Genomic DNA, 72,089 nt, shown 5'->3' with positions numbered 1-72,089 from the left:
TTGTCCCACAAGAATTATAGAATTCAGTGGGAGCATCATTTAATTAAAGGCCTAATTAAATGATTTTAAAAGAATATGATATTTATTTATGCAAATTTTCTGTTGTAGATAACCATGACGTCAAATACGAACATTTTCTCCCTGCGATCTGTCCTTAAGAAGGACAAGCTCAACGGAGCAAATTTCCTGGACTGGTACAGGAACCTGAGAATAGTTCTCACTCAGGAACGTAAACTGTACGTTCTGGAGCAGCCCATTCCGGAGGCTCCTCCTACCACTGCCACGCAAGCAGACCGAGATGCTTACAAGAAGCATCAAGATGACGCATTAGATGTGTCCTGTCTTATGCTCGCGACCATGAACTCTGAGCTTCAGAAGCAACATGAGTTGATGGGTGCTTATGATATGGTTGAACATCTTTGTCACCTATATCAAGGACAAGCAAGGCACTGGAAGAGGAACTCCAAAGAGTACCAGGAAGATCTTAAGAAGAAGAGAAATAAGATTTCTACTTCAGGTATAAATGTTATAGAAGTCAACCTCTCTATTTCTTCATCGTGGGTATTAGATACCGGATGTGCTTCGCACATTTGTACTAATGTACAAGCGCTGAGGAATAGCAGAGCATTGACGAAGGGTGAGATAGACCTACGAGTAGGCAATGGAGCACGAGTTGCTGCTATTGCTGTAGGAACTTATCATCTATCTCTGCCCTCTGGGCTAGTACTAGAATTAGACGATTGTTGTTATGTGCCTGCCTTGACAAAGAACATAATATCTGTTTCTTGTTTGGACAAGAGAGGATACTCGTTTATAATAAAGAACAAAGGTTGTTCCGTCTTTTTAAACGATATGTTCTATTGTAGTGCACCTCTGATAAACGGACTCTACATTCTAGACCTAGAGAGCCCTATCTATAACGTAAATACCAAGAGGTTCAAGTCAAATGACATGAACCAAACATACCTTTGGCACTGTCGCTTAGGTCATATAAATGACAAGCGCTTATCCCAGCTCCATAAGGATGGTTTGCTGGACTCATTTGATTTTGAATCATATGAGATTTGCGAGTCATGCCTACGAGGTAAGATGACCAAGACTCCCTTTAGTGGGCACAGCGAGAGAGCGACTGATTTGTTAGGACTCATACATAGTGATGTATGTGGCCCTTTCAATATCGCAGCTAGAGGCGGTTATAGGTACTTCATCACATTTACTGATGATTTCAGTAGATACGGTTATGTGTACTTGATGACACATAAGTCGGAATCCTTTGAAAAGTTCAAAGAATTCAAGAATAAAGTACAGAACCAGCTTGGCAAGAGTATTAAGATACTTCGATCCGATCGAGGTGGAGAATACCTTAGCCATGAGTTTCGTGACTACTTAGCTGAGTGTGGGATTTTATCTCAACTCACTCCTCCTGGAACACCACAGTGGAATGGTGTATCCGAAAGGAGGAATCGTACCTTATTAGATATGGTACGATCTATGATGAGTTACACAGATCTTCCGACATATCTATGGGGATATGCTCTAGACACGGCAGCTTTCATTCTCAACCGAGTTCCATCGCCGTGATAAAGACGCCATATAGGATATGGACTGGGAGAGATGCCCAGGTGTCTTTCATGAGGATTTGGGGTTGTGAGGCTTACGTACGACGTCAGGTCTCAGACAAATTAGGACCCAAATCCGACAAGTGCTATTTCATCGGATATCCCAAGGAAACTAAGGGATATTACTTCTACATTCCCAGTCAGCACAAGGTAGTTGTGGCAAAGACTGGGGTCTTTCTAGAAAGGGATTTTGTTTCTAGAAAGACTAGTGGGAGCACGTTCGATCTTGAAGAAGTTCAAGATGCGAACAATAGCGCTGATGCCTCGATGGAAATTGAACTGGAACCACAAAGTGTTGTGGATGATGTTGTTCCACAAGGAGTTGAGGAACAACAACCAGTTCAAGTAGACATACCTCTTCGCAGGTCTGGTAGGGTACGTCGTCAGCCTGAGAGATATTCATTTCTCATGTCTGACCATGATGACGTTATGCTCATAGAGGATGAGCCTACCACCTATCAGGAAGCTGTGATGAGACCAGATTCTGAGAAATGGCTAAAGGCCATTCTCGGAGCTGGAATCTTCAATTTGATGATGCGATCAAACAGTTTGGTTTCATCAAGAATGAAGATGAGCCTTGTGTCTACAAGAAGGTTGTAGAAAACATAGTTGTCTTCCACATATTGTATGTGGATGACATACTACTCATTGGGAAGGACATCCCTATGCTTCAATCTGTCAAGACCTGGCTAGGGAGTTGCTTCTCAATGAAGGACTTAGGTGAGACATCCCGTATTCTAGGGATACAGATCTATAGAGATAGATCTAAGAGATTGCTTGGCCTAAGTCAGAGTACATACATTGACAAGGTACTCCTTCGGTTTACCATGCAGAACTCCAAGAAGGGATTTCTGCCGATGTCACATGGCGTGAGTCTTTCGAAGACTCAAGGTCCCTCTTCTAGAGAGGAGAGAGACCGCATAGATCAGATCCCTTATGCCTCAGCCATAGGATCGATCATATACGCCATGCTATGTACTTGACCTGATGTCTCGTATGCTTTGAGCATGACGAGCAGATACCAGTCTGATCCAGGTGAAAGTCACTGGATAGCGGTCAAGAATATTCTTAAGTACTTAAGAAGGACTAAAGAATATTTCTTGATATATGGAGGCGATGATGAGCTAGCTGTAAAGAGTTACAGTGATACTAGCTTCCAGACCGACCAGGATGATTAAAAATCGCAGTCGAGGTTCGTGTTTTGCTTGAATGGTAGTGCTATGAGCTGGCAGAGTTCACAGCAGTTCTACAACGTTTCCATCTCATTCGAGAGATTATCGATAGAGGAGATGTGAAGATTTGCAGAGTATCTATAGAGGCTAACATTGCAGATCCCTTGACCAAGGCTTTGGCACAGAGGAAGCATGATGGTCACACTAGGTCATTAGGCCTTAGAGGCTATACTGATTGGCACTAGTGCTAGTGGGAGATTGTTAGTTAGAGCCCTAGAGCCAATCATTTGATGATTGTATGGACTCATGTATATCATATTCTTGTATATTAATAAAGGCATTGGTTTTTGGTTATTATGCTTATTTGTATTAGTGTCAGATAAAATAAGTATAATAACGTCCTTGAGTAGAACGTTCATATCTATATCAATCGATTAGTTGAATCGATAGTGAGATGATATAGGGAACACTACTCTAAATCATTCCTAGTCGAGTATTAACATTCAGGGACAATGTTAATGCGACGAGACTAGCATGTATGTCAACTCGATGACTTGATCTCACAAGTCATGGATATAGAGATATCAAGTTGACACATGGGTATTCATTGGATAATGTATACTGAATGACCCGCCATGAGAAAGTATCATGGATCGTTATATGAGTGTCATATACTTTCTCATGTGGCTATTAGTATGACTATTAGTCCTTAGACCTGAAGTCACCATGGATCCCTACATAAGGAGTTATGTACTTTAGTTTCGTCAAACGTCACCCGTAACTGGGTGGACTATAAAGGCGATTACTGGGTATATAACAAATTATGCAGAGGGATGTGAGTGATGTAGATGGGATCTATCCCTCCTATATGACGGGAGAGACATCGATATTCTTGATAGAGTGAGACCACGAAGTGTATGGCCATACCCAAATGAGTCAATATGAGATATTGAGCTCATTTGATTGAGTGAGTCTACTCGGAGTTCAAGATTTAGATTGGTCAGAGGATGACACGGTCTATGCCTCATATTGATCAATCTAGATGTCTAGGATAGAAGGGCACTTGTCATATATTGTGAGGAGTCACAATTAGTAGTCACAAGGTGATGTTGGATCTCGACATTTCTTGTAACTTGGGTAGCAATGATGTATTGCTAGATGCCGCTCATTGCTTATGTTTCTAAAGGAGTTTAGAAACATTGCCAACGTTACAAGAACCTATTGGGTCACACACAAAGAACAAGTGGATGGAGATTAGGTTCATATGATGAACCAATTGGATTGGGTTCATATGATGAACCAATTGGATTCAAATTAGACTTATTGAGTTAGACTCAATTAGATTCAATTGTTGAATGAGTCTAATTTAGATTTGATTCATTGAGTCAATTTATATTAATGAATTGAGATTTATTAAATTAAAATTGACTTGAATCAAAGGTTGGATTTAACTCAACAAGGAAGAAAATTGGTCAATTTTGACTTGACCAAATGGAAGTTGAAACATCAAGTTTGACTTGATGTATTGCCACATCATGAAGGTTGACTCATCCTACATGGCATGACTAACCTTGCCACATCATTTCCACCTCATAATGGTGTGCCACCTCATGGAGGTTACACATCTTATACCAATTAATGTGGCCGGCCCACATTAAATGAGGGGAGTTAATGTGTGTGGAGGTTTTTATGGTGTGGCAATTATGTGTGATTAATGTAATCTTCTTCCTTGAGTCTTTCTTCCTCCCTCTCTTGCTGTGGTCGTGGGTTTCATGGAGGAGAAGATGGTTGAGTTGATTCCAAGAACAAAGGAAGAGTGAAGGTCACAAAAGGAAGGATACTACTAGTGAGTGTATAAGTTTTTCTTTTGTATCTTCTTCTTTTCTTCCTTTCCAATCCCATTCGAGAGCTCTAGAAAGTGCTAGCACACTTGGGGCTCTCTTCTCCATCCTTTGAGTGTGGGAGACACTCCTTGTTCGTGTGGATATCATTAGAGGAGTGTCTACGTTGACACTCTCGAGATCCGACGTACCGTTGGACGAGCGGGATTTGCGAGGGCACGCATCGAAGGTAAAATGGTTTTTCCCTTCCTAGATCTACTGTAGATCGTGTTTTAAACTCGTACATGTGTTTTCGAAAATTTTTCCTTGCACGAGATCCGTGGCTTGGGCGATTCGGGGTTTCCGCGACGCGAAAAGCGGTTTTCGCGGCCCGAAAAACCCAACAGTAGCATCCTTGGCAACCCCTCCTTTGGGTTTCAGTGCCTTACCTTTGCCCTGGGCTTGGGACTTTCCCTTACCTTTAGGCTTGCCCTTACCCTTATGTTTTTGTACCATCAAAATGGAGTTGGGCTTAGTCTTGACATCCATTTGCCAAATCTCATAATCCATATGAGCAGCAATGGATAAGAGTATCCGGATAGACTTAAGCATGGCTACCGGTGAAAAGGTTTCCTCATAATCGATTCCCTCTTTCTAAGTGTACCCTTTCGCAACAAGCCTAGCTTTGAAAGTTTCTACCTTCCCATATGTCCCTCTTTTCCTTTTGTAGATCCATTTGCATCCAACGGCTTTTACACCATCAGGTGGTTCTACAAGCTCCCAGACCTTATTAGAGTACATAGACTCTATTTCAGAATTCATCGCCTTTTGCCAAGATGCTGCATCTATATCTTGGAGTGCTTCGTCATATGTCCGGGGATCAGGTTCATGTTTTCCCGGGATCAAGTCCAAAGACTCTCCCAAAAACATGAATCTTTCAGGCTGCCTTACAACCCTCCCACTACGACGAGGCACTGTCTGTGGTTGTGTATCATGTGTGACACATGTTGCAGTCTCTTGTGGTACTTCATCTTGTACTGTTGGTACTGAAGTAGATGTGTCCTCTCTAAGTTCTTCTAAAATAACTTTGCTACTGGGCTTGTGATCTATTATATAGTCTTCTTCTAAAAACTGGGCATTGGTGCTAATAATGACCTTCTGGTCTTTAGGACTATAAAATAAACCACCTTTCGTTCCTTTGGGATATCCCACAAACACGCGAACTTCTGTACGAGATTCTAACTTATCAGCATCTGGTTTCAGCACATGTGTTGGACTACCCCAAATCCGAATATGTCTTAGACTGGGTTTTCGCCCATTCCACAATTCTATGGGAGTAGAAGAAACTGATTTAGAAGGTACTAAGTTCAGAACGTATACTGCTGTTTCCAGAGCATATCCCCAAAACGAATTTGGTAATTCTGAATAACTCATCATTGATCTGACTATCTCCATAAGAGTCTTATTCCTTCGTTCTGCTACACCATTCTGTTGGGGTGTTCCAGGTGCAGACAATTTGGGATTGAATCCCGACCTCTGATAAGTAATTCCTAAACTCTCCTAAGAGGTATTCGCCACCACGATCAGACCGTAGTGTCTTGATACTTTTACCTAGTCGTTTCTCCACATCAGCCTTGTATTCTTTGAACTTATCAAAGCACTCAGACTTGCGGCGCATTAGGTAAATGTATCCGTATCTTGAATAATCGTCTATAAAAGAAACAAAATATTCAAAACCATCTCTTGCCTGGATAGACATAGGACCACACAAATCAGAATGAACCAATTCTAACACTTCTTTGGCTCTATACCCCTTGCCCTTGAACGGTCTCTTGGTCATTTTACCTTCTAAGCAAGATTCACAAGTTGGAAAATTTTTCAACTCTAATGAACTCAAAAGTCCATCGGCTATAATCCTCTGAATCCTACTTAAGTTAATATGACCAAGCCTTAGATGCCAAAGATATGTTTGGTTCATTTTCGAAGGTTCTTTTCTCTTATTAGAGTTAGAAGATGAGTTATAAATTTCCATATTTTGCTTTGTGGAAGAAATTAGATTTAAAGTATACAAATTGCCAACTAATGCACCATAACAGATAATCACTTTATTTCTTTTAATAACTACATCGTTACTGAAAGAAACTGAATATCCATCTAAAAACAGTTTAGAAACTGAAATTAAATTCTTTCTAAAACTGGGTACATAAAGACAATTTCTTAAAACCAAATTTCTATTTCTACTAAAGGATAAGTAGACGTCTCCCACTGCAACAGCCGCCACCATAGTAGCATTGCCCATGTAGATGGTAATTTCTCCTTCAGTTAGTCGTCGGGTTTCCTGGAACCCCTGCAGGGATTTCAGATATGATCAGTGGCTCCCGTATCTATACACCAGGTGCTGGTAGATAACACCGCTAAACATGTTTCAACAACTAGAGCATGAGATATACCTTTGTTGTTCTGATTCCTACGAGGACAGTCCGCCTTCCAATGCCCTAACTGCTTGTAGATGAAGCATTTGCCCTTCGGCTTCTTCAATCCAGCTTTAAATCCTGTACTATGAGATTTATTCACTTTCTTTGCTGAGCCAGCTTGTTTCTTCTTCTTCTTTCCTCTCGGTTTAGAAGTAGAACCATTCTCAGCATAGTGAATTTGAGAATTATGATGAAATAATCCTTCTGCTGCTTGAAGTTCTGTCAGTAGTTCCGCTAATGAATAAATCCTCTTATTCATATTATAGTTCAGGCGGAACTGCTCAAAACTTCTAGGTAGCGTTTGGAGGATCATATCGATCTGGGTTTCCCCATCAATTTCTCCTCCAAGGATCTGTATCTCGTTCAGATAAGCCATCATCTTTAGGATATGATCCCTTATAGGAGTACCCTCTTGCATGGTGGCTGTCATTATCTTTCTCATGGCTTCTTGCCTAGAAGCCCTATCCTGATGACCAAAGAGTTCCTTGAGATTGTTCATAATATCATAGGTTGTTGGTAAATCTTGATGCTGTAATGCAATATATTTGACATTGAAGCCAAAATGTAACACCGCGCCATCTCATCTGCTTTTACCCATTTCCTATGATATTCAATCTCCTCTTGGGTAGATTCACCAGTAAGTGCTTCAGGACAAGGCTCAGTCAGTACAAATTTATAGCTTTCAGCAGTAAGGACAATGTCCAGGTTCCTTTTCCAATCTATGTAATTAGGTCCAGTAAGTCTATTCTGTTGAAGTATGATGGACAGTGGGTTGAAAGTCATCCTAAAAATCACAAATAACTTTTGGTCAGAACTCTAAATTTAGAATAATATTGATTCCTCAAACAATACTATTTTAAATTAACCAACACCTCATAACACCGTGAATTTTGTATGCCACGTTAGTGTGGACGTATACAAATTCAACATTTATAAAAGGAGGGTTTTAACCCATTAATTTTATTATCTTGTCAACCTAACTTTTTGACAAATAAAATTAATAGTTGGTATCATTTGGTCACACAAATAATAGCAGTGACTCCGATGGGGAGGATACTATTAGATGTGTCTAAATGTATACCATTACTTGACACTAAGTCCATTAATAAGATTATGCCCCTTCCGTTGGGAAAGATCACACGCTCTTAATTAACTTCCTATAGTCATCCAAAAATGGAAGTTTGTTCTAGTGATCCACAAACAAGCTCATCCGTTATGGAGGAAGGCACTCAGAGCCAACGCGCAAGCTTGTTTGCATCACTTACAAACCAGTAATGGAGACCATGGGATTTTCTTAAAAATCCCTCTCCCACTTAGTTATTTATAAATGAGGAATTATAACTATGCTAGCCTACTAAACTTGTAAACTAACATGCACACACAGCACAATATAAAAGCAATAGAAAATATAATTTTCAACTATTATGGCTTTTATCTCTAGTTGTCCTCCGTGTGTTGTCATCCCAAGCTGCTGCCATATTTGGCCACCGCTAACGGGTCTAGCTGTTGCATCCATCTTGCTCCTAGTTCCGCTGCGCCTCTGGTCCTTAGAAGGTTCCACGCTTTGCAAGATTTGATCTGCGACATAAATAGAATTTTACATTTTTGATCCTATATTCCATAAAAGGAATGTACATGTATCTAGATCAAAAATAAAATCCTAATAAAACTAAATACAGCTCCTGCTGTATTTGAATACAATCATGCACACACAGATAAATGCCCTTGACATGTCCAAGGGTCCAATCACACACATAATAACTAAAAGCCATAATAGTTGGATCCTACATCCACAAAGTTAGCACATCCTACTATTAACCTGCCTAAATTATGTATGACATTTGCATAATTAACCTAATACCAAATACACAGAGGCAAAACCCTAGCTCTGATACCAATTGTTGGTTGCTACTCGGAAGACCTATAGGTTCCACTGTACAAAAATTTTATACAAAGGTCTGAACCTTTTCCTAGCTACCATGTGTTCTTTTAAATTAAATTTTGGATCGCCTGCGGAACTTAACACGTTTGATCCAAAACTTAATCTATTTGTTCTTTAAGGTTTTGACATGGATCTCCTGCGGAACTTAACACGTTCGACCCAAGTCTCCTTAAGTTATTAATTCTATTAAATATTAATTTCCATAATTGGTTCCCAGTACTGACGTGGCGAGGCACATGGCCTTCTTGGATATGGGAGCAACCACCACCGACTATACAAAACCTTTTATAGAAAGCTAATATTTAATTTCTTAAAATAACTTTAGGTTAACCGAAAAGAACAATCAAATCACAAGGAAAAATAAAACAAAGGAACACAACATCAAAAATCATATTCGAAATACTAGAATCGTAAGCCTCTTGTATTTGGTATTATTTCCAAAAATAACTAGTATGATGCGGAAATAAAAATTACTAGTTATACCTTTTAGAAAAACATCTTGATCTTCTACCGTATTCCTCTTCTAACGTCGGACGTTGTGTGGGCAACGATCTTCCGAGATGAGAAACCACCAACCACCTTCTTCTCCTCCTAGCAAGGTTCGGCCACAAAGAAGCTTTACCAAGGATGAAGAACAAAACATCAACCAAGCTCCAAGAGATTCAAGCTTTCTCTCCTTCTTCTTCTTCTTCTTCAAGTAGTATCCGGCCACAGCAAGAGCTCCAAGGGGAGAGAGAGGTTTGGCCACCACAAGAGGAAGAGAGGGAGATGATGATGATGATGGCCGGCCACACCAAGGAACAAAAGAGGGAGAGAAACAATAGAGGTTGTACACATGAAGGCACCCTCACCCCTTCTTTTTTATTCCTTGGCCTATGCAAATTAGGAAATTTAATTACAATAAAATTTCCTTAATTTCCTTGACATGATTTAATTGAGAAAAATAAAATAAAATTTCCCAATTAAACTATATTGGCCGGCCACATCAAAGGAAATAAATTAGACAAGTTTTAATCAACAAATTAAAACTTCCTAATTTGTTTCCGAATATTTTAAAATTAAAATTTCTCTTCAAAAATCTCTTCATGGTTGATAAAAAGAAATTTTCATAATTTTAATTTTACAACATGTGAATAATTCTTAAAGAGAAAATAAAATATCTCACCAATCTACAAATAAGGAAAGAGATCTAATCTCTTTCTTTAATCTTTTGTAGATCTTTTACAAGAGAGATATTTTATTTTTAATTCTCTTTAATAAATTATATCTTCCACATAATAAAAATTAAAATTAAAATCCTTTTTAATTTAATTATGGCCGGCCCTACTAGCTTGGGTTCAAGCTAGGGTCGGCCACCCTAAACTCATACTTAGGCTGGCCCTAGCTTGGTTCCCAAGCTAGCTTGTCCGGCCCCCTTTAGGTGGGTATAGAAAGTGGGTATAGGTGGGTATAGTACTCTATAAATAAGAGGCTACGATAGGGACCGAGAGGAGGAATTGGTTTTGGTCTCCCGATAAAATTAAGCATCCCGTGTTCGCCCCGAACACACAACTTAATTTTATCAATAATAATTCATTCCACTAGAGAACTATTATTGAACTACCGCACCAATCCCAAATTATATTTTTGGGCTCCTTCTTATTATGAGTTTGTTAGTCTCCCTGTGTTTAAGATATCGAATGCCCACTAATTAAGTGAGTTACTGACAACTCATTTAATTAATATCTTAGTCCAAGAGTAGTACCACTCAACCTTATCATCATGTCGGACTAAGTCCACCTGCAGGGTTTAACATCACAATCCTTATGAGCTCCTCTTGAGAACATTATCAACCTAGTATCTCTAGGACACAGTTTCCTTCTATAATAAACAACACACACTATAAGTGATACCATTTACCAATTTATCGGGCTTATTGATTCATCGAACTAAATCTCACCCATTGATAAATTAAAGAAATAAATATCAAATTTATGTGCTTGTTATTATATTAGGATTAAGAGCACACACTTCTATAATAACTGAGATCTTTGTTCCTTTATAAAGTCAGTATAAAAGAAACGACCTCAAAAGGTCCTACTCAATACACTCTAAGTGTACTAGTGTAATTATACAGTCAAGATAAACTGATACATAATTACACTACGACCTTCTAATGATTTGTTCCTTTCCATTTTGGTCGTGAGCTACTGTTTATAATTTATAAGGTACTGATAACATTATCTTCTGCGTGTGACACCACATGCTATGTTATCTACAATATAAATTAATTGAACAACTACAAACAAATGTAGATAATTTGACCAAATGTGATTCTTTATTCAAAACAAATGTTTACAAAAGCTTAGGTTTTCAGTATACACTCCAACAAACAGGAGGGTATTTACTTCGTTCGAAGCCGCACTCGACTCCTACTCGAAGGCCCGCGATCCTTGATCGCTTACCGTGGGCAACAACTAATAGCTCGAATAGAATTACAAGTGAAGTACAATAATCAATAAGAAATGATTAAATTATACTGACGACAATATGAATAATTGAAGATTTGGAGCTCTGGGTCGTCGGGGGGTTGTCGCAGCACTTCGGGATCGTGTCGTTAGCAGCTAGTCACAGAAGAATTGCTTCGAGTGAGTTGTTAAGAGCTGCTGGTCGAGACCCTCTTATAAAGGGTGTTCAAGGCGCCGTGAAAGCCATCCAAGGCACCTCCATGCTGGCCGAGTCACACGCTGAGATAAGGGCTGAACTAGTCGAACCTTATCAGGTTCAAGAAGCCATCTATGCTCTCCAAGGTGCCTTCATCCACCAGTCCAAGGTGCCTTGAGCTTCCTTCAAGGCGCCTCCAAGCCTGCTTCGTAGCCAGCTCATCTTTTGCACCCGAGGAGCCTCCAAGCTCCATGGAGGTGCCTCGGACACTATTTATCTGAGGCTTAACCTCGTTCTTTCGCACCTGCAAGACATGTTAGATCCAAAACACAAACATATCCTGCAAAACAAAAGTTAGCACATATAATATCATAAATATGAAGTTTGACAGTCTCCCGACTGTCCGAGTCTAACTTCAGATTTCCGACCGGAAACTCTAGGTCGACTCGACGCCTACTATTCCCTCTACGGGGAACGCGTCCTCACCTACTCCACTCAGGAGATTTACCTGTTGCCAGTGTGATCCTCCAGATCAACTGGACTTTTGCTCGGTGCTCGATACTTCCGGACTTTCTGCTGGACTTCCGCTTCCCGGCTGGTCCAGTCTTTCACCAGGTTTATGACACCAGGACTTTCCACCTAGGATTACCCCCCTAGGACTTTTGCCTGAAGCACTCAACCCACCAAGACTTTCCGCATAGGGTTACCACCCCCTAGGAATTTTACCTTGCCTAACCACAGTTAGGTCTTTTCCTGAAAACGCTTAATAGACTTGTTAGATAACAACATACCTTAACTTTGAATCCTTTGCCATTATCAAAACTCAAGTTTGATCGTCAGATGCTTCCCGCACCTACAATCTCCCCCTTTTTGATTATGGCAACCCAAATTCAAAGTTAAGTAAAACAAATGCATAAAAATACTTAAAAAGTGTAAGTGGACAAGCTTATATAAATTTGAAATACAAGCATAACTTAAGCTAACACTTAAACTTTGTGAAGCTCCCCTTTAATACAGGGCTTTCTTTAAGAATTACTTTCTTTTACTTTTTGAATTTCCTACTCTCCCCCTTTGCCATTTATCAAAAACAGTTGAAAGCAAGTTTTAAGTGTTTAGAAAAAATAGATTTAGATTTTGAAAGACGGAAAAGAATACTTAACTAAATTTTGAAAAACTTAGCTAGACTTTTGAAAGCAATGAGTTAAATTTGCCTAGTAAAGAAGTATGCTTTTTAATCCTTTAGCAAAAATGTATAAAGGGTGGCTAAGTCTAAAAACTGCTAAGCCTTTTGTAAACATTGAATTTTGAAAATGTAGGTTCAGTAAAAAAAGTACTTAGGTTAATTAAAAGAAATAATTTTGAAAAAATAGGTGTAGGAATTAAATTTATGTTCAAGTTTAGTTAGTTCTTAAGTCCAAGCATGAGTCAAGTTAAATAGTTAACTTATTCAAATTGTTTTGATCAGGTATCAGAGCCCTAAAGTAGAAGCATGCTTAAGCTTAATATTTCCATTTCCTTCACCAACTGTCTAACCTTTAGTTACTTGTTGATTGCCTAGAGGGCAGCAACTTTCACTTGGTTAGTCAAGTTAAGTCATTTAGTCCAGTTAGATTTGACTAAGGCTGGAAGACTTGACTTGATTACTGTTAATAAAGTATTTAACGCCCAGACTCATATTGATGCACAGAAATAAGCATTATTGAGTCCAGGCTGTACCCTATGCATCTCACACAATTCTATGTTTCTCAACCACAAGCAAGGTATACCTAGGTGTTTGTGAGATGCTCTGGCTTAAATCTAGGGGAACAAGATTTCTAGGGTAGAGCCTAGGCTAAGTCCAAGTTTTGAAAATTCTAAGGAAATGGGATTTTAAAATCATTATTTTTCCTAGATTTTGAAAAGAATAAGAGAATGAGTTTTGAAGTAAGATAATGAATTTTGAAAATTAATATCTATTCTACCCAATACATTCCTATTTGTCTTCTAAGTGCACTGAACTCAAGTTCAGGTAAGGGTTTTGTGAAAATGTCAGCTAGGTTTGATTTGGAATCAACATAGTTGAGTGCAAGTTCACCTTTAGCTACATGATCCCTTACAAATTGGTGTTTCACCTCTATGTGTTTTGTCCTAGAGTGGTGAATTGGATTTTTTGTTAGATTAATTGAGCTTATATTATCAATTAATATTTTTGTATTTTTGTATTCTAATTGATAGTCTTTTAAGGTATGCATCATCCACAAAAGTTGATAGGCACACTCGCCTAGGGCTATGTATTCAGCTTCAGTGGTGGATAGAGCAACACAATGTTGCTTTCTGCTTGACCAACTTACTAGGCATTGACCTAAGATTTGGCAGCTATCATTTGTACTTTTTTTGTCTAATTTGCACCCGGCATAGTCTGAGTCAGAATAGCCAAACAGGTCAAAGGTGCTAGTTCTAGGGTACCAAAGTCCTATATTCAGGGTGCCTTTTATATATCTAAGTATTGTTTTAACATATGTTAAATGTGATTCTTTTGCACAAGATTGGTATCTTGCGCACATACCAACTGCAAATATTATATCTGGTCGACTTGCAATTAGGTAGAGTAGGCTTCCTATTATGTTTCTATAGTACATTGGGTCTACTGATTTTCCTTCTGGGTCCGAGTCAATGTTGATGTTAGTGGCTATTGGGGTATTTATGATTTAAAATGTTCCATGCCAAATTTCTTAATTAGCTCTTTAGCATATTTAGTTTGGTAAATGTAGATTCCATCTTTTGTTTGTTTAATTTGTAAACCTAAGAAGAAATTTAGTTCTCCAACCATACTCATTTCAAACTCATTTTTCATTAATTTAACGAATTCTTTTAGAAATTTAGAGTTAGTTGAGCCGAAAATTATATCATCAACATAGATTTGGGCTATGAAGATGTCTTTTTCTATAGTTTTTACAAATAGAGTTGGATCTATGTGACCTTGGTTAAAGCCTTTGGATGTTAAGTAATTAGATAGTCATTCATACCATGCTCTAGGAGCTTGTTTAAGTCCATATAAGGCCTTTTTCAATTTAAATACATGATTAGGATAGTCTAGGTCCTCAAATCCTGGGGGTTGGTTTACATAAACCTCTTCCTTAATGAATCCATTTAGGAACACGGATTTTACATCCATTTGGTATAACTTAAATCCTTTATGTGCAGCATAGGCTAACAACATTCTAATGGATTCAAGTCTAGCTACTGGTGCATAGGTTTCGTCGTAGTCTAAACTCTCAATTTGACTAAATCCTTTGGCTACTAGTCTAGTCTTGTTTCTAACTATTTCACCTTGATCATCCAATTTGTTCCTAAATACCCATTTGGTGTCAATTATGGACTTATCTATGGGTTTAGGTACAAGTTCCCAGACTTGGTTTCTTTCAAATTGTGCTAGCTCTTCCTGCATTGCAATGATCCAGTCTAGGTCGGGTAGGGCTTTTTCTATAGTCTTAAGCTCAATCTTTGAAATAAGGGCAATCTGACTCAGGTTCCTATACGAGGATCTAGTTCTGACTCTTAGGTTTGGATCACCCAAAATTTGGTCAGGTGGGTGAGAGGTACTTGCTCTAGTTGGTCTTATATTTGGGTCAGAAATTGGTTCCTCTGGTTTATTAGTGTTGGGATGAATTTCAGCATCTTCAATATTTCTTGGATTAATGTCAACATTTTCATATAAGTTAGTTAGATTATTTTCTTCATCAAATATTATATTAGTTGTTTCTTAACTTTTAGCGTATTTTGGTTATAGACTCTATAGGCCTACTGGTTGTGGAGTACCCTAAAAAGATTCCTTGGTTTGATTTGGGTGTAAATTTTCCTAAGTAATCTTTAGTATTTAAAATATGAACTATACATCCAAAAACTTTTAAATAATTTAGGTTGGGAATTTTATTATAATTCATTTCATAAGGAGGTTTATTGTGATATTTGTTAATTAGAATTCTATTTTGAATATAATTTGCCGTATTTATGGCTTCGTGCCAAAATTGATGATTTAAGTTATATTCATTTAGCATGGTTCTAGCGGCTTCTTGTAGGGTTCTATTTTTACGTTCTACTAGACCGTTTTGTTGGGGGTTCTAGGACATGAAAATTCATGTTGGTATCCATTGATTTTACAAAATTGGATAACCTATGATTTTCAAATTCCCCCCGATGATCACTTCTTATTCTTTTAATTTTAGTATCTTTTTCATATTCCGTTAATTTGCAAAAATTACTGAACTCTTCAAAAGTTTCATCTTTTGTTTTTAGAAATTTTACCCAGGTGATGTTGGTTGCTACTCGGAAAACCTAGAGGTTCCACTGTACAAAAAATTTGTACAAAGGTCTGAACCTTTTCCTAGCTACCATGTGTTCTTTTAAATTAAATTTTGGATCGTCTGCGGAACTTAACACGTTTGATCCAAAACTTAATCTATTCGTTCTTTTAGGTTTTGACTTGGGTCTCCTGCGGAACTTAACACGTTCGACCCAAATCACCTTAAGTTATTAATTCCATTAAATATTAATTTCTATAATTGGTTCCAGTACTGACGTGGCGAGGCACATGACCTTCTTGGATATGGGAGCAACCACCACCGACTAGACAAAACCTTTTACAGAAATCTAATATTTAATTTCCTAAAATAACTTTAGGTTAACCGAAAAGAACAATCAAATCACAAGGGAAAAATAAAACAAAAGAACACAACTTCAAAAAACATATTCGAAATACTAAAACGTAAGCCTCTTGTATTTAGTATTATTTCTATAAATAACCAGTATGATGCGGAAAAGGAAAAACTACTATTTATACCTTTTAGAAACACCACTTGATCTTCTACCGTATTCCTCTTCTAACCTCGGACGTTGTGTGGGCAACGATCTTCTGAGATGAGAAACCACCAACCACCTTCTTCTCCTCCCAGCTAGGTTCGGCCACAAAGAAAGAAGCTTCACCAAGGAAGAAAATCAAAACACTAACCAAGCTCCAAGAGATGCTCGCTTCCTCTCCTTCTCCTTCTTCTTCTCCAAGTAGTATCCGGCCACCATAAGAGCTCCAAGGAAAGAGAGGGGTTCGGCCACCACAAGAGGAAGAGAGGGAAAGGATGGCCGGCCACACCAAGGAACAAAAGAGGGAGAGAAAATAATAGAGGTTTTCACCATGAAGGCACCCTCACCCCTTCTTTTATATTCCTTGGCCTAGGCAAATTAGGAAATTTAATTACAATAAAATTTCCTTAATTTTCCTTGACATGAATTAATTTGAAGTATTAAATAAAACTTCCTTTTTATCCATGTATTGGCCGGCCATAATCAATAGAGAAAAATTAGGAAAATTTCAATCAACAAATTAAAACTTCCTAATTTATCTCCGGAAATTTTAAAATTAAAATTTCTCTTTAAAAATCTCTTCATGGTTGATAAAAATAAATTTCTATAATTTTAATTTTATCAACATGTGGATAATTTTAAAGAGAAAATAAAATATCTCACCAATCTACAAATAAGGAAAGAGATCAAATCTCTTTCTTTAATCTTTTGTAAATCTTTTACAAGAGAGATATTTTAATTTCAATTCTCTTTAATAAATTATTTCTTCCACATAATAAAAATTAAAATTAAAATTCTTTTTTAATTTAATATGGTCGGCCCCCACTAGCTTGGGTTCAAGCTAGGGTCGGCCCTAGCTTGGTTCCCAAGCTAGCTTGGCCGGCCCCCTTATAGTGGGTATAGGTGGGTATAGTACTCTATAAATAAGAGGCTACGATAGGGACCAAGAGGAGGAATTGGTTTTGGTCTCCCGATAAAATTAAGCATCCCGTGTTCGCCCCAAACACACAACTTAATTTTATCAATAATAATTCATTCCACTAGAGAACTATTATTGAACTACCGCACCAATCCCAAATTACATTTTTGAGCTCCTTCTTATTATGAGTGTGTTAGTCTCCCTGTGTTTAAGATATCGAATGTCCACTAATTAAGTGAGTTACTGACAACTCATTTAATTAATATCTTAGTTCAAGAGTAGTACCACTCAACCTTATTATCATGTCGGACTTAGTCCACCTGCAGGGTTTAACATGACAATCCTTATGAGCTCCTCTTGAGGACATTATCAACCTAGTATCTCTAGGACACAGTTTCCTTTTATAATCAACAACACACACTATAAGTGATACCATTTCTCAACTTATCGGGCTTATTGATTCATCGAACTAAATCTCACCCATTGATAAATTAAAGAAATAAATATCAAATATATGTGCTTGTTATTATATTAGGATTAAGAGCACACACTTCCATAATAACCGAGGTCTTTGTTTCTTTATAAAGTCAGTATAAAAGAAATGACCTCAAATGGTCCTACTCAATACACTCTAAGTGTACTAGTGTAATTATACAGTCAAGATAAACTGATACCCAATTACACTACGACCTTCTAATGGTTTGTTCCTTTCCATTTTGGTCGTGAGCTACTGTTTATAATTTATAAGGTACTGATAACATCATCTTCTGCATGTGACACTACATACTATGTTATCTGCAATATAAATTAATTGAACAACTACATTTATCATAAATGTAGACATTTGACCAATGTGATTCTTATTTCTAGATAAATGTTTATAAGAAAAGCTAGGCTTTTAGTATACACTCTAACAGGTGAACCTAGCGTAGTGACTTGGTTTATGCGTTGACTTGGTTTTTAGTGACTTGGCTCCATGTTAGGGGGGTCGTCAAGGCACTTCGGGATCGTGTCGTTAGCATCTAGTCGCAGAAGGATTGCTTCAAGTGAGGTGTTAAGAGCTGCTGGTCGAGACCCTCTTATAAAGGGTGTTCAAGGCGCCTTGAAAGCCTTGCAAGGCGCCTCCATGCTGGTCGAGTCACACGCTGAGATAAGGGTTGAACTAGTCGAACCTTATCAGGTTCAAGGTGCCTTCTATGCTCTCCAAGGCGCCTTCATCCACCAGTCCAAGGTGCCTTGAGCTTCCTTCAAGGAGCCTCCAAGCCTGCTTCGCAGCCAGCTCATCTTTTGCACCCGAGGCGCCTCCAAGCTCCATGGAGGCACCTCGGACACTGTTTATCCGAGGCTTAATCTTGTTCTTTCGTACCTGCAAGACATGTTAGATCCAAAACATAAACAAATCCTGCAAAACAAAAGTTAGCACATATAATATCATAAATATGAAGTTTGACAGTCTCCCGACTGTCCGAGTCTGACTTCGGATTTCGGACCGGAAACCCTAGGTCGACCCGACGCCTACTGTTCCCTCTACGGGGAATGCGTCCTCACCTACTCCACTCAGGAGATTTACCTGTTTCCAGTGCGATCCTCCAGATCGATTGGACTTTTGCTCGGTGCTCGATGCTTCCGGACTTTTTGCTGGACTTCCGCATCCCGACTGGTCTAGTCTTTCACCTGGTTCGCGACACCAGGACTTTCCACCTAGGGTTACCCCCCCTAGGACTTTTGCCTGAAGCACTCGACCCACCAAGACTTTCCGCATAGGGTTACCACCCCCTATGACCTAGGGTTACCACCCCCTAGGATTTACCTTGCTTAACCACAGTTAGGTCTTTTCCTGAAAACACTTAACAGACTTGTTAGATAACAACACACCTTAACTTTGAATCCTTTTCCTTTATCAAAACTCAGGTTTGATCGTCGGATGCTTCCCACACCAACACATACTTGTCCTCAGTTCGTCAGAAACTTGCTTCAAATAATTATGATTTGTTCCTTCAGATGTGCTCTTGAGTGGTATGATCTTGTCAGGTTCAGTAAGGTTGTAAATGATTTGCACTCCAGGTGTAACGCCCGCCCCTCCAGCTAGTAGGGCGGGGTTACTTACTTAGCTATTACTATTTGCGGAAACATACATGCATATTAAAATTTCTTTCGAAAGTAAAACAGTAGAAATATCATGAAGTCATGCGGGACAATAACATAATAAACTTAGTTCATGTCAACATAACAAAATAACATAAGCAGGTCATTTATTTGTCTTAGCCAAGCCACCACCGCACACATCTCCTTGCCTCTCCTGCAGCTCCCCTAGTTCATCATTCTTTGCCTTTTTTTGCGGTACAATGAAAGTAAGCTATAAGCACACAGGCTTAGTAAAATCCTTTCCTACTCACAAAAATCATATATCAAAGCATAAACACATAAGCATATAACCATGTAAATATGATCATCTAACATCATATTGTGAATACATAGCATCATAACATATCATCTCATAAAGAACATCATGCTATATCATATCATAAATCATAAGAGCATCATGTCATATAAATCATAAGGGCATAGCATGTCATATCATCTCATAAAGAGTATCATGCTATATCATATCATAAATCATCATGTCATATAAATCATAAGGGCATAGCATGTCATATCATAAATCATATCATGCAAGATGTCTTTTAAAACATGTGTCATGTCATATGCAAGATGTCTTAAAACATATTATATAGTACTTGAACATAATATCATCATGAGGGCCCGGCTTGTAGCAGATACATACATAAATGCGTGCAATCCCTAGCACAGGGTAGCTAGCCCCAAACCTACTAGGGATCTAGGTCCGTACTACGACCGTCGACCTAGGGGCGTACTAAGGAGCTCATCCCTTTACTAGACCCGTTCATAGTTCGTCAGGCTAGGGGCGCTTATGGAGCCCACCCTTGGTACAAGACATACAAAGTACAATAGTATATCATGGTTCATGTCATAACATAGCATATCATATCTTATCATATCATGAAGAGTGCTCTTAGTCCCCAAAGGGAAGCAACTCTTAGGCCTTCACTTATCATGTCACAAAGAGTGCTCTTAATCCCAACAAAAAGGGAAGCAACTCTTAGGCCTTTGCTTATCATATCATAAAGCATGCATATTTGGCACATAGCACATCATAAGAGACATTATTATGCATGGATCATAAGCATACAAAAATGAGCATATTATTTGTCATATCATAAAGCATGCATACTTGAGCACATAGCACATCATAAGAGACATTATCAAGCATGGTTCATAGGTATACATAAATGAACACATCACCTATCATAGAAAAGACATAATCATGCATGGAATCATTAAATAATATCTCTTAATTCATAACGTAGCATGTGAGGGACATCTAGGCTCCTAAACCCATTATGGCCGAAAGTTCAAGAGTATGAACTTAAACTCATACAAGCATAAGAATCTCATGTTAACTTCATATCATATCATAAGGAAAGTCATAAGCATGTTAATCCAATTTTAAAGCTTTCCTAGGTCTTGATCCTTATCATGGCCGAAAGTTCATGAAGAAGGAAAATAAACTCCAAACAACATACAAGCATGAATATCAAGCTAACTTCATATCATATAATAAGGGGATCCATGAGCATGCTAGATTAAATTTTGAGCTTCCTTAAACCCTAGAAATGTTCATGGCCGAAACTTTATAAAGAAGAAAATCAAGCTCTAAACAACATGCAAGCATAAATATCTAGCTAAATTCATATCATATCATAAGAAGATTCATGAGCATGCTAGGTTAAAGTTTTATCTTCCTTGAACCCTAAAATGGATCATGGCCGAAAGTCTCATGAAGAGGAAAATCAAGCTCTAACAACATACAAGCATAAATATCTAGCTAAATTCATATCATATCATAGGGAGATTCATGAGCATGCTAGGTTAAATTTTTAAGCTTCCTTGAACCCTAAATTTGTTCATGGCCGAAAGTTTCATGAAGAGGAAAATAAACTCTAAACAGCATACAAGCATGAATATCAAGCTAACTTCATATCATATCATAAGGGAATCCATGAGTATGCTAGATTTAATTTTAAGCTTCTTTGAACCCTAGAGATGATCATGGCCGAAAGTTTCATGAAGAGGAAAATCAAGCTCTAACAACATACAAGCATAAATATCTAGCTAAATTCATATCATATCATAATGAGATTCATGAGCAAGCTAGATTAAATTTTAAGCTTCCTTGAACCCTAAATTTGTTCATGGCCGAAAGTTTCATGAGGAGATCCTAGGTTTTTAAGCATTCTAACCTTATGGAAAAATCCGTAAACAACTTGTACCACAGGTGAGGGGATACTTACATCCTTTCGCTTGTTGTTCCTAAAGAAAGTGGTACCCTTGTGAGGAGGAAGAAGGAGCTTCTCTTCCTAGTTCTCCCTTTTGTTTTCTCTTTCTTGTAAGGAGTAAACCTTGAGACTCCTTCTTAAGAATTGGTTTTCTTAGAGAGAAAACCTTAGCTTGGATTTTAGAAATGAGGGAGAGAGAGCTCTATGTCTCGGTGGAGAAGGAAGAAGGAGAAAGAAGGAGGAGGAAGAAGAAGGAGGAAGAATTAACAAATTTTCTTTCCCTTTTCTTCTCTCATTCCTATTTATTCCTCATGTAAATGAAACATGTCCTCATTCATCCCCTTAACCCCTCTATCTCTTCCCTCTCTTAATTCCCATGAAACTAGAGGAAAAAGAAGTAAGGAAGGCAACTTGGCTTTTGCTTGCTTCTTTCCTTAACCAAGAGGAAGAGGAGGTAAGCTACTTGGTTTTCTCTTGTTCCTATACTTAACTATTTTCTTCCTTTTAACTACAATTTCCCTTCTTTTCTATTCATCTATTATTCATTTCTCTAGTGGTTACCATACACCAATTTAACTCTATCATTTGTGGGAGGTTCAAGGTTCAAACCTTAACATCACTTTCTTTTTATTTCATTTTGGTTTATATTTCCATTTCTCTTTTTCTTTTATTCTAAAAGGAAAATACTCATAGGTATAGCTTATCATTTCGTGGGTGTTACAGTACCCCATACCTCATAGAAAGTTCGTCCTCGAACTTAAAATAGTGACATCAGGTGGCATAGGTCTTCCTGCTGAGTGCATCGGCCACCTTGTTCGCTTTTCCGGGAAGATAAAAGATCTCGCAGTCATAGTCCTTAACTAACTCAAGCCATCTGCGTTATCTCATATTCAGATCTTTCTGGGTAAAGAAATATTTTAGACTCTGGTGGTCGGTATAAGTCTTACACAGGACTCCATATAAATAATGTCTCCATGTTTTGAGAGCAAAAACCACGGCTGCTAGCTCTAGGTCATAAGTGAGGTAGTTCTTTTCGTGCTCTTTGAGTTGTCTAGAGGCGTATGCAATGACCTTGCCGTCTTGCATGAGTACAGCTCCAAGTCCTAATTTGGAAGTGTCGCTGTACATATCGAAGCCTTTGTTACTTTCCGGAAGAGTAAGGATTAGAGCACTGGTTAGTCTCCTTTTTAATGCTGTGAAACTCTTCTCGCATTCATCCGTCCATTCATACTTTTTGTTCTTCTTGGTGAGAACTGTCATAGGGGCTGCAATTTTAGAGAAGTCCTCCACAAACTTCCAGTAGTAGCTTGCTAGCCCGAGAAAACTTCTGATTTCACTAACATTCTTTGGCCTGTTCCAGTTACTTACAGCTTCGATCTTGTTTGGATCCACCATTACTCCATCCTTGGAGATGACATGACCCAAGAATGATATTCGATCGAGCTAAAACTCGCATTTGGAGAACTTTTCATATAGTTGTTTCTCTCAAAGAATCTGTAGTACGGTGTTCAGGTGTTCAGCATGCTCTTCCGGGGTTCTTGAATAGATCAGAATATCGTCAATGAAGACGATCACGAATTTGTCGAGATATGCCATAAACACCCGATTCATCAAATCCATAAATACAGCAGGAGCATTTGTCACTCCAAAGGGCATTACTATGAACTCATAGTGTCCGTATCTTGTTGGAAATGTCGTCTTCGGTATATCATCCTGTTTCACTTTCACTTGATGAAAGCCGGACCTTAGGTCAATCTTATAGAAGATGGTCACTCCCCTTAATTGGTCGAAGAGGTCGTCGATCCATGGAAGAGGGTACCGGTTCTTGATTGTCACATTGTTCAGCGCTCGATAGTCTATACACATCCGCATAGACCCATCCTTCTTTTTCACAAACAGTACTGGAGCTCCCCATGGAGAGTGACTCGGGCGAATAAGTCCCTTGTCAAGTAACTCTAGTAGTTGTTCCTGAAGTTCCTTCAACTCAGCTGGTGCCAAACGATAAGGTGCTTTAGAGATCGGTTTAGTACCAGGAATCAGTTCGATCTCAAATTCTATGTCTCTATCGGGGGCTAACCCTAGTAGTTCATCGGGGAACACTTCTGGATAGTTGCACACCACTCTGACATTTTCTGGTTTCTGGTCCTCAGCATGACTTGTATCAGTCACTTGTGCTAGAAACCCAGTACATCCCTTATTTAACATCTTTTGTGCTTTTATGGCTGATAAGAATCTCCCAGTTTCTTTCCTTGGTTCTCCAACAAATTCGAACATCGACTCATCTTTAGGTCGGAAAGTCACTTTTCTTTGACGGCACTCGATTGAAGCGCCGTACTTGCTCAGGAAATCCATGCCCAATATACTGTCATAATCTTGCATGTCAAGCACTATCAGATCATAGTAGAGTTCTTTGTCTGCGATTCTGATGGGTGCGGCTCGCAGCATATGAGTAAATGGCATTACTTCTCCCGAAGGCAGAGTTGTTAAGAATTTGCCATTTAAGGCTTGTGGTGGTATCTCTAACTTCTCCATGAAGGGTGTAGAGACGAACGAGTGTGTCACCCTAGTATCAAATAACACATTAGCATATTGACTAAAAATAGGCAATCTCTGGCGTTTGTCGTAGCTGGCGGGGCTTCCAATCTCCCTTGGCTAATCGGAGTTCCTTCAATGGCAGCTTGCATCAGGTGTAGCTGTGAGGGCGCACTCCTGTTCTGGTTATACTGCTTTCCCGTCCGTCATTGTAACACTTCCTCGTACCCTTGTGGCATACTCCGGAATGCTGCTTCCCACAAATGGTACACTGAGGGTACTTAGGTTGCTTATTTGCTGGTTCTCCTTTAGTGTTGTTCCATTGCTTCCTTTTTCCATTAGAGTTTCCTTTCCAACTCGTTTTGGTACCCTGAGGTTTCTGTCCTTCCGTCTGTGCCTGATTCTTATTCTCGTTCATCGCCTTCTGATAATGTTCGGTGATCAGGGCATTGCTGACCAGTTCTTCTGTAGTCTGCAGTCTATTAATTATGCCGGTCACATTCAATGCTATCTCTGGGCAAAGGCGTGCAAGACAGTTGAAGCGCTTCACCGCTTCGTTCACTGATAAGTCACCTTGCAGGAACTCGGTGAACTCGTCGTAATGCCGGTTCATTACTTGCATATGGAAGAATTCCTCGAAGAACTCTGTCTCAAAGTCCGTCCAGTTCATCAGATTAATTTGTCTCTTAGCATTAACTCTTTCCCACCACATTCTTGCGTCTCCGGAAAAACAAAATGACACACATTTGATCATTTCCGATACAGGCCTGGTGCAACTATTGGTATGACGGACACTGCATTCTGATTTGCTGGTGGGGTGACAGGGTTTCCTTGCTGATTCATCAGAGCAGTGATTACTTGTTGTTGTTTAGTGATCTGACGCTGGAGATCTGTGACTACCTGGGTCAGATCCGGTGGGGTCACTGTCGCATCGGCCCTGTTACCGCGTCTTCTAGCCATATCTATTTTCATAAATAACAATAAGGCTAGCATAAGTCTAGAGTCATCCCTACTTATATTCGTGCATATTAAATATCGCTTATCATGCATAAAGGAAATCCATATCAGTCATACGTAGGTTCATGGATACTAAAACATTTCCTATTATGCATAAATAAAAATAGAGTAAGTACTGAAAGTCTTACTTGGAGCGACAGGATGGAGGCTTGATGTGTGTTTAGCGGAAAGGCTAACCTAGCTTTGATACCAACCAGTAACGCCCTCCCCTCCTGCTAGTAGGGCGGGGTTACTTACTTAGCTATTATTATTTGCGGAAACATACATGCATATTAAAATTTTTTTCGAAAGTAAAATAGTAGAAATATCATGAAGTCATGCGGGACAATAAAATAATAAACTTAGTTCATGTCAACATAACAAAATAACATAAGCAGGTCTTTTATTTGTCTTAGCCGAGCCACTACCACACACATCTCCTTGCCTCTCCTGCAGCTCCCCTAGTTCATCCATTCTTTACCCTTATCTGCGGTACAAGGAAAGTAAGCTATAAGCACACAGGATTAATAAGATCCTTTCCTACTCACAAAAACCATATATCAAAGCATAAACACATAAGCATATAACCATGGAAATATTATCATCTAACATCATATTGTGAATACATAGCATCATAACATATCATCTCATAAAGAACATCATGCTATATCATATCATAAATCATAAGAGCATCATGTCATATAAACCATAAGGGCATAGCAGGTCATATCATATCATCTCATAAAGAACATCATGCTATATCATATCATAAATCATCATGTCATATAAATCATAAGGGCATAGCATGTCATATCATAAATCATATCATGCAAGATGTCTTTTAAAACATGTGTCATGTCATATGCAAGATGTCTTAAAACATATCATATAGTACTTGAACATAATATCATCAAAAGGGCCCGACTTGTACCACATACATACATAAATGCGCGCAATCCCTAGGACAGGGTAGCTAGCCCCGAACCGACTAGGGATCTAGGTCCGTACTATGACTGTCGACCTAGGGGCGTACTAAGGAGCCCATCCCTTTACTAGACCCGTTCATAGTCCGTCGGCCTAGGGGCGCTTATGGAGCCCACCCTTGATACAAGCCATACAAAGTAAAATAGCATATCATGGTTCATGTCATAACATAGCATATCATATCTTATCATATCATGAAGAGTGCTCTTAGTCCCGAAAGGGAAGCAACTCTTAGGCCTTCACTTATCATGTCATAAAGATTGTTCTTAATCCCAACAAAAAGGGAAGCAACTCTTAGGCCTTTGCTTATCATATCATAAAGCATGCATATTTGGGCACATAGCACATCATAAGAGACATTATTATGCATGGATCATAAGCATACATAAATGAGCATATTATTTGTCATATCATAAAGCATGCATACTTGAGCACATAGCACATCATAAGAGACATTATCAAGCATGGTTCATAGGTATACATAAATGAACGCATCACCTATCATAGAAAAGACATAATTATGCATGAAATCATTAAATAACATTTCTTAATTCATAACGTAGCATGTGAAGCACATCTAGGCTCCTAAACCCATTATGGCCGACAGTTCAAGAGTATGAACTTAAACTCATACAAGCATAAGAATCTCATGTTAACTTCATATCATATCATAAGGAAAGTCATAAGCATGTTAATCCAATTTTAACGCTTTCCTAGGTCTTGATCCTTATCATGGCCGAAAGTTCATGAAAATGGAAAATAAACTGCAAACAACATACAAGCATGAATATCAAGCTACTTCATATCATATCATAAGGGGATCCATGAGCATGCTAGATTAAATTTTGAGCTTCCTTAAACCCTAGAAATGTTCATGGCCGAAACTTTATAAAGATGAAAATCAAGCTCTAAACAACATGCAAGCATAAATATCTAGCTAAATTAATATCATATCATAAGAAGATTCATGAGCATGCTAGGTTAAATTTTTTGCTTCATTGAACCCTAAAATGGATCATGGCCGAAAGTCTCATGAAGAGGAAAATCAAGCTCTAACAACATACAAGCATAAATATCTAGCTAAATTCATATCATATCATAGGGAGATTCATGAGCATGCTAGGTTAAATTTTTAAGCTTCCTTGAACCCTAAATTTGTTCATGGCCGAAAGTTTCATGAAGAGGAAAATAAACTCTAAACAACATACAAGCATGAATATCAAGCTAACTTCATATCATATCAAAAGGGAATCTATGAGCATGCTAGATTTAATTTTAAGCTTCTTTGAACCCTAGAGATGATCATTGCTGAAAGTTTCATGAAGAGGAAAATCATGCTCTAACAACATACAAGCATAAATAACTAGCTGAATTCATATCATATCATAAGGAGGTTCATGAGCATGCTAGATTAAATTTTAAGCTTCCTTGTACCCTAAATTTGTTCATGGCCGAAAGTTTCATGAGGAGATCCTAGGTTTTTAAGCATTCTAACCTTATGGAAAAATCTGTAAACAACTTGTACCACAGGTGAGGGGATACTTACATCCTTTCGCTTGTTGTTCCTAAAGAAAGTGGTACCCTTGTGAGGAGGAAGAAGGAGCTTCTCTTCCTAGTTCTCCCTTTTGTTTTCTCTTTCTTGTAAGGAGTAAACCTTGAGACTCCTTCTTTGGAATTGGTTTTCTTAGAGAGAAAACCTTAGCTTGGATTTTAGAAATGAGGGAGAGAGAGCTCTATGTCTCGGTGGAGAAGGAAGAAGGAGAAAGAAGGAAGAGGAAGAAGAAGGAGGAAGAATTAACAAATTTTCTTTCCCTTTTGTTCTCTCATTCCATTTATTCCTCATATAAATGAAACATGTCCTCATTCATCCCCTTAACCCCTCTATCTCTTCCCTCTCTTAATTCCCACGAAACTAGAGGAAAAAGAAGGAAGGAAGGCAACTTGGCTTTTGCTTGCTTCTTTCCTAAACCAATAGGAAGAGGAGGTAAGCTACTTGGTTTTCTCTTGTTCCTTTACTTAACTATCTTCTTACTTTTAACTACAATTTCCCTTCTTTTCTATTCATCTATTATTCATTACTCTAGTGGTTACCATACACCAATTTAACTCTATCATTTGTGGGAGGTTCAAGGTTCAAACCTTAACCTCACTTTCTTTTTATTTCATTTTGGTTTCTATTTCCATTTCTCTTTTTCTTTTATTCTAAAAGGAAAATACTCATAGGTATAGCTTATCATTTCGTGGGTGTTACACCAGGGACGTTCAAGAATTCTTCCTTCAGTATCCTGGAGATAATATGAACCTCATGCGAGCTTTTCCACCACTTTATAAGGTCCTGCCCATTGTGGTGTCAACTTACTAACATCCCCGACTGGTTTAATACGCTTCAATACTAGATCTCTCACTTGGAAAAATATAGGGATGACTCTTTTGTTATAATTTTACCTCATTCGTTGTCTATATGAGGCGAGACGAGTTGTAGCTTTATCTCTAATTTCCTCTATCAGGTCCAGCTCCATGAGTCATCTACCCTCATTGTCTGCATCATATAATTGTTTTCTATCAGATTCTACTCCCACCTCAATGGGAATTATTGCTTCTCCTCCATAAACTAATTGAAAGGGAGTAATTCCTGTAGCTTCTCGAGATGTAGTACGGTATGCCCAAAGAACGTTGGGTAGCTCATCTACCCAGCTACCTCCGACATGATCCAGTTTGGTTTTTAAACCCCTTATAATTTTCCTATTGGATACTTTCGCTTGACCATTACTTTGCGGATAAGCAACAGAGGTGAAAGCCTGAATAATACCATAACTTTTGCACCAGTCTAAGATTCTATCCCCTTGAAATTGCTTTCCATTATCAGAGACTAATTTATGAGGAATGTTGAATCTGCATATGATATTTTTCCACATAAATTTAATGACTGCAAGCGGTTCTGCTTCTACCCATTTAGAAAAATAATCAACTGCTCCAATAAAAACCTTCTTTGTGCAGCTGCCATAGGGAACGGGCCTACTATGTCCATACCCCATTGATCGAAGGGACACGAGACTATAGAGGTTCTCAATAACTGTGTACGATGATGTAAGATATTTTAATGTTTTTGACAAGAAATACAAGTTCTTACCAACTTGTTGGCATCCTCATGTAGAGTAGGCCAGAAATATCCTGCTAGTAAAATTTTACGAGCCAGGGATCTTCCTCCTATATGACTACCACATGAGCCTTGATGAACCTCCTATAAAATAAATTATATATCTTCTGTGCCAATACACTTGAGCAGAGGTCTAGAAAAAGCTCTTTTATATAATTGTTCTCCTATCATAGTGTATTGAGTAGCTCTTTTCTTAAATATCCTTGCTTGTTCCGCATTACTCGGAAGATTACCCTGCTGTAGATACAATATGATTTGAGCCCTCCAATCACCTTATATTTCTGCATCAGCCTGCCTTTCAATACAAGATATTAACAGAGTTTGTTCTACTGGCCGATCTAGATTCCAGGGTACTATAGCCGAGGCTAACTTAGCTAATTCATCTGCTACCTGATTCTCGGATCGAGGAACTTTTTGTATATTTACTTCTTGAAACTGGGCTTTCAATTTATCAAATGCCTCAACATATAATTTGAGCCTTTCATTATTAATTTCAAAATTAACTGATAGTTGTTGGATTGCTAATTTAGAGTCAGAATAGATGAGGACTCGAGCTGCTCCAATATGCCGAGCGGCTTGTAATCCAGTTATCAATGCTTCATATTCTGCCTCATTGTTAGTAGCTCTATAGTTCAACCTGATAGAAAGTTGGAGTCTATCTTCCCTTGGAGATATAAGAAGAACACCAATTCCGCTACCTTGTCTGGTCGAGGAGCCATCCACATAAACTTTCCAGATATTTTCTTCCTCAAGGCCTTGAACTTCTATAATGAAATCTGCTAGAGCTGGTGCCTTGATGGCCGAGCGGGGTTGATATTGTATGTCATATTCATCAAGTTTAGTTGTCCATTTGATCAGGCGACCTGATGCCTCTGGGTTGAGTAGCACCCGTCCGAGGGTACTGTTAGTTAATACAACAATTTCATGTGCTAAGAAATATGGGTGCAACCTCCGAGCAGTCAACACTAATGCATAAGCCAATTTTTCTAGTGTAGTATATCTACACTTGGCTCCTTTTAATAAATGGCTAGAGAAATATACAGGTTGTTGTTCCTTTCCTTCTTGTCTAACTAATACAGAGCCTACAGCGTTTTCATTAGCTAACAAATATACCGAGAGGGTCTCTCCTACTATAGGCTTAGCTAATACAGGAAGAGTAGACAAGTAATCTTTTAACTCTTGGAAGACCTTATCACATTCCTCGTTCCACTAAATTTGTTTGCCTTCCAGAGTATTTTAAAAAAATGGAAACAGTGATCGACCGACCTGGAAATGAACCTAGACAAGGCTGTAATCCGGCCAGTAAGTCTTTGAGCCTCCCTCATGTTATGAGGAGGCTCCATGTTCTGAAGCGCCTTGACTTTGCTCGGGTTGGCTTCTATTCCTCGCTCGGACACCATATATCCCAAGAATTTTCCCCATTTTGCTCCAAATAAACATTTGCCCAGGTTCAGCTTGAGCCCATATTGCCTCAATGTCTTGCAAGTCTCCTCTACATCCCTGCACAGATCAACAGCTTGAAGAGACTTAATTAAAATATCATCAACATATACTTCCATATTTCTTCCAATCTGCTTCTGGAAGACCTTATTCATAAGCCTTTGATAAGTTTCTCCTGCATTTTTTAGTCAGAAGGGCATAACATTATAACAATAAGTACCTTCAGATGTTATAAAACTGACCTTTTCTTGATCCTCTTTAGCTAAGGGGACCTGATGATAGCCCTGATAAGTGTCTAGCATAGAGATGTACTCACACCCGGCAGTGGAGTCAACAAGTTGATCGATCCTGGGTAATGGATAATAATCTTTTGGACAAGACTTGTTGAGATCTCGGAAATCAATGCATATGTAATACCCACTAAGCTTTTAAGATAAGCATATGAATGTAGGATTTTTGCCTTAGAAAAATAATAAGAAGTGGATTAAAGCAAAAAGAAATAAAATGAAACAAAAAGAAGAGGAGGTCAAGGATTGAACCTTGAACCTCTTATATTATAATTTATAGGATTAATTAGTAGAAACCAATTGGGATAGAGAGAAGATATTGATAGCAAAGGAGGGAAACTCATGATAAGGGTGAGAGTAAAAGTTAGCCAAAAGAAAACAAGAAAAGAGCAAGAGAAAGGCAACTTGCCTTCCTTCTTTCTCTCCCTCTTTCTTTCTTCATTTTGCCGAAAATTTAAGAGGGAATTAAAGGGATTCATTCCCCCTTATTTCATCATGAATGGTGAGAATAAATTAGAAAATAAAATAAATAAAAGAAAAATAGAAAATGGGTTAAGGGAGAAGGAAAGCAAAAATCAATTTTGCTACCTCTTCCCCCTTAACATAAAAGGGAGCAAGAAAAGAGAAGGTTATTTTTTCTCTCATTTCCTCATCCTCCCTCTCCCTCACCGAACACCACTTCCCTCTCCTCCATCTTCGGCCCCAAGCCAAGGTTTTCTCCTAAGAAAGCCTAAGATACAAGGAGGACTTAGCAAGGGCATCAAGGGAAAGGAACTAGAAGAAGAGGCTACTTCTTCCATCACCATACCTTAGATCCACAAGCGAAAAGGATGTAAGCTTCCCCTCACCTGTGGTACAAGGCTTTTTATGTGATTTTCGGATTTTATGAGGATTAGAAAACCTAGGAAAGAATTTTAGAAAATTCGGCTAAAGAAAGGGTTTTCAAATCTAGGAAGGTTTAAACAAGTCCTTATTTCATGATATGTTTTTGATGCTATGTAGGAAGAATTTTCTTCATGTTTTTATACATAATTGATGCTTGATCAGAGGAGTGCCTAACCCTAGAATTTCGGCCAAAAATATTTTAAAGAGGTTAGGGAAAACATTGTGTAACCAAACTAGTACAAAATTCCCTCCATGAACTACTAAGAGTCTTTTATTGGTTTTCTTGCTTGAAAGTTACTTGGAACCAAAAGAAATCCATTTATATGTTTCGGCCAAGAAAATGGCTTGGGGTTAGGAAGACCTTTAAATTTAAGTAACCATGTTTGTATGATAGTATATAGAGTTCTCTTAAAGAATTGCATGTTGAACATTGTTAGAAATTCATGAACTCTTATTTTAGATTTTCGGCCATGATAAGATGGATAGTTTAGAAAAGCTTGAACAAAATTCTAATATGCTCAAGACCTCTGTGATATCATGATATGAAAGTTGTTTAATGCTCTCATGTTTAATTTGAGTATAGAAAATTTGTTACATGATATATGACATGTAAGATCACAAGGGTCCTAGCGTGTTTATGAACCCACTTTGTATATGATGTTCTTAGTAATTTTTGCCATGAAACTTAGGTTTTCCATGTTTTAGGCCACTTAAAACCTAGTTTAAAGATTGGAATGTTTCGGCCATGAGGAAAAATAAAAGAAAAAGGGAAAGAAACCTAGGAAGCCTAAGACACAATTCACATGTATGTTTATTATGCTTGTCTTTATACATGCTATGAAACTTGTATGATTTCTTATGCTTTTAGGCCATTTGAAGCAAGTTTATATACTGTTGAGTTTCGGCCAAGTAGGGTTTAAAAGACCTAGAGGCCTTAGAAATGAAACCAAAGGTGTTAAAAATGCTTCTTATGGAAATATGATAATGTGTTGATTGTGTCACATGCTTGTATAATTTTTCCATGACCTAAATGGACAATTGTATGTTTCGGCCATGAAGGGATAGAGGCCCTAGAAACCCTAGAACAAAAATTAAATATGCTTATGTCACTCTACATGAAGTATGATAAGTAGAAAGACAAAGTTCCCATGCAATATGTTGTTTAATGACCTAATTGAGGCTAGGGTAAGTTTCGGCCATACATATTGTATAATGTCTTGTTATGAATCTATACATGATGTTAGTTCAAGTTCACATGATTGTATATTTGTTTTTATCCCTAATGAACACTTGTTAAAAGTTTGACCTTGACATATGTTAAGGGCTTAAAGGACTTAGGAACTAGCTCAATATGCTTACTATGTTACTTGGAAAAAATGCTATAAATGTGGTTTAAGGTTTCCATGCTTTCATGACATTTGGGACCTTGTTTCACACCTGATAGGGTTCGGCCACATGAAGTTTAGGGACTTGGAGAACTTAGAAACCAAGTAAATCATACTTATAATGTTTCCTATGAAATTTATGTAATGATAATTTAGATTCCACATGCTTGGAGGTTGTTTTTACCTAATTTGAGATCTAAGGGGATTCGGCCATGATAAGAACCCAAGAGATTAGGAAGCTTAGAACCCAAGCTAACTATGTTACCATATTTCTTATGATAGTATAATTACATGATACACCCTTATTCTTAAACATGTATGCTTGTGATTTCTACCTTCCATGATATGATATGTGCTTAGAAATATGCATGCTTTGATGATATGTTATGTCCTTAAAATATGCATGTTTTTATGATATGATACGTGTTTAGAAATATGCATGCTTTGATGATATGTTATGTGCTTAGAATATGCATGCTTGATGATATGCTATATGCTTAGAATATGCATGCTTTTATGATATGCTATGTGGAAGGAAATATGCATACTTTGATGATATGCAATGTACTTAAAATATGTATGCTTTTATGATATGCATGTTAATATGATGTATGCCTAAGTGATGCATACTTTTATATGATGTATGCCTAAGTGATGCATACTTTTATGACATGATGTATGCCTAAGTGATGCATACTTTTTATATGATGTATGCCTAAGTTATGCATGCTTGTATGATGTATGATATGTATAAGTATGATATGTATTTTACTTTGAATGGCTTGTACCAAAAGGGTGGACTCCTTATGCGCCCCTAGGTCAAATTACGGGCCTAGTAAAGGGTGGGCTCCTTACGTGCCCCTAGGTCGAGCTACGGGCCTAGTTTCCTAGTAGGATAAAGACTAGCTACCTTGGATCTACTTAGGATGCGCGCATTGTGTATGTATGTGGTACTAAGCCGGGGCCCTGAATATGTTCATATTACGTTCAAGTATATATGTAAGAAGAAATGGTTTTAAAGATCATGAGACATACACATGCTTTTCGGATAAATGTTTTCAAAATCATATTGCATATACCTTATGATCATGTTGTGATGATGCTATGATCTATGATATGCCATGATTAGACATGATTACGTTATGTTTCATGCTATGCTTGATATGCCATGCCACCTTATGATGATGCTATGATAAGATATGATTATGTTATGTTTCATGCTATGCTTGATATGCCATGCTACCTTATGATGATGCTATGATATGCCATGATTAGATATGATTATGTTGTGTATCATGCTATGCTTTAAGAGATGATATGCCATGACTAGTTATGATTTTTGTTATGTTGCATGATATGCTTAAAGAGTATGATATGTTATGCCATGACTAGTTGAGATCATGTTATGTTGAGATATTCTTTGATCATATGATGATTTTCAATTTTAGTGAGTAGGAAAGGAACTTACTGAGCCATGAGTGCTCACAGCTTACTTTCCTTGTACCGCAGATAAAGGAAAAAAGCTGGATGTGCTAAAGGAGCAGCAGGAGAGGAAAGGAGATGTGTGTGGCTGTGGCTAGGCAACCAAATAAGAACCTGCTTTAAGAACTTTTAAGAATTACGCTTTGGTTTCATAAATTGTAGTACTAAATGGGTGACTTGATGTTATGTTCCTATTTATCTTGTTATCATGTTATGGAAACCATATTAGTGTAGTTCGGATATGCAAACAAAAGAAAAGTTTTATTAATCTAAGAAAAATTATTTTAAGTCTTCCGCTGTAATATGTACGTAGAGTATCGTAGCCCCGTCCCTTAGGGTTAGCAGGGAGGGCGGGCGTTACAGGTTGGTATCAGAGCCAAAGTTTTTGCCAGCTCACTACACACACATCAAGCCTCCGACCTGCCGCTCCAAGTAAGAATGTTTATGTTTAATTTTATATGCTCATGTTTATTTTCTTGTGTTATACTATTTTCTTGATTTATTCTTTGAATTTCTTATATGCTTATGCTTAGTTTCATGTTATATGACTTATGCCTTATTTCTGTTCTCGTTATATTGCCTATGCTTTATTTTCTTTGTTATATTGCCTATGCTTTATTTCCTTATGTTATGTTGTTGTCACTCTATTCTTTATTTTTCCCTATGTTGCTTATGCTTTAGTTTCATGGTTTACTTGCTTATGTTTGATGCTTTATTCTATGCTTTTAGTTATAATTTAGATTAGGATTTCATATTGGTAGGTTAGGAATAATACCAGAACAAATAGATAGAAACAAAACAGTACGTTAGATTGGCTAAAAACGATAACCACTTACACTAGTCTATTTGTCCTTATTTAGATAAACATGGTTAGGACACGCAATACTCGAACCGAGGGAACAGTGACTCCACCAGACCTGACGCAGGTAGTCGCAAATCTCCAGCATCAGATTGCCGAGCAACAGCAGCTGATCACTACCTTAATGGGTCAGCAAGGCAACCCAGTTACCCCACCGGCAAATCAGAATGCACTACCGGTTATACCTACAGCCGCGCCAGTGCCCCCGGCAGCTCCTACTCCGATGGTCCGACAAGAGACCTATCTGATTCAGTGGCAAAGGCTTAAGCCGGAAGCATTCTCGGGAAACTGCGAACCATGGGATGCGCAAGCCTGGCTCAAAACCGTGGAAAGCATAATGGAACTACTGGATTGGCCTGAACACGAGAAGGTCAAATGCGCGTCGTTCTGCCTTACCGGAGATGCCCGAATGTGGTGGGACCGAGTGAAGGCGAAAAGACAAATAAACCAAATGCAGTGGACAGATTTTGAGACAGAGTTCTTAGAGGAATTTTTCCATATGCAAGTGACCAACAAGCACTATGACGAGTTCACTGAGTTCCGGCAAGGTGATCTGTCAGTTAACGAAGCCGTCAAGAGGTTCAACCGCCTAGCCCGTCTGTGCCCAGAACTGATCCGTACTGAAAAAGAAAGGGTCCGGTTAATGTTAAAGATGCTCCGACCCGAGATAGCCCTGAACGTAGCAGGTGGAGTTAATAGACCACAGACTGCAGAGGAGCTAGTCAGCAGTGCCCTAATTACCGAGCACTACCAGAAAGCAATGAACAAGGGCATGAACCAAGCACTGACCGGAGGACAAAAATCGCACAATACCAGAACCGACTAGAAAGGAAACTCAAGTGGAAAGAGGAAACAGTGGAATAAAACAAAAGGTGGTCCGGCCAATAAGCAGACCAAGTACCCTCAGTGTGCCACATGTGGGAAGATGCATTCTGGAGTATGTCTCCTAAGTACCAAAAAGTGCTATAACTGCGGAAAGGAAGGCCATCTAGCGAGAAATTGCCCAACTCAACCTCAAGCACCACCTCCGCAGAACTTTCAGAACAGGAGTGCCCCCGCACAGCTTCACCAGATGCAAGCTGCCATAGAAGGGACTTCAATCAGCCAAGGAAGATTGGAAGCCCCTCCCGCTATGACAAACGCCAGAGTCTACTCTCTCGCTCAAGATGACGTGGCAAACGCCTCTACTATCGTCACAGGTCAGCTATCTAATTTCAGTCAGTATGCTAGAATTTTTATTCAATACTGAAAGCGAACTGATGAGTGAATCCATCGAGAAACTGAAACTTGTTTCGTATCCGTTAGTTGAAACCATGTCCGGACGACTCTCTACCCTCACCATAACACCAACGTTATTCGAGAACATGTTAGAGAAGCAAACCAGGGACCCGAGCCTTCAAAGAATTAAGCAAGAGACCGCAGAAGGAAAGAATGACGGGTTCCGTATCGCAGATGATGGAATATTATACCTCAGGGATCGATTATGTATTCCAGAGGATCCAGAGTTGCAAAAGAAGACACTGGAAGAAGCCCATACAACGGCTTATGCAATGCACCCGGGTTCCACTAAGATGTACCAGGACCTGAAAAAGAAATTTTGGTGGTCCGGTATGAAAAGAGAAGTGGCTCAGTACGTCAGTACTTGTCTGACGTGCCAAAGGGTAAAAGCTGAACACCAGAGACCCGGCGGATTATTACAACCTGTCCAAATTCCAGAATGGAAATGGGAAGAAATCTCCATGGATTTCATTTCAGGTCTACCCAAGACGACAAACGAATATGATGCTATATGGGTGATCGTGGACAGATTGACGAAGTCTGCACACTTTTTGGCGATCAAGATGACATATTCAACTGAACAACTAGCTCAGCTATATGTTAAGGAAATCGTCAGATTACATGGTATCCCTAAGACCATTATTTCTGATAGAGACGGACGTTTTGTCTCGCACTTTTGGGAGTGCGTTCAGAAGGCCCTCGGCACGAAGTTGTTGTTTAGCACAGCGTTCCACCCACAGACTGATGGGCAGACTGAAAGAGTAATCAAATATTGGAGGATATGTTAAGAGCTTGTGCCCTGGACTTCAAGGGAAGCTGGTGCCGATATTTATACCTGGCAGAATTCGCCTACAATAATAGCTACCACGCTACTATTGGAATAGCACCTTACGAAGCTCTATATGGGCGGAAGTGTAGATCTCCTATATGCTGGTATGAAAGTGGTGAAAAGAAGGAAATGGGGTTCCGAACGGAACTTATTGATGACACCACCCGAGTTATACAAAAGATCCGTCAACGAATAGAAACAGTTCAGAGTCAGCAGAAGAATTATGTCGATAAACGACACAGGCCGCTAGAATTCAACATCGGAGACTTGGTATTCCTTAAAGTATTCCCCATGAAAGGGATAATGAGGTTTGGAAAGAAGAGCAAGTTAAGCCCACGATACGTAGGACCGTACCGGATTTTAGAAAGAGTGGGCCAAGTCGCATACAGACTATAACTACCTCCAGACATGGAAGCCATTCACAATGTGTTCCATGTATCGATGCTCAAGAAGTGTATTCCCAGCACAGCTCAAGTAATTGAGCCACAGTCGGTACAGGTTCAAGAGGACCTAAGTTATGAAAGTAGACCTATTCAAATCTTGGACCGAGAAGTCAAGAGATTAAGGAACAAAGAGATACCCTTAGTAAAGGTTCTATGGCGGAATCAACGATTTGAAGAAGCCACCTGGGAACGCGAGGACGATATGAAACAAAAGTACCTGGAGCTATTTTAAAGTTCGAGGATGAACTTTTTATGAGGTACGGGGTACTGTAACACCCACTAAGCTTTTAAGATAAGCATATGAATGTAGGATTTTTGCCTTAGAAAAATAATAAGAAGTGGATTAAAGCAAAAAGAAATAAAATGAAACAAAAAGAAGAGGAGGTCAAGGATTGAACCTTGAACCTCTTATATTATAATTCATAGGATTCATTAGTAGAAACCAATTGAGATAGAGAGAAGACATTGATAGCAAAGGAGGGAAACTCATGATAAGGTTGAGAGTAAAAGTTAGCCAAAAGAAAACAAGAAAAGAGCAAGAGAAAGGCAACTTGCCTTCCTTCTTTCTCTCCCTCTTTCTTTCTTCATTTTGCCAAAAATTTAAGAGGGAATTAAAGGGATTCATTCCCCCTTATTTCATCATGAATGGTGAGAATAAATTAGAAAATAAAATAAATTAAAGAAAAATAGAAAATGGGTTAAGGGAGAAGGAAAGCAAAAATCAATTTTGCTACCTCTTCCCCCTTAACATAAAAGGGAGCAAGACAAGAGAAGGTTATTTTTTCTCTCATTTCCTCATCCTCCCTCTCCCTCACCGAACACCACTTCCCTCTCCTCCATCTTCGGCCCCAAGCCAAGGTTTTCTCCTAAGAAAGCCTAAGATACAAGGAGGACTTAGCAAGGGAATCAAGGGAAAGGAACTAGAAGAAGAGGCTACTTCTTCCATCACCATACCTTAGATCCACAAGCGAAAAGGATGTAAGCTTCCCCTCACCTGTGGTACAAGGCTTTTTATGTGATTTTCGGATTTTATGAGGATTAGAAAACCTAGGAAAGAATTTTAGAAAATTCGGCTAAAGAAAGGGTTTTCAAATCTAGGAAGGTTTAAACAAGTCTTTATTTCATGATATGTTTTCTATGCTATGTAGGAAGAATTTTCTTCATGTTTTTATACCTAATTGATGCTTGATCAGAGGAGTGCCTAACCCTAGAATTTCGGCCAAAAATATTTTAAGGAGGTTAGGGAAAGCATTGTGTAACCAAACTAGTACAAAATTCCCTCCATGAACTACTAAGGGTCTTTTATTGGTTTTCTTGCTTGAAAATTACTTGGAACCAAAAGAAATCCATTTATATGTTTCGGCCAAGAAAAGGGCTTAGGGTTAGTAAGACCTTTAAATTTAAGTAACCATGTTTGTATGATAGAATATAGAGTTCTCTTAAAGAATTGCATGTTGAACATTGTTAGAAATTCATGAACTCTTATTTTAGATTTTCGGCCATGATAAGATGGATAGTTTAGAAAAGCTTGAACAAAATTCTAATATGCTCAAGACCTCTGTGATATCATGATATGAAAGTTGTTTAATGCTCTCATGTTTAATTTGAGTATAGAAAATTTGTTACATGATATATGACATGTAAGATCACAAGGGTCCTAGCTTGTTTATGAACCCACTTTGTATATGATGTTCTTAGTAATTTTTGCCATGAAACTTACTTAGGTTTTCCATGCTTTAGGCCACTTAAAACCTAGTTTAAAGATTGGTAGGTTTCGGCCTTGAGGAAAAATAAAAGAAAAAGGGAAAGAAACCTATGAAGCCTAAGACACAATTCACATGTATGTTTATTATGCTTGTCTTTATACATGCTATGAAACTTGTATGATTTCTTATGCTTTTAGGCTATTTGAAGCAAGTTTATATACTGTTGAGTTTCGGCCAAGTAGGGTCTAAAAGGCCTAGAGGCCTTAGAAATGAAACCGAAGGTGTTAAAAATGCTTCTTATGGAAATATGATAATGTGTTGATTGTGTCACATGCTTGTATAATTTTTCCATGACCTAAATGGACCATTGTATGTTTCGGCCATGAAGGGATAGAGTCCCTAGAAACCCTAGAACAAAAATTAAATATGCTTATGTCACTCTACATGAAGTATGATAAGTAGAAAGACAAAGTTCCCATGCAAAATGTTGTTTAATGGCCTAATTGAGACTAGGGTAAGTTTCGGCCATTCATATTGTATAATGTCTTGTTATGAATTTATACATGATGTTAGTTCAAGTTCACATGATTGTATATTTGTTTTTAGTCCTAATGAACACTTGTTAAAAGTTTGACCATGACATATGTTAAGGGCTTGAAGGACTTAGGAACTAGCTCAATATGCTTACTATGTTACTGGGAAAAAATGCTATAAATGTGGTTTAAGGTTTCCATGCTTTCATGACATATGGGACCTTATTTCACACCTGATAGGGTTCGGCCACATGAAGTTTAGGGACTTGGAGAACTTAGAAACCAAGTAAATCATATTTATAATGCTTCCTATGAAATTTATGTAATGATAATTTAGATTCCACATGCTTGGAGGTTGTTTTTACCTAAATTGAGATCTAAGGGGGTTCGGCCATGATAAGAACCCAAGAGATTAGGAAGCTTAGAACCCAATCTAACTATGTTACCATATTTCTTATAATAGTATAATTACATGATACACCCTTATGCTTAAACATGTATGCTTGTGATTTCTACCTTCCAAGATATGATATGTGCTTAGAAATATGCATGCTTTGATGATATGTTATGTCCTTAAAATATGCATGTTTTTATGATATGATACGTGTTTAGAAATATGCATGCTTTGATGATATGTTATGTGCTTAGAATATGCATGCTTGATGATATGCTATATGCTTAGAATATGCATGCTTTTATGATATGCTATGTGGAAGGAAATATGCATACTTTGATGATATGCTATGTACTTAAAATATGTATGCTTTTATGATATGCATGTTATAATGATGTATGCCTAAGTGATGCATACTTTTATGATATGATGTATGCCTAAGTGATGCATACTTTTATATGATGTATGCCTAAGTGATGCATACTTTTATGACATGATGTATGCCTAAGTGATGCATACTTTTTATATGATGTATGCCTAAGTGATGCATGCTTGTATGATGTATGATATGTATAAGTATGACATGTATTTTACTTTGAATGGCTTGTACCAAAAGGGTGGACTCCTTATGCGCCCCTAGGTCGAATTACGGGCCTAGTAAAGGGTGGGCTCCTTACGTGCCCCTAGGTCGAGCTACGGGCCTAGTTTCCTAGTAGGATAAAGACTAGCTACCTTGGATCTACTTAGGATGCGCGCATTATGTATGTATGTGGTACTAAGCCGGGGCCCTGAATATGTTGATATTACGTTCAAGTATATATGTAAGAAGAAATGGTTTTAAAGATCATGAGACATACACATGCTTTTCGGATACATGTTTTCAAAATCATATTGCATATACCTTATGATCATGTTGTGATGATGCTATGATCTATGATATGCCATGATTAGACATGATTACGTTATGTTTCATGCTATGCTTGATATACCATGCTACCTTATGATGATGCTATGATAAGATATGATTATGTTATGTTTCATGCTATGCTTGATATGCCATGCTACCTTATGATGATGCTATGATATGTCATGATTAGATATGATTATGTTATGTATCATGCTATGCTTTAAGAGATGATATGTCATGACTAGTTATGATTTTTGTTATGTTGCATGATATGCTTAAAGAGTATGATATGTTATGCCATGACTAGTTGAGATCATATTATGTTGAGATATTCTTTGATCATATGATGATTTTCGATTTTAGTGAGTAGGAAAGGAACTTACTGAGCCATGAGTGCTCACAGCTTACTTTCCTTGTACCGCAGATAAAGGAAAAAGCAGGATGTGCTAAACGAGCAGTAGGAGAGGAAAGGAGATGTGTGTGGCGGTGGCTAGGCAACCAAATAAGAACCTGCTTTAAGAACTTTTAAGAATTACGCTTTGGTTTCATAAATTGTAGTACTAAATGGGTGACTTGATGTTATGTTTCTATTTATCTTGTTATCATGTTATGGAAACCATATTAGTGTAGTTCGGATATGCAAACAAAAGAAAAGTTTTATTAATCTAAGAAAAATTATTTTAGGTCTTCCGCTGTAATATGTACGTAGAGTATCGTAGCCCCGTCCCTTAGGGTTAGCAGGGAGGGCGGGCGTTACAGGTTGGTATCAGAGCCAAAGTTTTTGCCAGCTCACTACACACACATCACTCCTCCGACCTGCCGCTCCAAGTAAGAATGTTTATGTTTAATTTTATATGCTCATGTTTATTTTCTTGTGTTATACTATTTTCTTGATTTATTCTTTGAATTTCTTATATGCTTATGCTTAGTTTCATGTTATATGACTTATGCCTTATTTCTGTTCTCGTTATATTGCCTATGCTTTATTTTCTTTGTTATATTGCCTATGCTTTATTTCCTTATGTTATGTTGTTGTCACTCTATTCTTTATTTTTCCCTATGTTGCTTATGCTTTAGTTTCATGGTTTACTTGCTTATGTTTGATGCTTTATTCTATGCTTTTAGTTATAATTTAGATTAGGATTTCATATTGGTAGGTTAGGAATAATACCAGAACAAATAGATAGAAACAAAATAGTACGTTAGATTGGCTAAAAACGATAACCACTTACACTAGTCTATTTGTCCTTATTTAGATAAACATGGTTAGGATACGCAATACTCGAACCGAGGGAACAGTGACTCCACCAGACCTGACGCAGGTAGTCGCAAATCTCCAGCATCAGATTGCCGAGCAACAGCAGCTGATCACTACCTTAATGGGTCAGCAAGGCAACCCAGTTACCCCACCGGCAAATAAGAATGCACTACCGGTTATACCTACAGCCGCGCCAGTGCCCCCGGCAGCTCCTACTCTGATGGTCCGACAAGAGACCTATCTGATTCAGTGGCAAAGGCTTAAGCCGGAAGCATTCTCGGGAAACTGCGAACCATGGGATGCGCAAGCCTGGCTCAAAACCGTGGAAAGCATAATGGAACTACTGGATTGGCCTGAACACGAGAAGGTCAAATGCGCGTCGTTCTGCCTTACCGGAGATGCCCCAATGTGGTGGGACCGAGTGAAGGCGAAAAGACAAATAAACCAAATGCAGTGGACAGATTTTGAGACAGAGTTCTTAGAGGAATTTTTCCATATGCAAGTGACCAACAAGCACTATGACGAGTTCACTGAGTTCCGGCAAGGTGATCTGTCAGTTAACGAAGCCGTCAAGAGGTTCAACCGCCTAGCCCGTCTGTGCCTAGAACTGATCCGTACTGAAAAAGAAAGGGTCCGGTTAATGTTAAAGATGCTCCGACCCGAGATAGCCCTGAACGTAGCAGGTGGAGTTAATAGACCACAGACTGCAGAGGAGCTAGTCAGCAGTGCCCTAATTACCGAGCACTACCAGAAAGCAATGAACAAGGGCATGAACCAAGCACTGACCGGAGGACAAAAATCGCACAATACCAGAACCGACTAGAAAGGAAACTCAAGTGGAAAGAGGAAACAGTGGAATAAAACAAAAGGTGGTCCGGCCAATAAGCAGACCAAGTACCCTCAGTGTGCCACATGTGGGAAGATGCATTCTGGAGTATGTCTCCTAAGTACCAGAAAGTGCTATAACTGCGAAAAGGAAGGCCATCTAGCGAGAAATTGCCCAACTCAACCTCAGGCACCACCTCCGCAGAACTTTCAGAACAGGAGTGCTCCCGCACAGCTTCACCAGATGCAAGCTGCCATAGAAGGGACTTCAATCAGCCAAGGAAGATTGGAACCCCCCTCCCGCTATGACAAACGCTAGAGTCTACTCTCTCGCTCAAGATGACGTGGCGAACGCCTCTACTATCGTCACAGGTCAGCTATCTAATTTCAGTCAGTATGCTAGAATTTTTATTCAATACTAAAAGCGAACTGATGAGGGAATCCATCGAGAAACTGAAACATGTTTCATATCCATTAGTTGAAACCATGTCCGGACGACTCTCTACCCTCACCATAACACCAACGTTATTCAAGAACATGTTAGAGAAGCAAACCAGGGACCCGAGCCTTCAAAGAATTAAGCAAGAGACCGTAGAAGGAAAGAATGACGGGTTCCGTATCGCAGACAATGGAATATTATACCTCAGGGATCGATTATGTATTCCAGAGGATCCAGAGTTGCGAAAGAAGATACTGGAAGAAGCCCATACAACGCCTTATGCAATGCACCCGGGTTCCACTAAGATGTACCAGGACCTGAAAAAGAAATTTTGGTGGTCCGGTATGAAAAGAGAAGTGGCTCAGTACGTCAGTACTTGTCTGACGTACCAAAGGGTAAAAGCTGAACACCAGAGACCCGGCGGATTATTACAACCTGTCCAAATTCCAGAATGGAAATGGGAAGAAATCTCCATGGATTTCATTTCAGGTCTACCCAAGACGACAAACGAATATGATGCTATATGGGTGATCGTGGACAGATTGACGAAGTCTGCACACTTTTTGGCGATCAAGATGACTTATTCAACTGAACAACTAGCTCAGCTATATGTTAAGGAAATCGTCAGATTACATGGTATCCCTAAGACCATTATTTCTGATAGAGACGGACGTTTTGTCTCGCACTTTTGGGAGTGCGTTCAAAGTTGTTGTTTAGCACAGCCTTCCACCCACAGACTGATGGGCAGACTGAAAGAGTAACTCAAATATTGGAGGATATGTTAAGAGCTTGTGCCCTGGACTTCAAGGGAAGCTGGTGCCGATATTTATACCTGGCAGAATTCGCCTACAATAATAGCTACCATGCTACTATTGGAATAGCACCTTACGAAGCTCTATATGGGAGGAAGTGTAGATCTCCTATATGCTGGAATGAAAGTGGTGAAAAGAAGGAAATGGGGTTCCGAACGGAACTTATTGATGACACCACCCGAGCTATACAAAAGATCCGTCAACGAATAGAAACTGCTCAGAGTCGGCAGAAGAATTATGTCGATAAACGGCACAGGCCGCTAGAATTCAACATCGGAGACTTGGTATTCCTTAAAGTATCCCCCATGAAAGGGATAATGAGGTTCGGAAAGAAGAGCAAGTTAAGCCCACGATACGTAGGACCGTACCGGATTTTAGAAAGAGTGGGCCAAGTCGCATACAGACTTTAACTACCTCCAGACATGGCAGCCATTCACAATGTGTTCCATGTATCGATGCTCAAGAAGTGTATTCCCAGCACAGATCAAGTAATTGAGCCACAGTCGGTACAGGTTCAAGAGGACCTATGTTATGAAAGTAGACCTATTCAAATCTTGGACCGAGAAGTCAAGAGATTAAGGAACAAAGAGATACCCTTAGTAAAGGTTCTATGGCGGAATCAACGATTTGAAGAAGCCACCTGGGAACGCGAGGATGATATGAAACAAAAGTACCTGGAGCTATTTTAAGTTGAACTTTGTAACACCCACTAAGCTTTTAAGATAAGCATATGAATGTAGGATTTTTGCCTTAGAAAAATAATAAGAAGTGGATTAAAGCAAAAAGAAATAAAATGAAACAAAAAGAAGAGGAGGTCAATGATTGAACCTTGAACCTCTTATATTATAATTCATAGGATTCATTAGTAGAAACCAATTGAGATAGAGAGAAGATATTGATAGCAAAGGAGGGAAACTCATGATAAGGGTGAGAGTAAAAGTTAGCCAAAAGAAAACAAGAAAAGAGCAAGAGAAAGGCAACTTGCCTTCCTTCTTTCTCTCCCTCTTTCTTTCTTCATTTTGCCGAAAATTTAAGAGGGAATTAAAGGGATTCATTCCCCCTTATTTCATCATGAATGGTGAGAATAAATTATAAAATAAAATAAATAAAAGAAAAATAGAAAATGGGTTAAGGGAGAAGGAAAGCAAAAATCAATTTTGCTACCTCTTCCCCCTTAACATAAAAGGGAGCAAGACAAGAGAAGGTTATTTTTTCTCTCATTTCCTCATCCTCCCTCTCCCTCACCGAACACCACTTCCCTCTCCTCCATCTTCGGCCCCAAGCCAAGGTTTTCTCCTAAGAAAGCCTAAGATACAAGGAGGACTTAGCAAGGGCATCAAGGGAAAGGAACTAGAAGAAGAGGCTACTTCTTCCATCACCATACCTTAGATTCACAAGCGAAAAGGATGTAAGCTTCCCCTCACCTGTGGTACAAGGCTTTTTATGTGATTTTCGGATTTTATGAGGATTAGAAAACCTAGGAAAGAATTTTAGAAAATTCGGCTAAAGAAAGGGTTTTCTAATCTAGGAAGGTTTAAACAAGTCTTTATTTCATGATATGTTTTCTATGCTATGTAGGAAGAATTTTCTTCATGTTTTTATACCTAATTGATGCTTGATCAGAGGAGTGCCTAACCCTAGAATTTCGGCCAAAACTATTTTAAGGAGGTTAGGGAAAACAGTGTGTAACCAAACTAGTACAAAATTCCCTCCATGAACTACTAAGGGTCTTTTATTGGTTTTCTTGCTTGAAAATTACTTGGAACCAAAAGAAATCCATTTATATGTTTCGGCCAAGAAATGGTCTTAGGGTTAGGAAGACCTTTAAATTTAATTAACCATGTTTGTATGATAGAATATAGAGTTCTCTTAAAGAATTGCATGTTGAACATTGTTAGAAATTCATGAACTCTTATTTTAGATTTTCGGCCATGATAAGATGGATAGTTTAGAAAAGCTTGAACAAAATTCTAATATGCTCAAGACCTCTGTGATATCATGATATGAAAGTTATTTAATGCTCTCAAGTTTAATTTGAGTATAGAAAATTTGTTACATGATATATGACATGTAAGATCACAAGGGTCCTAGCTTGTTTATGAACCCACTTTGTATATGATGTTCTTAGTAATTTTTTCCATGAAACTTACTTAGGTTTTCCATGCTTTCGGCCACTTAAAACCTAGTTTAAAGATTGGTAGGTTTCGGCCTTGAGGAAAAATAAAAGAAAAAGGGAAAGAAACCTAGGAAGCCTAAGACACAATTCACATGTATGTTTATTATGCTTGTCTTTATACATGCTATGAAACTTGTATGATTTCTTATGCTTTTAGGCTATTTGAAGCAAGTTTATATACTGTTGAGTTTCGGCCAAGTAGGGTTTAAAAGACCTAGAGGCCTTAGAAATGAAACCAAAGGTGTTAAAAATGCTTCTTATGGAAATATGATAATGTGTTGATTGTGTCACATGCTTGTATAATTTTTCCATGACCTAAATGGACCATTGTATGTTTCGGCCATGAAGGGATAGAGTCCCTAGAAACCCTAGAACAAAAATTAAATATGCTTATGTCACTCTACATGAAGTATGATAAGTAGAAAGACAAAGTTCCCATGCAAAATGTTGTTTAATGGCCTAATTGAGGCTAGGGTGAGTTTCGGCCATTCATATTGTATAATGTCTTGTTATGAATTTATAGATGATGTTAGTTCAAGTTCACATGATTGTATATTTGTTTTTAGCCCTAATGAACACTTGTTAAAAGTTTGACCATGACATATGTTAAGGGCTTGAAGGACTTAGGAACTAGCTCAATATGCTTACTATGTTACTTGGAAAAAATGCTATAAATGTGGTTTAAGGTTTCCATGCTTTCATGACATTTGGGACCTTGTTTCACACCTGATAGGGTTCGGCCACATGAAGTTTAGGGACTTGGAGAACTTAGAAACCAAGTAAATCATACTTATAATGCTTCCTATGAAATTTATGTAATGATAATTTAGATTCCACATGCTTGGAGGTTGTTTTTACCTAAATTTAGATCTAAGGGGGTTCGGCCATGATAAGAACCCAAGAGATTAGGAAGCTTAGAACCCAATCTAACTATGTTACCATATTTCTTATAATAGTATAATTACATGATACACCCTTATGCTTAAACATGTATGCTTGTGATTTCTACCTTCCATGATATGATATGTGCTTAGAAATATGCATGCTTTGATGATATGTTATGTCCTTAAAATATGCATGTTTTTATGATATGATACGTGTTTAGAAATATGCATGCTTTGATGATATGTTATGTGCTTAGAATATGCATGCTTGATGATATGCTATATGCTTAGAATATACATGCTTTTATGATATGCTATGTGGAAGGAAATATGCATACTTTGATGATATGCTATGTACTTAAAATATGTATGCTTTTATGATATGCATGTTAATATGATGTATGCCTAAGTGATGCATACTTTTATGACATGATGTATGCCTAAGTGATGCATACTTTTATATGATGTATGCCTAAGTGATGCATACTTTTATGACATGATGTATGCCTAAGTGATGCATACTTTTATATGATGTATGCCTAAGTGATGCATACTTTTATGACATGATGTATGCCTAAGTGATGCATACTTTTTATATGATGTATGCCTAAGTGATGCATGCTTGTATGATGTATGATATGTATAAGTATGACATGTATTTTACTTTGAATGGCTTGTACCAAAAGGGTGGGCTCCTTATGCGCCCCTAAGTCGAATTACGGGCCTGGTAAAGGGTGGGCTCCTTACGTGCCTGTAGGTCGAGCTACGGGCCTAGTTTCCTAGTAGGATAAAGACTAGCTACCTTGGATCTACTTAGGATGCGCGCATTATGTATGTATGTGGTACTAAGCCGGGGCCCTGAATATGTTGATATTACGTTCAAGTATATATGTAAAAAGAAATGGTTTTAAAGATCATGAGACATACACATGTTTTTCGGATACATGTTTTCAAAATCATATTGCATATACCTTATGATCATGTTGTGATGATGCTATGATCTATGATATGCCATGATTAGACATGATTATGTTATGTTTCATGCTATGCTTGATATGCCATGCTACCTTATGATGATGCTATGATATGCCATGATTAGATATGATTATGTTATGTTTCATGCTATGCTTGATATGTCATGCTACATTATGATGATGCTATGATATGCCATGATTAGATATGATTATGTTATGTATCATGCCATGCTTTAAGAGATGATATGCCATGACTAGTTATGATTTTTGTTATGTTGCATGATATGCTTAAAGAGTATGCTATGTTATGCCATGACTAGTTGAGATCATGTTATGTTGAGATATTCTTTGATCATATGATGATTTTCGATTTTAGTGAGTAGGAAATGAACTTACTGAGCCATGAGTGCTCACAGCTTACTTTCCTTGTACCGCAGATAAAGGAAAAAGCTGGATGTGCTAAAGGAGCAGCAGGAGAGGCAAGGAGATGTGTGTGGTTGTGGCTAGGCAACCAAATAAGAACCTGCTTTAAGAACTATTAAGAATTACGCTTTGGTTTCATAAATTGTAGTACTAAATGGGTGACTTGATGTTATGTTTCTATTTATCTTGTTATCATGTTATGGAAACCATATTAGTGTAGTTCGGATATGCAAACAAAAGAAAAGTTTTATTAATCTAAGAAAAATTATTTTAAGTCTTCCGCTGTAATATGTACGTAGAGTATCGTAGCCTCGTCCCTTAGGGTTAGCCGCTGTAATATGTACGGATAATATGGATCCATGGTCAAATAGAATTTCCTGTTCTTACACAATCACTAGCAAATAAAATCAGAAGACTCAGGTGTTGGTTGCTACTCGGAAAACCTAGAGGTTCCACTGTACAAAAATTTTGTACAAAGATCTGAACCTTTTCCTAGCTACCATGTGTTCTTTTAAATTAAATTTTGGATCGCCTGCGGAACTTAACACGTTTGATCCAAAACTTAATCTATTTGTTCTTTTAGGTTTTGACTTGGATCTCCTGCGGAACTTAACACGTTCGACCCAAATCACCTTAAGTTATTAATTCCATTAAATATTAATTTCCATAATTGGTTCCCAGTACTGACGTGGCGAGGCACACGGCCTTCTTGGATATGGGAGCAACCACCACCGACTAGACAAAACCTTTTATAGAAATCTAATATTTAATTTCCTAAAATAACTTTAGGTTAACCAAAAAGAACAATCAAATCACAAGGAAAATAAAAAAAAAACAAAAGAACACAACATCGAAAAACATATTCGAAATTCTAGAACGTAAGCCTCTTGTATTTGGTATTATTTCCATAAATAACTAGCATGATGCGGAAAGAAAAATTACTAGTTATACCTTGTAGAAAAAACCTCTTGATCTTCTATCGTATTCCTCTTCTAACCTCGGACGTTGTGTGGGAAACGATCTTCCGAGATGAGAAATCACCAACCACCTTCTTCTCCTCCTAGCTAGGTTCGGCCACAAAGAAAGAAGCTTCACCAAGGAAGAAAATCAAAACACTAACCAAGCTCCAAGAGATGCTAGCTTCCTCTCCTTCTTCTTCTTCTTCTCCAAGTAGTATCCGGCCACCACAAGAGCTCCAAGCCTTTGAGAGAGGTTCGGCCACCACAAGAGGAAGAGAGGGAGATGATGATGATAGCCGGCCACACCAAGGAACAAAAGAGGGAGAGAAAATAATAGAGGTTGTTCACCATGAAGGTACCCTCACCCCTTCTTTTATATTCCTTGGCCTAGGCAAATTAGGAAATTTAATTACAATAAAATTTCCTTAATTTTCCTTGACATGAATTAATTTGAAGTATTAAATAAAACTTCCTTTTTATCCATGTATTGGCCGGCCATAATCAATAGAGAAAAATTAGGAGAATTTCAATCAACAAATTAAAACTTCCTAATTTATCTCCGGAAATTTTAAAATTAAAATTTCTCTTTAAAATTCTCTTCATGGTTGATAAAAAGAAATTTCTATAATTTTAATTTTATCAACATGTGGATAATTTTAAAGAGAAAATAAAATATCTCACCAATCTACAAATAAGGAAAGAGATCAAATATCTTTCTTTAATCTTTTGTAAATCTTTTACAAGAGAGATATTTTAATTTCAATTCTCTTTAATAAATTATTTTTTCCACATAATAAAAATTAAAATTAAAATTCTTTTTTAATTTAATTTGGTCGGCCCCCACTAGCTTGGCCGGCCCTAGCTTGGTTCCCAAGCTAGCTTGGCCGGCCCCCTATTGGTGGGTATAGGTGGGTATAGTACTCTATAAATAAGAGGCTACGATAGGGACCGAGAGGAGGAATTGGTTTTGGTCTCCCGATAAAATTAAGCATCCCGTGTTCGCCCCGAACACACAACTTAATTTGATCAATAATAATTCATTCCACTAGAGAACTATTATTGAACTACCGCACAAATCCCAAATTACATTTTTGGGCTCCTTCTTATTATGAGCGTGTTAGTCTCCCTGTGTTTAAGATATCGAATGTCCACTAATTAAGTGAGTTACTGACAACTCATTTAATTAATATCTAAGTCCAAGAGTAGTACCACTCAACCTTATCGTCATGTCGGACTAGGTCCACCTGTAGGGTTTAACACGACAATCCTTATGAGCTCCTCTTGAGGACATTATCAACCTAGTATATCTAGGACACAGTTTCCTTCTATAATCAACAACACACACTATAAGTGATGCTATTTCCCAACTTATCGGGCTTATTGATTCATCGAACTAAATCTCACCCATTGATAAATTAAAGAAATAAATATCAAATATATGTGCTTGTTATTATATTAGGATTAAGAGCACACACTTCCATAATAACCGAGGTCTTTGTTTCTTTATAAAGTCAGTATAAAAGAAACGACCTCAAATGGTCCTACTCAATACACTCTAAGTGTACTAGTGTAATTATACAGTCAAGATAAACTGATACCTAATTACACTACGACCTTCTAATAGTTTGTTCCTTTCCATTTTGGTCGTGAGCTACTGTTTATAATTTATAAGGTACTGATAACATCATCTTCTGCATGTGGCACCACATACTATGTTATCTACAATATAAATTAATTGAACAACTACAACTAAATATAGACAATTTGACCAAATGTGATACTTTTTTCATAATGAATGTTTACAAAACATAGACTTTCAGTATACACTCCAACATCAGGAACAAATAAAATCAAACCATGGATATATAAACATGAAAGCATTCAAAACAATCCTAAAATTACTACAATGTGTATAACATCCCTGGCAACGGCGCCAAAATTTGGTAAGCGAATCTGTCACATCCGCTAATCAAATTGTACAAATGTATATTTCCACTGAACCCCTTAACTTCACATTTAAGTTGTAGTAACGAGCCCAGGATCGCTTTCGAGGAACCAACAGTATGATGTAATCTAGGATTGTGTTTTATTCCTATTTTTGGGATTTTCGATATAAAAATGGAATTGGGAGAATTTAAGCTTGAATCTAAATCTAACAAATGAAAACAAGCAATTAAGAAACTAATCTAAAGCATAAATGAAATCTACTTGTGTGCCAACAATCAAACCCAAACGCATTGTCACTCTACGTTGTGATTAAATTATTAACACACACTTAAACTAAGATATAAAATAGCAAGACACAATTAAATCTGATCTAAAGCAAGATGTAAACCCTAACTATGTACTTAAACTCTAAACAATTAACAAAGAACAAATTAAACACAATTAAGCTTCAACAAGGTAATGAAATACTAAATTACTTGCATAAAAACATAACAACATAAAAGGAATCTGTTCTAAGTTGTAAAAAAAAACTATAACAAACTGAAATAAATCCTAATCAATCCAACTCACAACCAATCTCACCAACTTCACACTCAAGCCGCCACACAAGAGTGCCAAAGTCGAAACCTCCCAACTCTGGTCCTCAGTGGATCATCTCAGCTGCGTCTCAGTTCCAAGTATGCTCAGCAATGCCGACGGACCACCCCCGACGAGCCAAGAACAACCCAAAACCCCAAGAATGGCCGAAATCTGAAAATCTGACTCTGGATCTGATGGAAAGCTGTGGAACGCGGATGAACGTCGAGTGAAGCTAAGGAAAACCGGAAGACCACCTCCAAATGTTACTGATGGGAATCAGAGCTCAAATTTGGAGGACCACCGCCAAATCTGAGGTGAAATAGGGAGATACCGCGAGCGAAATTCCACCGGAGAGAACACCCTCCAATGGCTCCAGAAGATCGGGATGATGCCGCCGAGATGCTCACTACCGAGATTGAAGCTCGAGAGATTGGTTGGAGAAGGAATCGGGGCCGAAATCTGGAAGAAGACGCGCGCCGGGACGAAGCTGCGCTGTGGAGGATCGACACTGGAAAACACTGTAGCTTCTTTGTTTTGAATATGTTCTAGATCTGAACTGACGGCTGGGATCAATTTGGAGCTAAATCAACGGTGAAAGTTCGCCTAAAATTTGTTCTGATGGTACTGATCTTGATCTAGGGTCTGGATATACTCTCCCATAGGTTGGATCTACCAGATCATGACTGGATGGCCCAGATCTGCCCTGTCTTCAATTAACGGTCTAGATTAATTTGGGCTGGATCAATGGCTAGATGAACTCAGATCTGGATCAAAACTTCTGGATCTTCATCAATGGCTCCGATCTGCTCCCCATTAGGTCGGATCGGCCATATCTTCAATGGATGGTTCAGATCTCTCCTATTCTTGATGAACGGCCCAAATCAACCCAAAGCTTGATCTTCTCGTTTAAATTCCGATTCGAGCCCAATTTTGGTCCAAATAGATCCAAATCTAAGATCCTTTGATGCCTACAAAATAAAAATTAAATATTAGCATCAAATAACACCAAAATAGGATAATTTACAATTAAATCCAAAAATACACACTATGCACAAAATGTGATGTAACCATGATTTAAACTATGAAATCAACATCAAACCATGCATATATGAATCAAAATAATGTAGTGAAATCATGGTTATCAAATCCCCCACACTTAGTCTTGAACGTCCCGTGAAAGTTAAGAAAACTAAAAATCATCTCCACAGAAAATTCCCTAGCAATATCTAAAAGATAGTAAAAAGAATTTAACTAAGACCATCTAAAAATCACTAACAATCATGAATACAATCCAAACAATAATCAGTTGGTATGGTAGTTTCAATCCAATTGAAAAATTAAGCAAGTTGCAATCTCACAAGAAATTTACCTATTCTAACTCTCACACTCAAACATGTCTATAAGTGGAGCACACTCAATGCAACTCACAACATTTCACTACCATAAACTTGCTTAATTTCTAATTCTCCACCACTATAAGCATAGCATACATGAATCAAAAGGATTTAATCATGAAGAATTTAAATAGAAGCGAAAAAGAACAATTGAAATGGATGAAATAGGCAAAAGAAAAGGCATTAATGAAGAAAATGAGAAGATGAGAGTATTGGAGAAGTATACTTGATGAGTTGACCATTTTGATGTAAAAAGAGTTGTATACCATTTGTTTTAACCTATTCAAAGTATCAAGCTACCCTCCCATTCAATTTGAATGCCAACATAGAATCTTGATAAATTGTCTCCCTTTTGATACTCTCTTGAATGTGCCAATTTTCAAAAAAAAAATTCTTCACTATTTTTCCACTTCAATTTCAGCAATTTGGAAGCTCAAAAATAATCTCAAATCATGAAGAATAATTCCCTTCCCCCACACTTAAACTTGACCGTCTCGGACAATAAAACATAACCATCATTTCCAATAACTTAGTACTCTTCCTTTCCACTTCCTTTGTCTTTCTTCAATCTGCAAGTGTCTGCATTTCCAATTCCAGCAACCCTTGATATCATTGTCTATCAAAGACTAGCTTTCTAGAAGGATACATAACAAAAACAATTAATCGATAGGAGCTTCAATTCAAACATCATCAGATTTATTATACCAACATGTAATTGTTGTTCCATTAGTGTCATCTCTGCAGAATCAAATATTGTAGAATTTATCAGAATGAAATCTGGAATCTGAAAATCAGCAACAGAATTCAGCTTCAGAAATCTAGAATACAGCTCAAAATTTCTGAATGTTGGCACAATTGATCCTTTTCCTTTCCTCTGTTCTGTAGTGTCCCTGCACATTCGTTCCTTCTTGAAACTCCATTCATACAATTCAAGTTAATGTAACCTAGCAGTAACAATTCTAGGAATTTGGAACTAAGCTTGGCACAAAACACACCAACAAACATGTTACACAGATTTAATAAGTTCTGGAAATTACAACACTTTGAAGTTGGAAGTAATTCTTTATCCAAGTGTGTAATTTCCACTCAAAAACTCCACATTCCAGCATCAAGGTATATCAGAAATTCCAGCTAACAAATTCCAGTAGAATTTCACTTCTAACTTAATATGTTCAATGATTACGAAACTGCATAAAGAGCTTGACACACAGCTTATGACTTAATCTATTCTGTTGTAAATGAGATTCCTAAATTTGCAATCTTAAGATCATCAATGAGTACCATAGAACTCGGCACTGCAATCTAATCCTTTAGCTGAAATTCCTTGAGTTTACCACATCATTTAAGATAAGAGCTGTTTCATTCCCAGCAATTTAAATCTCAGAATCTAAAATTAGCTCCACGGGTTTAAAATTAGCACAGAAATTTGCACTGCTGAGAATTCATTAATTAAAGTTTTCACATGTCAGGAACTTGCCACAGACTTGGCACAACTGCTGAAATAGATACATTAATTTCACAACCTAATAGTTTCATCCTAAACTTGAGTTTCTTTGATGCTTGCTTCTTTTCCTGCTGGACAATCAGGCCAATCAGCAAACAATTTGACAGATTGGCACTAAACAGGACACAATTTCAACATTTCAGAGTCTATGTCAAATCGATCCCAGCCATCGGTTCAGATCTGAATCTGATTTAAAACACAGAAGCTACAACTTCTGTAATAACAGCACACAATTCACAATTGAAAACAGAACTGAAAACACTAGTAAATTCCAGCTAGATTTACAGCAGTGAAACGCCACAAGAACAACTCAGTTCAGCCAAGAAAATTGGTACACCAGCGAACTCCAACAGCAGCTTCAATTAATTCAGTTTTCCAAATTCCTATTTCAGCATTCTACAACTCTCCCATTATGTTTCAATTCCCAAAATTGAGTGACTTGATATTTCTAGAATCAAATCCTTGAATGCATCCTTCATTAATTTGGTTAAATTCTTTTGAAGTTCCATTCTTAATTCTCATTTTCAGATTTAGAGCAGCTTAACTTCCTTTTCCAGTTTCAGTCATCTCTTCATCTGTTCTGAATCTATATTTCTGATCAATCTTTAAACTACAATCCCTCTATATCATTTCATTCAACATACACCAAATAATAGCTTGATTTCCATTCGATATAGCTCAGACAGATCAATTCAAAACTTTTGAATAGCTTCATCAAATTACAATTTCCAGCTCCTGTAATTTCTGCAATTCTTCTATCCAGAATTTTTAAAGGTCTTGGAAGGCAAGAACAACATTTGTTGCTGCACAAAACAGGACTCCACTCAAGTTTATCACTGATTTACATTAGTAACTGAATTTTGATACACCATTTGATACACAACAGCCTCCAGCTTCCTTATTTTGCACTTCTATTTTTCTGCAGATTTCCTGTTCCTGCATCTACAAATTTCAGGAACTCAATTTACTAGAAAACTTTATTTCCAAAAATTCAGAAATCTTGACCTTCCAGGTTATTCATTCTTGTAAGTCTCTGATTTCTTTACAACAGAATTCAGTGTAGCAATTTAAGTGTATTCACTTGAGTATCAGCAATGCAAGAATGCATGTATGTTCTTCCTCTATTCTCTTCTTCCATCAGAACCTTGGACTCAAGTTTTAGAATTCAAGAGCTAAGTTAAGCAAGAAATCTCATTTGACATTTGCATTTCAAATTCCAACAGCTCATGCTTCTGTTGTCTAACACATACACTTTATTGAAGGAAAGCAATGATCTCATTCTAAACGTTATGCATATTCAAATTAAAAGACCAGTTTCCTCAGCATCAATGACAACGTGAGAAAGAAACAAATCTTAGCTTCACAAGTTCAACAGCAAAATCAGTAACTCAGCTCAACAAATCCAGAATTACATGAAATTTGATTTTCTACATTCGTTGATACAATTCCAGAATTCCAGAAATCAGATTCAAGAGTCTACTAGCAGGGCTAAATCTAATTCAAATTCTGATATAGCTCTTAATGTGCATCACCATTCAAGCAATCAAAATTAGGTTTCAAATTAGATAGAGATCCAAAATCTGAAACAGCTCAGCACTTCATCAACAGCTTTCAACTTTTCAGAATTGCTCTATTCTACAATCTTCTCACAAAATTCTGAATGTCAGCTAGATAACATGATTTCCACATATGATGTTATTGCTTTCTCACTTCAAGCTTCAACAATTTATCCTTTAGAACTTAACAATAATTTTAATCAAATAATAGCTTGATTCCATCTGGTTCCAGCTTATAACATCACTTAGAAAGTTACTGCAATTCAGAATTTCAGCAATTTACAGTTACCAGGATTCTTCCAGCAAGTTCATATAGAATTTAAACAATTGCTGCTGGAATTTCAAGAGTTTCAATTCATTAATAAGGGTTTCAAGGGCTTATAATGAAAGAGTTGCACACACTTATTTCCATCTGTTTCTGAATTTTTGTTTCCAGTATTTGTTTCAACTTTCAGTAGAGTTTCTGAATTCTTCTCTTCTTCATACTGCAGATATCATGAAAGGTAAGCATACCATTCTTGTTCAACAAATTCTTAAAATTAAATGAAGTTTCCCTCATTGGACATTGCATTCTGAATTCTAATACAATTCTGATACAGAATTTCAGCTTCAACTTCAATTCCTGCAAATTTTCAGAATTCTCCACAAGCTGTCATAACCCAATTCCAGATTCCCAAAGCTGTTCACAATACTTCTTCTCACAAACAAATGTACCAATTATTGAAACAATGACACATAACCAACTTAATCAAATGAACTTCCTCTCTTCCTGCAGAATTCACTTCTCCATCAACAAAAGAACTCAATCAAAGACCAAAGCTCCCCCACACTTAATCTTTTGTCCATCAAATCAAGCAAACTCATCAAGAATTCAACCAAAACTCTTAACAAAATGGACCAAGCAAAGGTAATCAAAAGTTAAAAATACTAGAATAAAATGTTTTGAGAAAATTTTGGGAAAAATGAATTTGACTTTGAAATAGACAAAAGAAAAGAATTCATTGATAATTATCCTTCTTTTCCATGCATCCATATGCTATTGTGACTTTGAAAAGAAACTAAGCAAGTTCTAGAGTTTCAATTGTTGTAAGTGCATGTCACAAAAGAGAAAATAATAGTGTATAGGCTTAAAGTGGTCATCTCTAGGTAATTTTCATGCAAACATGCTCAATCAATCAAATTGGAATTCACTACCATTTTAACCAATATCATGTAAGAAAGGCATCCAATCATGTTAAATGACCTAAAATTGATGGTCAAATTTAAGAGACTTTTACCATCTTACAAATATTACTTAGAAATTTCCCATGGTGAATTTTATTCAAATGAAAATGCTATGCACTAACTAAATGCAAAGTATGGAAATAAAATGCAAAATGTAAAATCAAAGTGCAAATGCAAAATATGAAACCAAAGAAACGTAAAATGAATTTATTAGAGAAAAACTAAACACAAAGCATGAATTAAAATGTAAGAGAAAACAAAATTGAAACCAACTCCCCTTTCATTTCCCGGTGGTTGAAGAAGGTTTAGAAGTAGAATCCACCCCGGAAGTGGAGTAATCATAGTTCCACACAAATTCATCTTATTGCTCATTTTTCCTTTCAAAATTCTTTCTAGAGGTCTTAATCGGTTCAGTTTAAGCACCCATTCTGGAAGCTTATGTTCTCCTACACAATCAATAAAAGAGAACACCTCCCACACACATGTGGGATTAAAAGAAAATAGGAGAATATTAGTGTGGGTAAAACATATATCAAGAAATGCATCACATCTAATAAAATCAATAAATGGTACCTCTACGAAATTCCCTAATGTATCACAAAAAATACTCACCTTGTCATGCCGAAAGGTACCTGGAGTGGTGATTGTTACTTCCTTATCATCAAATAACGACTCAACCTCTTGTTCTGGTGAGGGTTCAACTTCATGTAGTGATTCTTGGGTGCTTGGCTCCATAGCACAAGTCCCTACACTTACATCCTCCATTCTTGGTGATTCTTGAGGTAATACTTCCAGTAAGCACTCCCCTACACTTATATCATCTTCTGCAACAATACCTGCATCTTCAACAACATCTAAAGCAATACTATTAGTAGAATCAGAAATCTGAACAACTACATCATCATCACAATAAAAAGTACTAAAAGAATCTAGTAAAGAAGTAGATGCAGTGTCAGGCCTGACAAGATCTCCACAATCCATCTCTTCACTGGCGTTTTGTGTTTGTAACTGATGAATGGATGATGCAATCTGATCTAACTGATTCTGTATATTCTTTATCCTTGAAAATTGTTGCTCTTGATGCTCTCTCATTTGTTGCATAATTTCATTGGACTTCCAAATTGACTCTGTAAATTGTTCTTGTACTTCCTCATACCTATTCCGCTGCTCCATAGGTGGGTAGTACTGTCTCTCCCTCCAATCTCCAAAATACGGATAATATGGATCCACGGTCAAATAGAATTTCCTGTTCTTACACAATCACTAGCAAATAAAATTAGAAGACTCAGGAACAAATAAAATCAAACCATGGATATATAAACATGAAAGCATTCAAAACAATCCTAAAATTACTACAATGTGTATAACATCCCTGGCAACGGCGCCAAAATTTGGTAAGCGAATCTGTCACATCCGCTAATCAAATTGTACAAATGTATATTTCCACTGAACCCCTTAACTTCACATTTAAGTTGTAGTAACGAGCCCAGGATCGCTTTCGAGGAACCAACAGTATGATGTAATCTAGGATTGTGTTTTATTCCTATTTTTGGGATTTTCGATATAAAAATGGAATTGGGAGAATTTAAGCTTGAATCTAAATCTAACAAATGAAAACAAGCAATTAAGAAACTAATCTAAAGCATAAATGAAATCTACTTGTGTGCCAACAATCAAACCCAAACGCATTGTCACTCTACGTTGTGATTAAATTATTAACACACACTTAAACTAAGATATAAAATAGCAAGACACAATTAAATCTGATCTAAAGCAAGATGTAAACCCTAACTATGTACTTAAACTCTAAACAATTAACAAAGAACAAATTAAACACAATTAAGCTTCAACAAGGTAATGAAATACTAAATTACTTGCATAAAAACATAACAACATAAAAGGAATCTGTTCTAAGTTGTAAAAAAACTATAACAAACTGAAATAAATCCTAATCAATCCAACTCACAACCAATCTCACCAACTTCACACTCAAGCCGCCACACAAGAGTGCCAAAGTCGAAACCTCCCAACTCTGGTCCTCGGTGGATCATCTAAGTTGCGTCTCGGTTCAAGTATGCTCAACAATGCCGACGGACCACCCCCGACGAGCCAAGAACAACCCAAAACCCCAAGAATGGCCAAAATCTGAAAATCTGACTCTGGATCTGATGGAAAGCTGTGGAACGCGGATGAGCGTCGAGTGAAGCTAAGGAAAACCGGAAGACCACCTCTAAATGTTGCTGATGGGAATCAGAGCTCAAATTTGGAGGACCACCGCCAAATCTGAGGTGAAATAGGGAGATACCGCGAGCGAAATTCCACCGGAGAGAACACCCTCCAATGGCTCCAGAAGATCGGGATGATGCCGCCGAGATGCTCACTACCGAGATTGAAGCTCGAGAGATTGGTTGGAGAAGGAATCGGGGCCGAAATCTGGAAGAAGACGCGCGCCGGGACGAAGCTGCGCTGTGGAGGATCGACACTGGAAAACACTGTAGCTTCTTTGTTTTGAATATGTTCTAGATCTGAACTGACGGCTGGGATCAATTTGGAGCTAAATCAACGGTGAAAGTTCGCCTAAAATTTGTTCTGATGGTACTGATCTTGATCTAGGGTCTGGATCTACTCTCCCATAGGTTGGATCGACCAGATCATGACTGGATGGCCCAGATCTGCCCTGTCTTCAATTAACGGTCTAGATTAATTTGGGCTGGATCAATGGCTAGATGAACTCAGATCTGGATCAAAACTTCTGGATCTTCATCAATGGCTCCGATCTGCTCCCCATTAGGTCGGATCGGCCATATCTTCAATGGATGGTTCAGATCTCTCCTATTCTTGATGAACGGCCCAAATCAACCCAAAGCTTGATCTTCTCGTTTAAATTCCGATTCGAGCCCAATTTTGGTCCAAATAGATCCAAATCTAAGATCCTTTGATGCCTACAAAATAAAAATTAAATATTAGCATCAAATAACACCAAAATAGGATAATTTACAATTAAATCCAAAAATACACACTATGCACAAAATGTGATGTAACCATGATTTAAACTATGAAATCAACATCAAACCATGCATATATGAATCAAAATAATGTAGTAAAATCATGGTTATCACACGCCTATGCCCAGAATTGGTCAGTACAGAAAGAGAAAGGGTCAGACTCATGCTGAAGATGCTCAGACCCGAGATAGCTCTGAATGTGGTCGGCGGGGCTAATAGACCGCAGACCGCAGAAGAGCTGATCAGCAGTGCCCTGATCACGGAACACTACCTGAAGGCACTGAACGAGGGCAAGAGTCAAGCCCAGTTAGGAGGACGGAAACCTTAAGGTACCAAAACCAGCTGGAAAGGAAACCATAATGGTAAGAGGAAGCAATGGAATGACTCTAAAGGTGGTCCTGCGAACAAACATCCCATGTACCCTCAGTGTACCACATGTGGAAAGAAGCATCCAGGGATATGCCGTAAGGGCACAAATAGGTGTTTCAACTGTGGACTGGAAGGGCATAGAGCCAAATACTGCCCTACCTAGGTTCAGACACCTCCTCAACAGTATATTCAGAACAGGGGTGCTCCCTCACAGCTACACCAGATGCATGCTGTGATAGAGGGTACCCAGATAAGCCAAGGGAGATTGGAAGCCCTGCCAGTTACGACAAATGCCAGGATTTTCTCCCTCACCAAGGAAGACGTGTGTGGCAGTGGCATGGCGGAAGAGATTTGTCTTGTTTATCAAGACTTATATATATGCTTTAAGCTTTTGCATGTGAACTAGTTTCATTTCTTGCTACTTGATGCTTTGGATAGTTCCTACTTGATATTGGCTTGAACTTGTTTGGATGGTTTATACTTTAGGTGAACTTATACCATCTCTTGTTTCCATAGTTATCATGAACTCTAGGAAACAATATATATATGTGTTTAGTTCCTTCTTATTTAGTAAGCTTTATGCTCTAATTAAAAACAAGCATGTATCATGTTTCAAGTAATAGATAGTGAAGAAATTTTATCTACACGAATTCTAGTATGCTCACATGTCATGATTGTTTAGATGCATATGATAACAAATATTATTCATGTCAAATTTACTTCCACTGCCATGATTTCATATGCATATATGGATGTAGCGAATTGTAACGCCGTCCCTTCTGAGTCACGAGAAAGGGCAGGCGTTACAATATTCTTTCTTTGTGAAATCTGAATTCAAAGATATTCCTTTCATTGCTCTTGATCGTTGCTGAATTTTGTTGGTTTCTTGTTCACTTGATTTTCTACTTACTGTCTTGAGAAAGACATTGATAAGGTTCTTTCCTTAAGAGCTTATAAAGGAAGCTGAGTGGATAAATTTGAGTGCAACCACGTGAGTAGAGTGGTGAGGTCCGTCTAACATTTCTTTTGTAATTTTCCTTGTCATCTTCTTTTGTTTTTTGCAAGCATGAGTGGAGAAAAATCACCTCATTCCCCTAGGCGAGATCTTAATAGGCTTTAAATGGATCCACTTACTCAACAATTTGAAAGAATGCTTCAAATAAAACTTGAAGAAATACACGAAAGGATGGACCGACTTGAAGGAGAAAATGTTTCCAACCGTGGGGGCAATTCTAATCATAAAGAATCTCGTCAAAGTGACCCATTCTATGATTCACCGAGAGAAAGAAGGAGGCATGAAGGGGGGAAGAAGACATGAGAGACGAGGTAGAGACCATAGACGTGAAGATGATCTAGGAGGTGTGAAAGTCCAGATACCTTCCTTCCAAGGGAGGAATGACCCCGAAACGTATCTTGAGTGGGAGATGAAAATAGAGCAAATATTCTCATGCCACAATTACAATGATTCAAAGAAAGTAAAGGTGGCTTCCCTTGAGTTCACTGATTATGCCTTAATTTGGTGGGATAAATTGCAAAAGGAGAGAAGAAGGTATGGAGAGCATCCTATCAACACTTTGGATGAAATGAAGACTTTGATGAGAAGGAGATTTGTGCCTTCCCACTACCACAGGGAATTGCACAACAAATTACAAAGACTCACCCAAGGGAGTAGGAGTGTGGATGATTACTACAAGGAGATGGAGGTGGCTTTGATTAGAGCCAATATTGTGGAGGATAGGGAAGCTACCATGACTCGGTTTCTCCATGGCCTAAACCGAGATATTGGAGACATTGTGGAGTTACAACATTATGTGGAGCTTGATGACTTAGTGCATCAAACAATGAAAATAGAGCAACAATTAAAGAGAAAGGGCATTATGAAGAAATTTGCTTCTCCAAACTACTCTTCAAGTTGGAAGGACAAGCCAAAGAAGGAGGTTCTTCTTCAAATTCTAAGGAGGCAGCAAGCACTAAGAAGCCTATTCGTACTACCTCTTCTTCCACTTCTAAGAGTAGGGATATCAAGTGTTTTAGGTGTTTGGGAAAATGTCATATTGCATCCGAATGCCCGAATAAGAAGAATATGGTGGTGAGGGATAATGGGAGTATCTCTAGTGAAGAAATTTCTTCTCATTCCTCTTCCTCAAGCGATGAGGAAAATGATGGAGCAGCCTATGCGCAAGATGGAGATCTCTTGGTGGTTAGGAGATTATAGGGAAGCCAAGCCAAGGAGCATGAGGAGGACCAAAGAGAAAATATTTTTCATACCCGCTGCCTTATTCAAGGTAAGACATGCCCTATGATCATTGATGGTGGAAGTTGTACCAATGTGGCAAGCACTAGGTTGGTCACAAACTCAACCTCAAGACTATACCACATGCAAGACCATATAAACTCCAATGGCTAAGTAATAGTGGTGAATTGGTAGTGAGCCAGCAAGTGTTGGTTAATTTCTCCATTGGAAAATATGAAGATCAAGTTCTATGTGATATTGTGCTTATGGAGGCAAGCCACATTCTTCTTGGAAGACCTTGGCAGTTTGACAGGCAAGCTCACCATGATGGATTCTCCAACAAGTTTTCTTTTGTCCACAATTCTCGCAAAGTCACACTTGTACAGTTATCACCTAGGGAGGTTTGTGAGGGTCAAATAAAAATGAGAGATAAAAGAGAAAAAGAAGAGCAAGAGCTTAAGAAAAATAAAGAGTGTGTGAAAAAGGAAATACTTGATTTTGAGGACAAAATTCAAAAGAAAAGAGAGAATGAGGAAAAGAAAGAGAGAAAAATAGAAAATTTGTTTACAAGAGGAAGTGAGGCGAAGAAAGCTTTTTTGACAAGGCAGCCTATATTTCTTCTTTTGTGCAAGGAAACTTGCATGGAATCTAATACTAACTCCTTGCCTAGTGATGTTGTTGTTATTTTGCAGGATTTTGAGGATGTGTTTCCCAAGGAAGTACCTCAAGGTTTGCCTCCAATGAGGGGGATTGAACAGCAAATAGACCTTATTCTTGGTGCTTCTCTGCCCAATAGGCCAGCTTATAGGAGCAACCCTCAGGAAACAAAGGAGATACAAAATAAAGTGGAGTTATTGCAAAAAGGATGGGTTAGAGAAATTTTAAGTCCTTGTGTTGTACCCGTAATGTTGGTGCCTAAAAAGGATGGATCATGGAGGATGTGCACTTACTGTAGAGCCATCAACAACATCTCAATTCGGTACAAGCATCTTATCCCTCGATTTGATGAGTTGCTTGGCATAGCGCTTGCTTCTTTTCTAAAATTGATTTAAAAAGTAGGTAACATCAAATTAGGATAAGGGAAGGGGATGAATGGAAAATAGCTTTCAAAACCAAATATAGATTGTAGGAATGGTTGGTAATGCCTTTTGGGTTAACTAATGCACCAAGCACTTTTATGAGGCTTATGAACCATGTCTTACGAGAATTTCTTGGAAAATTTGTGGTAGTATACTTTGATGATATTTTGGTATATTCCAAGTGTTTTGTTGAGCATATTGCACATCTCTAATCTGTCTTGCATGTCCTTAGAAAGGAAAAACTATATGCTAACTTGGAAAAGTGTTCTTTTTGCACTAACCAAGTGGTTTTTCTTGGTTTTGTCATAAGTTCTAAAGGAGTGCAGGTTGATAAAGGGAAAGTTTAGGCCATTGGAGATTGGCCAACTACTAAAACTGTGAGTGAGGTTAGGAGCTTCCATGGGTTGGCAAGTTTCTATAGGAGGTTTGTGAAGGACTTTAGCATAGTGGCAGCACCCCTAAATGAAATTGTTAAGAAAAACATGGGTTTTAGATGGGGAGAGAATCAAGAAAATACATTTCAAACACTTAAGGATAAACTCACACATGCACCCATTCTTGCTTTACCTGATTTTTCCAAATCATTTGAAATTGAATGTGATGCATCTCATGTGGGTATTGGGGTTGTCTTACTTCAAGATGGTCATCCCATTGCGTATTTTAGTAAGAAACTAAGTGGTGCCACTCTCAACTATTCCACTTTTGATATAGAATTGTATGCACTAGTTAGAGCATTGCAAACATGGCAGCATTATCTTTTGCCTAAAGAATTTGTTATTCATAGTGATCATTAATCTTTGAAATATTTGAAAGGGCAATGGAAGCTCAACAAAAGGCATGCCAAATGGGTCGAATTTCTTGAACAATTTCCTTATGTGATTAAGCATAAGCAAGGAAAGGTAAATGTTGTAGCAGATGCACTTTCAAGAAGGTATAACTTGTTAGCTACACTTGAAACTAAATTGCTTGACTTTGAACATATTAAGGAATTGTATGTACAAGATAATGAGTTTTCCCAATTATATGCTGCGTGTGAATAAAAATCACAAAATGGGTTTGTTAGGCATGATAACTACTTGTTTAAGAATAACAGACTTTGTGTGCCAAGAGGATCTATGCGTAAATTGCTAGTTAGGGAAGCACATGAGGGGGGTTTAATTGGACACTTTGGGTTTCAAAAGTCCTTAGAAATGCTTCTTGAACATTTTCATTGGCCACGCATGAAACACGATGTGCCGAAATTTTGTGCACGATGCATTGTGTGTAGAAAATCAAAATCTAAGACATTACCTCATGGACTTTACACGCCTTTGCCTATTCCTAATTTTCCTTGGACTGACTTGTTTATATATTTCGTTTTAAGGCTACCACGTACTCAAAAAGGGAAGGACTACATTTTTGTGGTAGTTGAAAGATTCTCCAAGATGACACACTTCATACCTTGCCACAAAGTGGATGACGCAACTAATGTGGAAGATTTGTTTTTCAAAGAGGTGGTAAGACTTCATGGCATGCCTAGGAGCATTGTCTCAGATCGTGACACCAAATTTTTAAGCCATTTTTGGAGGACCTTATGGAACAAGCTGGGAACAAAGCTTCTTTTCTCCACCACATGCCACCCACAAACTGACAGTCAGACTGAGGTGGTAAATAGGACACTTTCCACTCTTCTTAGAGCAATTATTAAGAAGAACATTAAATCTTGGAAGAATGTTTACCTCATATTGAATTTGCTTATAATAAGGCGGTCCATTCTACTACTCAATTTTCTCCTTTTGAGATTGTTTATGGGTTCAATCCACTAACATCTCTTCATTTGCTTCCTTTACCTGACACTTCTTCTTTAGTTCACAAGGATGGAAAAACAAAGTTAGAATATGTGAAGAAGCTTCATTAGCAAGTTAAAGCTCAAATTGAGAACAAAATGGAGCAATATGCAAATCGAGCCAATAAAGGGAGAAAAAGAGTTGTCCTTGAACCTGGTGATTGGGTGTGGGTTCATATGAGGAAGGAACGGTTTCCTACCCAAAGGAAATCAAAGCTTCAACCAAGAGGAGATGGACCATTCCAAGTGTTGGAAAGAATTAATGACAATGCTTACAAAATGTATTTGCCCGGTGAGTATGGTGTTAGTGCAACTTTTAATATGGCTGATTTGAGTCCTTTTGATGTAGATGATGATGACCCAAATTTGAGGACGAATTCACCTAAAGTAGGAGGGAATGATGTGAGCCAAGAAAAGGCATTGAAGGGAATTGGGGGACCCATGACGAGGTCTGAGACTAAGAGAATGAAGCAAGCTTTGGAAGGCTTAATAATGGGGCTCAAGGAAAAGAAGGATCAATGCACAATGGAGGCAACAACTAAATGGATCACATTCCTTCAAATTGAAAGTGAAATTGGACCAACATGAGGACCATTTTCGTATGTATTTTTTAGTTTTTTTTTCTAAAGTGACTTTTGATGTCCTTTGTGGGGTTTTAATGTATTTTTGAGAGTTCCTAAGCTAGTTTAATAAATACCATGTATGCATGGTTGCATTAAGCTAGTATCAGGGATTAGTGGTTGCATTAGTGGATAATAAATACCATGCATGCAAGCATGATATTTATTGCATAATTAGTGCATAGTTGATCTTAAGGGATGTTAAATAGGAGAACTCTTGTATGGAAAATCAAGTAACTTTGAATGAAAATTTTAGTTTCTCTTTGGTGAGAGCTTCCTTCTAGTTCTTAGGCAAAGAACTAATTCCGATCTTATCAAGGCAACTTGTGGTGATCAAACCCCATGACTTATCACTCACCTTCTCATCTTGCTTGAGTGTGGCGTCAATACGCTTCCCCAAGCTGAATTTTCAAGGCGATCCATTTACAAGGTTCCATATCATTTAAATGCTAAATACAATAAAGGTTTAATTCAATGTTAACTTAATTTTAGTTTATGTATTAATTTTAGTTTAAGTTTTTATGTTAAGTTTTAATTCTAATTTTTAATTTAATTGAAGTTTTAATTTTAAGTTTTAATTTCAGTTTAAGTTTAATGTTAAATTTTAATTTTAGTTTAAGTTTTATTTTTATTAAATTTAATTTTAAATTGACTTAATTTAATTTTAATTTAAATTTGATTTAATTTTAATTTGATTTATTATAATTATAATTTAATTTAAATTTGTTTAATTTAAATTTAATTTAATTTTAATTTTAATTTTTCATTTAATTTAATTTAATTTAATTTTAATCTAATTTTATTTAATTTAGTTTAGTTTAATTTAATTTAATTTGATTTATTTATTTGATTTGATTTAATTTAATTTAAATTTTTTAAAATTTCAAATATATTTTAATTTTAATTTGATTTGACTTGATTTAATTTTAATTTGTTGTAATTTAAATTTAATTTAATTTTTATTTGTATTGATTTATTTTTAATTTGTTTTAATTTTAAATTTATTTAATTTTATATTAATTTAATTCTATTTAATTTGAATTTACTTTAATTCAATTTCATTTTAATTTGATTTGATTTAATTTAATTTACTTTTAAATTTTTTATTCTTAATTGTCTTACCCATTCTATGTTTTCAGACAAAGGAATCCTATAATTTTATTAGATGAATTATGTTAATTTTCAGGGGTTTGCCTAGCTTATGTTAGATTCAAGTTTAACTTTTTTTTTAATCAATTAGACATTATTTGAATAATTTTCTAGGCTATGGTAAGTCGCATGGATATCATTAGAGTAACCACGTGCTTTGAGATTTTTTAAATAGTTCTGTCCAAAAAACTTAATACAAAACTTTGGTTTAACGAGTTTAAATTGGTAAGAAGTAGTTTCAGTTAGTTTTACTAAATCAAATGCATCAGGTCGAACACATATGATTCTTCTTAGACATGAATAGACAAAGCTTCCCTAACCTTCTATTATCCCAAATTTTTCTAGTACTATTTGCCAAGTTAAATTAGTCCCTAATTTATCTAGTCGTAATTACCATTACTGAGTAGTGGATTATTGAACTTTGTCTTATTTCAAGTTTTTGGTTTATGTTGATTTATTTTAAGTAGTGGATTTCATTTTTAGGTATATAATATTGATTGAGTCTTAGTTGCTTGGTTAGACAGGCTTTTGGAACCTAAGCATTGGTTTATTTTTTATTTTATCTTATTAGTTATATAAATATTTTATTGGCGAATTGGACTTGTATCTGAGTCAAGATTTATTATACACAGCTCGTTGTGATTCATGTATCATATCTAAGTACTTGAATCTTGTTGTGAATGTTTCTAAAAGTTATTTTAGTTCGACAATTTCATTTTTCAATTTGAAATTTTCCTCCTCAAGTTTTGCAACTTGAGTTGAATTTCCAGATTAAACTGGTTCAGTTATTGAGTTTGATTTTAATTGTTCCTTTAGATTTTTGATTTTCATTAAGGAGTATATTAATTTGAGTTTCTAATTTTACTAATTTTCTATTCATGCATGCTATAATTTTAAAGAATGTAGTAGACAAGTTAAAATAAATCTCGTTGAGACATTTAGAAATGAGTACGGACTCGTTGCTTGACTCATATTTAGACTCATCATCATGATCCATTTCACTTGCTGATTTCAATCTGGATGATATCAGTGCGAAGAAATTCTACTGCTTTGGTTCTTTGGCGTCTGATTATTCGGAGGAGGATTCATCCCAAGTTGCCTTCAATGCCTTCCTTCTTTTGGTTGTCTTAGGTTTTGTCCTCTTTTGGACATCATGCTTGTAGTGTCCTTTCTTGTTATACCCATAGCATGTGACATTGGCTTTATTGTTGTTGGAAGTAGAGATCTAGCTTCTGGTTTAGGTTTGATTCTGGACCTCGATTCATTAGATGAACCTACAAGAAGTGCGATACCTTTCTCATCTAGTTTAGAGTTAGTTTGCTCGTGTAGTTAATTTGTAAAACAACTTGTCTAATTTTAATTTTGAGAGGTTCCTAGAAATTTTATAGGCATCCACAATAGATGCCCATAATGCATTATGAGGAAATGAATTTAGGACGTACTTGATATCTTGGTTCTCCATCTGGTGGCCTATCATGTGGAGTCCATTTAGGATGTCGTTAATCCTCGCGTGTAGTTGGTTAGCCGTCTCTCTTTCCTATATTTTAATATTAAATAATTTATTTAATGATAGGTTGCATTTGGTTACCTTGGCATTAGTTGTTCCTTCTTGCAATTCGATGACTTTGTCCTACTGTTCCTTTGTGTTCTCGTGTGGGGAGATGCGATTCAGTTTTTCCTTTGTGAGTCCACTGAACTCAATTTATGCCTTCTTTTTCATTTCAAGGTTCCAATTTTCTGGGTCGAGGGGTGTTTTAGTAACTTCATCCATTGGCGCCTTGTATCCTCTTCGAATAGTGAACCACTAGTTGATGTCGGTCTTGAGGTATACCTCCATCCACTTCTTCCAATATGAGAACTCATCTCTATTATTGAATAGCGGGGGACGAGTGGTGCTTTATTGTTCAATTTGGGCCATGTGATTGTTGAAATAGAAAAGGATAAACAAATACCAAGACTTGGTCTTAGGGTAAGTAGTGTGGTAGAAAGAAAGGAATAAGATGAAAAACTCAAGTGGTGTTGCACCAACTTGAGCAAAACTAAAATGAAAAATGATTTTATTCAAAGAGATAATTATACCAATTCAAATAGATTTGAAAATGTAAAATTTTAAGAAAAATAAAGCATAAAAGAATCAAATAATTAAACCCCCTGCTTGACTAGTACTGGTTGCACCAATTCAAAGGTTACAGAGCTCTGATACCACTTGTAGGATCGTAGCACACGTTCAAGGAGGGATGAATCATGTAGTTTTAAAAACATAACCTTTGTTTCAATTTTGAAAATGAGTACCAATGGAAATAAGGGAAAAAGAAACCCAAAAAAGCAAGAACACAATAACTCAATAAGTTACTTGGTTCAAAGCTTTCGGTAACTCCTACTCAAATCATGATTCCTCTGATTGCATTGATGGGCAATCCACTATAATCCTCTTCTGAAATCGCCGAAAGAGGGGATCGAATACAATAGAATAATAAAGACAAGTAACAAACTAAATTTTTCTTTATGTAGTAATTAATTATAAAAAGAAATTTTGTTACCCAACACTTATAGTTTATCGGATCGAGCTCATTATTGGACAACTTCTCAGTAGTAATCGGGCATAGCTGTGTCACAGAATAGAAGATGGATGAAGTTATACTAGTCGGAAACTCTAAGGGTCACATATTGAGTTGTGTAGAATGCTTTGAAGGATCAAAAGTGCTAGAGGGGTGGGGGGGGGGGGGGGGAATAGCGCATGTGACTTTTACGTTTTTCAGAAATTGATCACGTAAAGAGTATGTGCAATAGAAATAAGAAAGTAAAGAAAGAAAATAAAAAATCAAGCTAACACTTTTGGTTTTACTTGGTTCGGAGAATATGACAACTCCTACTCCAAGGCTCACACTCATTGAGTGTTTACTTTGGAAAATTCACTAGCAATTTTGAATAGTATAAAGATGAGTGCAACAAGTACTACAACTGAAAATTATACC

Source organism: Zingiber officinale, chromosome 3B (assembly GCF_018446385.1).
Source record: "Zingiber officinale cultivar Zhangliang chromosome 3B, Zo_v1.1, whole genome shotgun sequence".
NCBI classification, from domain to species: domain Eukaryota; kingdom Viridiplantae; phylum Streptophyta; class Magnoliopsida; order Zingiberales; family Zingiberaceae; genus Zingiber; species Zingiber officinale.
Note: the sequence above shows the minus strand (reverse complement) of the source record.